Here is a 72,089-nt window from a genome sequence, read left to right on the forward strand (position 1 = left end):
ACTATGTTATCTCCCCTTTATTACTTATGGTACATGGGATGTTGTGAAGATTGCCTAACTTGCGACATATGCCTTCAATGCGATTATATCTCTAAGTCATGCCTCGACACGTGGGAGCTATAGTCACATCGAGGGTGTTACACCCGCGGTGGTCGCCGTCGACGTTTCCGATCGTTTCAGCCACTCCGACCACAGCCAGTCGACGCGCCATCGACTCACCGTTCCAACGCACCCAACCACGACCAAAACGGTGGCCTGCGCGCGGTTTCTGACCGGTGCCCGTACTCGCGCCGCCGCGAACGCGCTCGCCGGCGTGATTCCGGCGGGTCGCCGGCCCCCGCTGACCTGGACTGACTACTGGGGCCCGCCGTGCCACTGACCAGTGGGTCTAGTTGACCTGTTGACCGGGTCAACTGCTGACTGGGCTGCCCACTGAGACTAACGTTTGGGTCCCACCTCTTAATCCTCTAATTAAAACATTTTAATAATTAAAACTAATTATTTTAGTTAATTAGACACGGACAGCTGGGCCCAGTAGTTTTACTAACTAAATTTAGATTAGTTTGAACTCTGTTTAACCCACTGTCTATGACAGGTGGGTCCCCCATGTCAGTTTGACCAGTCAACCAGACTGTTGACTGCTGATGTCCAATACGTCCATTTTGCATCATGCTTTTATATCGATATTTATTGCATTATGGGCTGTTATTTCACATTATGTCACAATACTTATGGCTATTCTCTCTTATTTTACAAGGTTTACATAAGGAGGGAGAATGCCGGCAGCTGGAATTGTGGGCTGGAAAAGGAGCAAATATTATAGACCTATTCTGCACAACTCCAAAAGTCCTGAAACTCCACGGAACACCTTATAATAAATAATGAAAAATCCTCGCCAAATATGAAGACCAGGGGGCCCACACCCTTCTCACGAGGGTGGGGGCGCCCCCCCCCTAGGGCGTGCCCCCTACCTCATTGGCCCCTGGTGGCTCCCCGATGACCATCTTCTCCTATATGAAGTCTTTCGTCGAGAAAAAAAATAAGAAGCAACCTTTCGGGACGAAACTCCGCCGCCACGAGGCGGAACCTTGGCGGATCCAATCTAGAGCTCTGGCATAGCTGTTCTGCCAGGGAAACTTCCCTCCCGGAGGGGGAAATCATCGCCATCGTCATCACCAACGCTCCTCTCATCGGGAGAGGGCAATCTCCATGAACATCTTCATCAGCACCATCTCATCTCAAAACCCTAGTTCATCTCTTGTATCCAATTCTTGTCTCCAAGCCCGGGATTGGTACTAGTAGGTTGCTAGTAGTGTTAATTACTCCTTGTAGTTGATGCTAGTTGGTTTAATTGGTGGAAGATCATATGTTTAGATCCTATATGCATATTAATACCCCTATGATTATGAACATGTTTATGCTTTGTGAGTACTTACGTTTGTTCCTGAGGACAAGGGAGAAGTCTTGCTATTAGTAGTCATGTGAATTTGGTATTCGTTCGATATTTTGATAAGATGTATGTTGTCTAGCCTCTAGTGGTGTTATGTGAACGTCGACTACATAACACTTCACCATTATTTAGGCCTAGAGGAAGGCATTGGGAAGTAATAAGTAGATGATGGGTTGCTAGAGTGACAGAAGCTTAAACCCTAGTTTATGCGTTGCTTCGCAAGGGGCTGATTTGGATTCATATGTTTCACTATGGTTAGGTTTACCTTAATACTTTTGTTGTAGTTGTGCATGCTTGCAATAGAGGTTAATCATAAGTGGGATGCTTGTTCAAGTAATAACACCACCCAAGCACCAGTCCACCCACATATCAAATTATCAAAGTACCGTACGCGAATCATATGAGCGTGATGAAAACCAGCTTGACGATATTCCCATGTGTCCTCGGGAGCGCTTTTCCTTATATAAGAGTTTGTCCAGGCTTGTCCTTTGCTACAAAAAGGATTGGGCCACATTGCTGCACTTTATTTACTTTTGTTACTTGTTTCTCGTTACAAATTATCTTATCACAAAACTATCTATTACCACTTATTTCAGTACTTGCAGAGAGTACCTTGCTGAAAACCGTTTATCATTTCCTTCTGCTCCTCGTTGGGTTCGACACTCTTACTTATCGAAAGGACTACGATAGATCCCCTATACTTGTGGGTCATCAAGATTCTTTTTTGGCGCCATTGCCGGGGAGTGAAGCGCCTTTGGTAGGTGGAATTTGGTAAGGAAAAATTTATATAGTGTGCTGAAATTTACTGTCACTTGTTACTATAGAAAGTAATCCTCTGAGGGGCTTGTTCGGGGTATCTTCACCCTGACCAGTAGAGCAAAGAGTTGCTCCTCAACCTACTGAACCTATTGAAAATGAAATTCCTTATGAGTATCCTTCGAGTATAATAGAAAAACTGCTAGCTAATCCTTTTACAGGAGATGGAACAAAGCATCCTGATGAACACCTAATATATGTGGATGAAGTTTGTGGATTATTTAAGCTTGCAGGTATTCCCGATGATGTTGCTAAGAAGAAGGTCTTCCCTTTATCTTTGAAGGGAGACACATTGACATGGTATAGGCTATGTGATGATATGGGATCATGGAACTATAGAAGATTGAAATTGGAATTTCATCAAAATTATTACCCTATGCATCTTGGTCATCGTGATCGCAATTATATATATAATTTTTGGCCTCGTGAAGGAGAAAGCATCGCTCAAGCTTGGGGGAGGCTTAAATCAATGTTATATTCATGCCCCAATCATGAGCTTCCAAGAGAAACAATTCTTCAAAAAAATTATGCTCAGCTTTCTAATAACAATCGCACCATCCTTGATACTTCTTGTGCTGGATCTTTTATGATGAAGACTATTGGATTTAGATGGAATTTATTGGATAGAATTAAACGCAACTCTGAAGATTGGGACCTCGACAATGGTAAGGAGTCAGGTATGACACCTAAGTTTGATTGTGTTAAATCTTTTATGGATACCGATATTTTCCGTAAGTTTAGCACTAAATATGGACTTGATTCTGAGATAGTAGCTTCTTTTTGTGAATCTTTTGCTACTTATGTTGATCTCCCTAAGGAGAAGTGGTTTAAATATCATCCTCCCATAGAAGTAAAAGTAGATGCACCTATTAAAGTTGAAGAAAAGACTGTCACTTATAATGATCCTATTGTTCCTACTTCTTATGTTGAGAAACCACCTTTCCCTATTAGGATAAAGGATCATGCTAAAGCTTCAACTGTGGTTCGTAAAAGCAATATTAAAACATATACACCTCCTGAGCAAGTTAAAGTTGAACCTAATATTGCTATTGTTAAAGAGCTCTTGTCTGATAATATTGATGGGCATGTTATTCAGTTTTGCGATGAAACTGCTAGAATTGCTAAACCTTGTGCTAAAGATAAACATAGACCTGTGGTAGGCGTGCCTGTTATTTCTGTTAAAATAGGAGATCACTGTTATCATGGCTTATGTGATATGGGTGCTAGTGCTAGTGTTATACCTTATGACTTGTATAAAGAAATCAAGCATGAAATTGCACCTGCTGAGTTAGAAGATATTGATGTCATAATTAAACTTGCCAATAGAGATACTATTTCAGCAATGGGAATTGTTAGAGATGTTGAAGTCTTGTGCGGGAAAACTAAATATCCTGCTGATTTTCTTGTTCTTAGTTCTCCACAAGATAGCTTTTGTCCCATTATATTTGGTAGACCCTTCTTGAATACAGTTAATGCTAGGATAGACTGCGAAAAGAATGTTGTTACTATTGGCTTGGATGATATGACTCATGAGTTTAATTTCTCTAAATTTAGTAAACAACACCGTGAAGAAGAATTTCCTAGTAAGGATGAAATTATTGGTCTTGCTTCTATTGTTGTGCCTCCTAATGATCCTTTAGAACAATATTTGCTAGACCATGAGAATGATATGTTTATGAATGAAAGAAGGGAAATAGATGAAGTATTCTTTAAACAAGAACCTATGCTAAAACACAATTTGCCTGTTTAAATCCTAGGGGATCCTCCTCCACCTAAGGGTGATCCCATGTTTGAGCTTAAACCATTGCATGATAATCTTAAATATGCTTATCTTGATGAAAAGAAGATATATCCTGTTATTATTAGTGCTAACCTTTCAGAGCATGAAGAAGAAAGATTATTGAAAACTCTGAAGAAGCACCGTGCTGCTATTGGATATACTCTTGATGATCTTAAGGGCATTAGTCCCACTCTATGTCAACATAAAATAAATTTGGAAGCAGATGCCAAACCAGTTCATGATCCTCAACGACGTCTGAATCCTAAAATGAAAGAAGTGGTAAGAAAAGAAATACTGAAGCTTCTAGAAGCAGGTATAATTTATCCCGTTGCTGATAGTCAGTGGGTAAGTCCTGTTCATTGTGTCCCTAAGAACGGAGGTATTACTGTTGTTCCTAATGATAAAGATGAATTGATTCCACAAAGAATTATTACCAGTTATAGGATGGTAATTGATTTCCGCAAATTAAATAAGGCTACTAAAAAAGATCATTACCCCTTACCTTTTATCGATAAAATGCTAGAAAGATTATGCAGACATACACATTATTGCTTTCTAGATGGTTCTTCTGGTTTCTCTCAAATACTTGTGTCGGCTAAAGATCAATCAAAGACTACTTTTACATGCCCTTTTGGTACTTTTGCTTATAGACGTATGCCTTTTGGTTTTTGTAATGCACCTGCTACCTTTCAAAGATGCATGATGGCTATATTCTCTGACTTTTGTGAAAATATTTGTGAGGTTTTCATGGACGGCTTTTCCGTCTATGGATCTTCTTTTGAAGATTGCTTGAGCAATCTTGATCGAGTTTTGCGGAGATGTGAAGAAACTAATCTTGTCTTGATTGGGAAAAGTGCCACTTTATGGTTAATGAAATTATTGTCTTGGGGCATAAAGTTTCTGGAAGAGGTATTGAAGTTGATAAAGCCAAGGTTGATGCTATTGAAAAGATGTCATGTCCCAAGGACATCAAAGGTATAAGAAGTTTCCTTGGTCACGCCGGATTTTATAGGAGGTGCATTAAGGACTTCTCAAAAATTTATCGGCCTCTGACTAATTTATTACAAAAAGATATACCATTTGTCTTTGATGATGATTGTGTAGAAGCATTTGAAATACTTAAGAAAGCATTAGTCTCTGCACCTATTGTTCAGCCACCTGATTGGAATTTACCCATTGAAATTATGTGTGATGCTAGTGATTATGCTGTAGGTGCTATTCTAGGGCAAAGACTTGATAAGAAATTAAATGTTATCCATTATGCTAGTAAGACTCTAGACAATGCTCAAAGAAATTATGCTACTACTGAAAAAGAACTTTTAGCAGTTGTATTTGCTTGTGATAAGTTCAGACCTTATATTGTTGATTCTAAAGTAACTATCCACACTGATCATGCTGCTATTAAATATCTTATGGAGAAGAAAGATGCTAAACCTAGACTTATTAGATGGGTTCTCTTGCTACAAGAATTTTATTTGCATATTGTTGATAGAAAAGGAGCTGAGAACCCCGTTGCAGACAACTTATCTAGGTTAGAGAATGTTCTTGATGACCCACTACCTATTGATGATAGTTTTCCTGATGAACAATTAAATGTCATAAGTACTTCTCGTAGTACCCCTTGGTATGCTGATTATGCTAATTACATAGTTGCTAAATTTATACCACCTAGCTTCACATACCAACAAAAGAAAAAGTTCTTCCATGATTTGAGACATTACTTTCGGGATGACCCACATATTTATAAAGAAGGAGTAGATGGTGTTATTAGACGTTGTGTACCTGAGCATGAACAGGAACAGATCCTACGCAAGTGCCACTCCGAAACTTATGGAGGACACCACGCGGGAGATAGAACTGCACATAAGGTATTGCAATCTGGTTTTTATTGGCCTACTCTCTTCAAGGATGCCCGTAAGTTTGTCCTATCTTGTGATGAATGTCAAAGAATTGGTAATATTAGTAGACGTCAAGAAATGCCTATGAATTATTCACTTGTTATCGAACCGTTTGATGTTTGGGGCTTTGATTATATGGGACCTTTTCCTGCCTCTAATGGATATACACATATTTTAGTTGTTGTTGATTATGTTACTAAGTGGGTAGAAGCTATTCCAACTAGTAGTGATGATCATAACACTTCTATTAAAATGATTAAAGAAGTTATTTTTCCGAGGTTTGGAGTCCCTAGATATTTAATGACTGATGGTGGTTCACATTTTATCCATGGTGATTTCCGTAAAATGCTTGCTAAATATGACGTCAATCATATAATTGCATCTCCGTATCACCCACAATCTAGTGGTCAAGTAGAATTGAGTAATAGAGAACTCAAATTAATTTTGCAAAAGACCGTCAATAGGTCTAGAAAGAATTGGTCAAAGAAACTTGATGATGCATTATGGGCCTATAGAACTGCATATAAAAATCCTATGGGTATGTCTCCGTATAAAATGGTATATGGAAAAGCATGCCACTTACCTCTCGAACTAGAACATAAGGCATATTGGGCTATTAAAGAGCTCAACTATGATTTCAAACTTGCCGGTGAAAAGAGGTTATTTGATATTAGCTCACTTGATGAATGGAGAACCCAAGCTTATGAAAATGCCAAGTTGTTTAAAGAAAAGGTTAAAAGATGGCATGACAAAAGGATACAAAAGCGTGAGTTTAATGTAGGTGATTATGTATTGCTATACAACTCTCGTTTAAGATTTTTTGCAGGGAAACTTCTCTCTAAATGGGAAGGCCCTTATGTTATCGAGGAGGTCTATCGTTCCGGTGCCATAAAAATCAACAACTTCGAAGGCACAAATCCGAAGGAGGTAAATGGTCAAAGAATCAAACACTATATCTCAGGTAATCCCATAAATGTTGAAACCAATATCATCGAAACCGTAACCCCGGAGGAATACATAAGGGACACTTTCTAGAATGTTTCAGACTCCAAAAAGGAATAGGTATGTGGTACGGTAAGTAAACCGACTCCAAAAAAAATTTTAAGGCAATATTTCTCCGTTTTGGAATATTTAGAAAAACAGATAATTAAGTAGCAGTCCGGGAAGGACGCGAGGGCCTCACGAGGGTGGAGGGTGCGCCCTACCCCCCTGGGCGCGCCCCCTACCTCGTGAGCTCCACGTGTGCCTTCCGGACTCCGTTTTCTTGCACGATACGTATTTTGGTCGGTAAAAATTCACTATATATTCTCCCGAAGGTTTTGACTCCTGTATCACGCAAAAATCTCTTGTCTTTGTTTTGAGCTGTTTTCTGTCAGGGTTGTCAAGGCCAGGCACTATGTCGTCTCCCTCCTCCTCCAACCATGAGGGCAACGATGCTTGGCTAATGAAGATAGAGCTGAAGAGAGAAGAACCTATGGAGATCAACAAGGATGAAGGGATCAAGAAGGCCGTGGAGGACCAAGTTCCAGCAATAGAAGACACCCTTCAACTGGATCATAATCTCCTTACCCCTATAGAAATCGAAGCTTTCAATATGATTGAGTTGGCTCGTATACAAAATAAGTATCTCACACATGAAAATATTTTGTTGAAGGAGCATATCATCGCACTCAAGGGCATTATCCGCAAGTTAGAAGACCTTCTACGCTCGATGTGCGACTATCCATCATCAACAACACCTCCACCTTCTTCACCAACCAAGGAGATATAATAACATGGGTATGGGAACTCCACTTGGCAACTGCCAAGCTTGGGGGAGTGCCTCGGTATCGTATCACCATCACTTTTACCTTTACTGTTTATCTTAGTTCGATCTTATTAGTAGTATTTTGATCTAGTAGAATAAAGTTTGTGGCATGATCTAGTTGTGAGTTTTGCTTTATTATCCTTCTATGGAATCGAGTCCGTGAGCTATATAATAAAGATTAGTGTTGAGTCAAGAGCTTGATTATTTTTCCATGATCCTAAGTGAATAAAAGAAAGGAGAAAAAAATAAAAAGAAACAAAGAGATCATATGGATCTCATGGAGAGTAATGAGCTCACATAGAAAAAGTATGATGAATAAAAGTTGTTGAGAGTTGACAAGCATAGTTTTGGTCATCGTTGCAATTAATAGGAAGTAATAAATAAAGTGAGGTCTTCACATATAGATATACTATCTTGGACATCTTTTATGATTGTGAGCACTCATTAAAATATGACATGCTAAAGAGTTGACATTGGACAAGGAAGACAACGTAATGGGTTATGTTTTCTTACATCTGAGATAAATTATATTGTCTTGGATCCTCCAACATGTTGAGCTTGCCTTTCCCCCTCATGCTAGCCAAATTCATTGCACCAAGTAGAGATACTACTTGTGCTTCCAAATACCCTTAAACCAGTTTTGCCATGAGAGTCCACCATATCTACCTATGGATTGAATAAGATCCTTCAAGTAAGTTCTCATCGGTGCAAAGCAATAAAAATTGCTCTCTAAATATGTATGATTGATTGGTGTGGGAGAAATAAGCTTTATACGATCTTGTGATGTGGAAGTAAAAAAAGCGACGGACTGCATAATAAAGGTTCATATCACAAGGGGCAATATAAAGTGACGTTCTTTCACATTAAGATTTTGTGCATCCAACCATAAAAAGCGCATGGCAACCTCTGCTTCCCTCTGCGAAGGGCCTATCTTTTATCATTATCTTCTACCTTATGCAAGAGTCATGGTGATTTTCACCCTTCCTTTTTACACTTTATCCTTTGGCAAGCACAGTATGTTGGAAAGATCCTGGTATATATGGCTAATTGGATGTGAGTTTTCATGAACTATTACTGTTGACATTACCCTTGAGGTAAAACGTTGGGAGGCAAGACTATAAGCCCCTATCTTTCTCTGTGTCCGATTAAAACTCCACACCCATAAGTATTGCGTGAGTGTCAGCAATTGTGAAAGATTATATGATAGTTGAGTATGTGGACTTGCTGAAAAGCTCTTATACATTCACTCTTTCCTATGTTATGATAAATTGCAATTGCTTCAATGACCGAGATTGTAGTTTGTTAGTTTTCAATGAAGTTTATGATTCATACCTGATATTCTGATTGAATTATTACTCTAGCATTAGAGATCATATGACAAGAATTATATAAGTTGTTGTTCTAAGAATGATCATGATGCCCTCATGTCCGTATTTTATTTTTATCGACACCTTCATCTCTAAACATGTGGACATATTTTTCGATTTCGGCTTTTCGCTTGAGGACAAGCGAGGTCTAAGCTTGGGGGAGTTGATACGTCCATTTTTCATCATGCTTTTATATCGATATTTATTGCATTATGGGATGTTATTTCACATTATGTCACAATACTTATGGCTATTCTCTCTTATTTTACAAGGTTTACATAAGGAGGGAGAATGCCGGCAGCTGGAATTCTGGGCTGGAAAAGGAGCAAATATTAGAGACCTATTCTGCACAACTCCAAAAGTCCTGAAACTCCACGGAACACCTTATAATAAATAATGAAAAATCCTCGCCAAAGATGAAGACCAGGGGGCCCACACCCTTCTCACGAGGGTGGGGGCGCCCCCCCCCCCTAGGGCGTGCCCCCTACCTCATTGGCCCCTGGTGGCTCCCCGATGACCATCTTCTCCTATATGAAGTCTTTCGTCGAGAAAAAAAATAAGAAGCAACCTTTCGGGACGAAACTCCGCCGCCACGAGGCGGAACCTTGGCGGATCCAATCTAGAGCTCTGGCATAGCTGTTCTGCCAGGGAAACTTCCCTCCCGGAGGGGGAAATCATCGCCATCGTCATCACCAACGCTCCTCTCATCGGGAGAGGGCAATCTCCATGAACATCTTCATCAGCACCATCTCATCTCAAAGCCCTAGTTCATCTCTTGTATCCAATTCTTGTCTCCAAGCCCGGGATTGGTACTAGTAGGTTGCTAGTAGTGTTAATTACTCCTTGTAGTTGATGCTAGTTGGTTTAATTGGTGGAAGATCATATGTTTAGATCCTATATGCATATTAATACCCCTCTGATTATGAACATGTTTATGCTTTGTGAGTAGTTACGTTTGTTCCTGAGGACAAGGGAGAAGTTTTGCTATTAGTAGTCATGTGAATTTGGTATTCGTTTGATATTTTGATAAGATGTATGTTGTCTAGCCTCTAGTGGTGTTATGTGAACGTCGACTACATAACACTTCACCATTATTTGGGCCTAGAGGAAGGCATTGGGAAGTAATAAGTAGATGATGGGTTGCTAGAGTGACAGAAGCTTAAACTCTAGTTTATGTGTTGCTTCGTAAGGGGCTGATTTGGATCCATATGTTTCACTATGGTTAGGTTTACCTTAATACTTTTGTTGTAGTTGCGGATGCTTGCAATAGAGGTTAATCATAAGTGGGATGCTTGTTCAAGTAAGAACAGCACCCAAGCACCGGTCCACCCAAATATCAAATTATCAAAGTACCGAACGCGAATCATATGAGAGTGATGAAAACTAGCTTGACGATATTCCCATGTGTCCTCGGGAGCGCTTTTCCTTATATAAGAGTTTGTCCAGGCTTGTCCTTTGCTACAAAAAGGATTGGGCCACCTTGCTGCACTTTATTTACTTTTGTTACTTGTTGCTCATTACAAATTATCTTATCACTTATTTCAGTACTTGCAGAGAGTACCTTGCTGAAAACCGTTTATCATTTCCTTCTGCTCCTCGTTGGGTTCGACACTCTTACTTATCGAAAGGACTACGATAGATCCCCTATACTTGTGGGTCATCAACTTCACTCATACGTCATGCTGACGTCATATTACTTTTCTATTAAATTAAGTAATTCCAAAAAATTGTTTAATCTTTGAAAATTCATAGAAAATTAACCGTAGCTCGGATCGAAAAACTTTATATATGAAAGTCGCTCAGAACGATGAGACTAACCCGAATACACTACCCACATACCTGTTAGATGCCTCTAACTATCTGAACATGGAACTTTCCCCCTCCGGTCATCTATCTGACACAGGTCTGGAACCGGGAAAACATTCCCGACTGTTTTCCCCCTCCACCTTTTTCGTGTAGCCATACGTTAGGTCACACCCATCACATCTTATTGGCTTGTTATGCTTGTGGTGCTATGTTGCTTTATATTTACTATTTCTTCCCCCTCTTCTCTCCGGTAGACCCCGAGACTGATGTTGCCCCTGTGATCGACTACGTCGACGACAACACTTCTTCCTTTTCAACAGAGCTTCCAGGCAAGCAAACCCTCCTTGAGCATTCTGATATCACCCATTTATTTCCCTCACATGCTTGCATTAGAACTGCTACTGCTTCCTGTATGATCCTACTCTGATGCATAGCCTGTTGTTGTTACCTACTTTCATACCTTACCTGCTTATCCTAAACTGCTTAGTATAGGTTGGTTAGTGATCCATCAGTGACCCCACCTTGTCCCAGTTGCCCCTACTTTATGTTCGATGACTCGATCAACGTGATCGACGTCCAGGCCCCGGCACCGCACATCACTTTGCCCCCTTTTGTTGCTCGACTCTGCAGAGTTACCATCGAGTGCCGAGGGTGGAACCTCTTACATCACTCCTGATGAGATCTCCATAGTGTAGCTATACTGTCGAGGTCATCGAGGGTGATTTCCTCCTTAACCACTTCCGTTACGGCTCTGTCGTGCAACCCATCAAACGTGAACCTCGAGGGTGGATCCTCTTACGTTCACCTTGATGACAACATCGAGTGGAATTCACCGGGGGTGATTCCTCGGGTTTTCCCTTTGGTGTTAGACACACAGTTACTATGGTTACTGTGACTTTACACTGAGCCATGTTACTACAGACGGGTCGGCCCTGAGGGGTACCCGCGTGAGCTTAATAGCGAGTGATGTGGAGTCGGGTTGACCTGGAAGGTGCCCGCGAGATACTTACAAGGCGTGGACGGGCATTCTTAGCCCTTGCCGCAAGTACTCGAGACGGGGCGACGGGGTCACATCGATCGTGAGTCTCTGCTCGTTACCGCGTGCTCCTAATCCACTACGATTTGGATATTTGATCTGAGGGGCCTCTGGCCTGATAGCACTAACCATCACGTGGGCATAGTATGGGCGTTCTGCGTCGTATACATCAGCTGAAGCTTAATAGACGTCAGCGACTGAGCGGCGCGCGCCGGGTTGGACTGGTAAGCACCTACCTTTTTGAAGGAGGTAGCTAAGTCTGCTCACCGGCCGCGTACGCAACGTGCAGGAGTTCTCGGGGAGATGGCCCATGACCCCTGGGGGCATAGGTTTTAGTCTGGCGTGCTGGCCTCTCTATTAAGCCTAGGTCGGGTTGCGGCGTATTGTTTGGCCGAGGTCGAGCATGACCCAGGAAAGTGTGTCCGGCCGGAGTTAATCGAGCGTGGTGGGTAAGTTGGTGCACCCCTGCAGGGAAGAAAACATCTATCGATAGCTTGTCCTACGGTAACGGACACTTGGAGTTGTATCCCGATCGATACAACTAGAACTGGATACTTGAGATGAGACTTGGATATGAGATGATAACTGGATAGTATGGCTCTGGGATTGCTTTCTCACAGGGAGTCGAGAAAGGATCTCTGGCCGAGGTTGATAACATTACTGCTACTTTACTTTATGCTACTCTACTCGCTCATGTTGCTGCAAGATGGTGGTTTCCAGAAGATGCTAGTCTTCGATAGGCTAGGCTTTCCCCTTCCCTCCTGGCATTCTACAGTTTAGTCCACAGATACAGCCCATTTTCTTTGATACAGATGCAAACTTAGTTTAGATCTAATGTAAGTATTGCGAGTACTTTGGATGAGTACTCACGGTTGCTTTGCTACTTCTTTTTCCCCCATACGCGATTGTTGCGACCAGATGACGGATCCCAGGAGCCACGACGCCATTGATGACTACTACTACCCGGAGGATGCCTACTACTACATGAAGACCGCAGACGACTAAGAGTAGTTAGAAGGCTCCCAGGCAGGAGGCCTTGCCTTTTCGATCGTTGTTGTTTTTGTGCTAGCCTTCTTAAGGCAAACTTGTCTAACTCATGTCTATACTCAGATATTGTTCCTTCCGCTGACTCTTGTGTTTTCGAGCTTATGTATTCGAGCCCTCGAGGCCCCTGACTTGTAATATAAAGTTTGTATTATTTTCATTTGTGTCTAGAGTTGTGTTGTGATATCTTCCTGTGAGTCCTTGATCTTGATCGTACACATTTGCGTGTATGATTAGTGTACGATTGAATCGAGGGCGTCACACAAACGCTACCCCGGCGACGCCGCGGCGGCCAATGGCTTCGGTCGCCGATCGCTTCAGGAGTGGGAGGCGTGGCTGCTGTTCGAGGCCAACATCCCGGCACCGCTGGACATGCGCGCCGGGCCGGCGGGTGGAGACTCAGCAACGGCGGCGTCCCCATCCCCTCGGTGCCCGAAATCGACGCGCGCCCCGGCGTCTTCGCCGCCGAGGTCGATCGCGTGCAGGCATCCCTCACGGAGGAGCAGCGCTCCCTCCCCCAGCACGCCGCCGACAACCACGGGGCGTGGGCAGACTACTTCCAGCGGCGGCAGGCGGCGCGGCTGGCGTCCACGAACGGGGCGCCGGTGGTGGGCGACGTCAAGAACAGCGACGGCCACTGCGTTTGGTGGGGCGTTCCGGGCCGCACGCTCCACGAGGTGCTGGAGTACATCGAGGGCGGCAATAACCCGCCGATGGCATACCCTGCCACGGCGCCCCCCCCTCCCCGCCGGAGCGCCGGGTCGTGGGCACCCAGGAGGTTCGGCTCCTCCTCTTCTTCCGCCGCGCTCAGCAACTTCTTCGCCTAGTAGAGATCTTTTTTTTAAATAATTTATGTAACGCTGAACATGTTCAATATTAATGTCGGGTTTGCCAAATTTAGCGAAACTTTCCTGAATTCAGATTTTTTAAAATAAAAAAAACCACGTCTTGGGCAACCCTGGAGCGAGTGGCTGGAAACCCGCTCACCCCCGCGTCGATTTTAGCGGCGGCTCGCCCCCAGGGGCGCGTAAAATCGCCGCCTGGGGGCCAACGGCTGGAGATGCTCTTACCTCTTCTGTCTAACTGGGCCTTGTTGGTATATGTATTTTTTTTGTGGAATTGTTTGTGAGCTTATTGTACAAACGTACTGACATTTTTGCCTTTTCAAGTATTGCCGCTTGGCCTTCTCAATCGCTACGCTCTCTTCTCACCTTTTTTATGTTTCAGTTTTTTTAATTCATGATTTACCTGTGTCTCCATGTCGAGACCTCCTAGTTGGCGCCTTAAGCGCCGGCTAGGAGAACTGCTGCCCACGCGCATGTGTTCTGGGCTGGCCCAGTATCTTGACGTCTTTAAAAAATACTAGTAAACATGCCTGTACGTTGCAACGGAAGAAAACAGCCCTTACACGTCATTATTCAGTAAGCATAACTAAAGACCTCACCCTCATGCCCATAACATAATAAGCATGTCTAATACCTCATGCTCAGGTCCACATTCTCCATTTTAATATAACACCAGACACATGTTTCTGCTTGCCGTCTTTGTCGTTCTCGTCGCCGGTGGTTGTAGTATTAGTTGTCGTCTTTATCATCCTCGGCGCTGGTGGTCATAATACCAGTTGTCACTAATCAAGGTTGGCCAAGTCCAATAGCTGGATTGTTGAGCCGCCTTTATGTGCAGCGAAGATCAAGAGCGTTGAAAAAATAAAAAGAGAAATATTGTTCTTTTTTAAAAAAATGTTTGACTTTAAATTTTTTATTTTATTAACAACTTTACAAAAAATTTGTGTTCTAAAATATATTCATTTTTTCAAAAACAATCTTTTCCACTCAGTATTTGCCGTGATTGTGAGCTTATTTTAAAATTTTGCGCTGCTAATTTAACAACAATTCTTGTCTAGTCTAGTGGCTAGCAATTTGACCGCTTCAGTGTTAGTGGCTGAGTTCGATTCCTTGCGCTGCACAATTCTTTCTTGGAATATTTTTACTGCCGGGCTGTTGGTACGCTAATGGGCCAGCCCATTGCGTCGTGTGCTTTGTTTTTGACAGAAACAGTATCAGGAGAACGAGAAAAGTCCCGCACGAGGAAAAGACATACGACGTACGGAATTTATCTGGGTCCCACCGTAACAAAAAAGCTAAAGAAATAATCCTCCATTTAATATTAGGTAAAGAAAAGTGAGGGTCGCTCGTCCGGTCAAGAAAGCTGAAGACCGCTGATTTCGTTCGACCATATACGATTGACCGGTTGACTAGTCAACTATTGACTTCTGAAAATTATGAATTTAAAAAATCACAATAAATGAAAATAATCATTAATTCAAAAATGCTCAAATATTAGAAAAAATCACAAATGTGTGAAAGTTTAATCAATTTTGAAAAAAGTTCACAAATTTGAATAAAATTCATCTATATTGAAAAACAATGCACGGAAAAGTTCATCGATTTTGATGAAAAAGTTAGTGAGTTTTAAAAAAGTTCATCGATTTTGAAGGAAAAGATCATGAGTTTGAAAAAAGTTCATTGATTTTTAGAAAAGGTGCATGGATTTGAAAAAAGTTCATCGATTTTAAAAAAAAATCATAAATTTGCAAAAAGTTCATTGATTTTGAAAAAAAGTTCAAGAATCTGGAAAAAGAAGTTCATTGATTTTGAAGATTCTTTTTTAAAAATATCATCAATTTTGAAGAAAAGTTTAAGATTTTAAGAAAAAATAAAGGAAAAGGGAACAGCGAGTTGAAGAAACAATAGAATTTGAAAAAAAAATTAGTAATAAGCACAAATGTGGAGGACAGCGTAGTGCTTGTTGTGGTTCTCGATCTCAAGTTCGACCCCTTCGCATCGAAATCACTAATTAACTAGATGATACCCGCGCGTTGCTGCGGGAACTTGTGCTGCTATAAGGAGGGGTTTTATCGAGTAAAAAGTAGTGAGACCATTAAAGGGGTGTATAAATAAATAAATGTTTGTTTGAACCTTTGATAGAATTATATGAGGAGTCAGAAAAATTACTAAATATAAGTCGTTTTAGAGATTCCACTACAAACTACATACGGTATATAGACATATTTTAGAGTCTAGATTCACTCATTTTGCTTCGTATGTAGTCCATAGTGTAATCTCTAGAAAGACTTATATTTAGGAACGGAAGGAGTATAAGGTTTTAGGGCATTGGTTCATCGTATTAAAATTAATTAACAACTAATATCATTCTGGCCTTTATGGTCATTCCTTGTGTAAGATCCAAATAGAGTGTTTAAAAAGAAGATAAAAAAGAGTTGGGCGCCACTTTAATGGACTCTTATGATTACAAAATGGCAACCAATGGACTCTCTTTATCTGATAATGTTCATGGTCGAAGAAACGGGCAAAATAAACCAAGTCATGAACGGCTTATTGATTTGAGACGACCAATCCATATATTCCCGAAACCAATGACAGAGCTTTTGGGAGGCCGATGGGAGAGGCGACTCAGGGGGCAACGGCGGGGGCCTCCGCCGCTCGTGCTTGATCTCCTGACCTCGGCTTGCGGCGGCGAGTCGGGGGCCACTTCTGGGCGTTAGCGGACGAAGACACGGACGATTCAAATGGGCAGAAGGACGCGGATTCGCCAGAGTCTCTTCCATCGCTGACGCCTTCTGATCTTATTTGTGAGTTTTTCCATTCAGGCTACGATGAGGATGAGGTGGCATCGACTATAGACAAGGTGCTACCCCTAGATGATCTGGCAAGGATCGATTTACATGTGGGGGAGAAGAACGAGATGGTCCAGCGAGTCGTTCACCGGAGGATGGCGGCGACGGCGATCAGGCCATGGAAGGGACTGTTACCTAAGGTGCGCCTTCCTTCTCTTACTCTTGGTGACTTTGTGGGATCTTGGTGAAGGAAATGTGCCCTAGAGGCAATAATAAAGTTGTTATTTATATTTCCTTATATCATGATAAATGTTTATTATTCATTCTAGAATTGTATTATAAAGGTGCTCTACAAGTGTCTCCAAAGGTACTTGTTGGGTTGGCATATTTCGAGATTAGGATTTGTCACTCCGATTGTCGGAGAGGTATCTCTGGGCCCACTCGGTAATGCACATCACATAAGCCTTACAAGCATTGCAACTAATGAGTTAGTTGCGGAATGATGTATTATGGAACGAGTAAAGAGACTTGCCGGTAACGAGATTGAACTAGGTATTGAGATACCGATGATCGAATCTCGGGCAAGTAACATACCAATGACAAAGGGAACAACGTATGTTGTTATGCGGTCTGACCGATAAAGATCTTCGTAGAATATGTAGGAGCCAATATGAGCATCCAGGTTCCGCTATTGGTTATTGACCAGAGACGTGTCTCGTTCATGTCTACATAGTTCTCGAACCCGTAGGGTCCGCACGCTTAAAGTTTCGATGACGGTTATATTATGAGTGTATGAGTTTTGATGTACCGAAGGTTGTTTGGAGTCCCGGGTGTGATCACGGACATGACGAGGAGTCTCGAAATTTTCGAGACATGAAGATTGATATATTGGAAGCCTATATTTGGATATCGGAAGTGTTCCGGGTGAAATCGGTATTTTACCGGAGTACCGAGGGGTTACCGGAACCCCCCGGGGGCTTAATGGGCCATAGTGGGCCTTTGTGGAGAAGAGGAGAGGCGGCCAGGGCAGGGTCGCACGCCCCTTCCCCCTAGTCCGAATAGGACAAGGAGAGGGGGGCACCCCCCTTTCCTTCCTCTCTCCCTCCTCTTTCCCCCTCCACTCCTAATCCAACAAGGAAAAGGGAGGGAGTCCTACTCCCGGTGGGAGTAGGACTCCTCCTAGCGCGCCTCCTCCTGGCCGGCCGCACCTCCTCCCTTGCTCCTTTATATACGGGGGAGGGGGCACCCTAGAGACAACAATTGATCGTTTGATCTTTTAGCCGTGTGCGGTGCCCCCTCCACCATAGTCCACGTCGATAATACTATAGCGGTGCTTAGGCGAAGCCCTGCATTGGTAGAACATCATCATCGTCACCATGCCGTCGTTCTGACAAAACTCTCCCTCAACACTCACCTGGATCGGAGTTCGAGGGACGTCATCGTGCTGAACGTGTGCTGAACTTGGAGGTGTCGTGCGTTCGGTACTTGATCGGTCGGATCGTGAAGACGTACGACTACATCAACCGCGTTGTGCTAACGCTTCCGCTTTCGGTCTACGAGGGTACGTGGACAACACTCTCCCCTCTCGTTGCTATGCATCACCATGATCTTGCGTGTGCGTAGGAATTTTTTTGAAATTACTACGTTCCCCAACAGTGGCATCCGAGCCTGGTTTTATGTGTAGATGTCATATGCACGAGTAGAAGACAAGTGAGTTGTGGGCGATATAAGTCATACTGCTTACCAGCATGTCATACTTTGGTTCGGCGGTATTGTTGGATGAAGCGGCCTGGACCAACATTACGCGTACGCTTACGCAAGACTGGTTCTACCGACGTGCTTTGCACACAGGTGGCTGGCGGGTGTCAGTTTCTCCAACTTTAGTTGAACCGAGTGTGGCTACGCCCGATCCTTGCGAAGGTTAAAACAGCACCAACTTGACAAACTATCGTTGTGGTTTTGATGCGTAGGTAAGAACGGTTCTTGCTCAGCCCGTAGCAGCCACGTAAAACTTGCAACAACAAAGTAGAGGACGTCTAACTTGTTTTTGCAGGGCATGTTGTGATGTGATATGGTCAAAGCATGATGCTAAATTTTATTGTATGAGATGATCATGTTTTGTAACCGAGTTATCGGCAACTGGCAAGAGCCATATGGTTGTCGCTTTATTGTATGCAATGCAATAGCCCTGTAATGCTTTACTTTATCACTAAGCGGTAGCGATAGTCATAGAATCATAAGATTGTCGAGATGACAACGATGCTACGATGGAGATCAAGGTGTCGCGCAGGTGATGATGGTGATCATGACGGTGCTTCGGAGATGGAGAACACAAGCACAAGATGATGATGGCCATATCATATCACTTATATTGATTGCATGTGATGTTTATATTTTACACATCTTATCTTTCTTTGATTGATGGTAGCATTATAAGATGATCTCTCACTAAATTTCAAGATAAAAGTGTTCTCCCTGAGTATGCACTGTTGCCAAAGTTCGTCGTGCACAGACACCATGTGATGATCGGGTGTGATAAGCTCTACGTCCATCTACAACGGGTGCAAGCCAGTTTTGCACACGCAGAGTACTCAGGTTAAACTTGACGAGCCTAGCATATGCAGATATGGCCTCGGAACACTGAGACCGAAAGGTCGAGCGTGAATCATATAGTTGATATGATCAACATAGTGATGTTCACCATTGAAAGCTACTCCATTTCACGTGATGATCGGTTATGGTTTAGTTGATTTGGATCACGTGATCACTTAGAGGATTAGAGGGATGTCTATCTAAGTGGGAGTTCTTAAGTAATATGATTAATTGAACTTTAATTTATCATGAACTTAGTCATGATAGTATTAGCATATCTATGTTGTAGATCAATAAGCTCACGTTTAGCTCCCCTGTTTTATTTTTGATATGTTCCTAGAGAAAACTAAGTTGAAAGATGTTAGTAGCAATGATGCGGATTGGATCCATGATCTAAGGACTATCCTCATTGCTGCACTGAAGAATTATGTCCTTGAAGCACCGCTTGGTGACAGATTGCTTACAGGAGCAAATGCAGACGTTATGAACGTTTGGCAAGCTCAATATGATAACTACTTGATAGTTTAGTGCACCATGCTTAACAGCTTAGAATCACGACTTCAAAGACGTTTTGAACATCATGGATCATATGAGATATTCCAGGAGTTGAAGTTAATATTTCAAGAAAATACCCGAGTTGAGAGATATGAAGTCTCCAACAAGTTATATAGCTAAAAGATGGAGGAGAATAGCTCAAGCAGTGAGTATGTGCTCAGATTGTCTGGGTACTACAATCACTTGAATCAAGTGGGAGTTAATCTTCCAGATAAAATAGTGATTGATAGAATTTTCTAGTCACCATCACCAAGTTAGTAGAACTTCGTGATGAACTATAGTATGCAAGGGATGACTAAAACGATTCCCGGGCTTTTCATGATGATGAAATCGATGAAGGTAGAAATCAAGAAAGAGCATCAAGTGTTGATGATTAACAAAACCACTAGTTTCAAGAAAAGGGCAAAGGGAAAGAAAGGGAACTTCAATGAGAACGGCAAGCAAGTTGCTACTCAAGTGAAGAAGCCCAAAGTCTGGACCTAAGCCTGAGACTAAGTGCTTCTACTGCAAAGGGACTGGTCACTGGAAGCGGAAGTGCCCCAAGTATTTGGCGGATAAGAAGGATGGCAAAGTGAACAATGCTATATTTGATATACATGTTATTGATGTGTACTTTACTAGTGTTTATAGCAACCCCTCTGTATTTGATGCTGGTTTAGTTGCTAAGAGTAGTAACTCGAAATGGGAGTTGCGGAATGAACAGAGATTAGTTAAGGGTGAAGTGACAATGTGTGTTGGAAGTGGTTCCAAGATTGATATGATCATCATCGCACACTCCCTATACTTTCGGGATTAGTATTAAACCTAAATAAATGTTATTTGGTGTTTGCGTTGAGCATGAATATGATTTGATCATGTTTATTGCAATACGGTTATTCATTTAAATTAGAGAATAATTGTTGTTCTATTTACATGAATAAAACCTTCTATGGTCATACACCCAATGAAAATGGTTCGTTGGATCTCGATCGTAGTGATACACATATTCATAATATTGAAGCCAAAAGATGCAAAGTTAATACTGATAGTGCAACTTATTTGTGGCACTACCGTTTGGGTCATATTGGTGTAAAGCGCATGAAGAAACTCCATGCTGATGGGATTTTGGAATCACTTGATTATGAATCAGATGATGATTGCGAACCATGCCTCATGGGCAAGATGACTAAGACTCCGTTCTCCGAAACAATGGAGCGAGCAACAAACTTGTTGGAAATAATACATACTGATGTATGCTGTCCAATGAGTATTGAGAATCACGGCAGGTATCATTATTTTCTGACCTTCACAGATGATTTGAGTAGATATGTGTATATCTACTTGATGAAACATAAGTCTGAAACATTTGAAAAGTTCAAAGAATTTGAGAGTGAAGTGGAAAATCATCGTAACAAGAAAATAAAAGTTTCTACGATCTGATCGCAGAGGCGAATATTTGAGTTACGAGTTAGGTCTTCAATTAAAACAATGTGGAATAAGTTTCACAAACTCATGCCACCTGGAACACCACAACGTAATGGTGTGTCCGAACGTCATAACCGTACTTTATTTGATATAGTGCAATCTATGATGTCTCTTACTGATTTACCACTATCGTTTTGGGGTTATGCATTAGAGATAGCTGCATTCACATTAAAAAGGGCACCATCTAAATCCGTTGAGACGACACCGTATGAACTGTGGTTAAGCAAGAAACCTAAGCTGTCGTTTCTTAAAGTTTGAGGTTGCAATGCTTATGTGAAAAAGTTTCAACCTGATAAGCTCAAACCCAAATCGGAGAAGTGTGTCTTCATAGGATACCCAAAAGAAAATGTTGGGTACACCTTCTATCACAGATCCGAAGGCAAGTTATTCATTGCTGAGAATGGATCCTTTCTAGAGAAGGAGTTTCTCTCGAAAGAAGTGAGTGGGAGGAAAGTAGAACTTGATGAGGTAACTGTACCTGCTCCCTTATTGGAAAGTAGTTCATCGCAGAAATCTGTTCCTATGACTACTACACCAATTAGTGAGGAAGCTAATGATGATGATGATCATGTAACTTTAGATCAAGTTACTACCGAACCTCGTAGGTAAACCAGAGTGAGATCCGCACCAGAGTGGTACAGTAATCCTGTTCTGGAGGTCATGTTACTTGACCATGACAAACCTACGAACTAAGAGGAAGCGATGATGAGCCCAGATTCCGCGAAATTGCTTGAGGCCATGAAATCTGAGATGAGATCCATGTATGAGAACAAAGTATGGACTTTGCTTGACTTGCCCAATGATCGGCGAGCCATTGAGATTAAATGGATCTTCAAGAGAAAGACGGACGCTGATAGTAGTGTTACTATCTACAAAGCTAGAATTGTCGCAAAAGGTTTTCGACAAGTTCAAGGTATTGACTACGATGAGAGTTTCTCACTCGTATCTATGCTTAAGGCCGTCCGAATCATGTTAGCAACTGCCGTATTTATGAAATCTGGCAAATGGATAAACAAAATGCATTCCTTAATGAATTTATTAAAGAAGAGTTGTATATGATGCAACCAGAAGGTTTTGTCAATCCTAAAGGTGCTAAAAAAATATGCAAGCTCCAGCGATCCATCTATGGACTGGTGCAAGCATCTCGGAGTTGGAATATACGCTTTGATAAGTTGATCAAAGCATATAGTTTTATACAAACTTGCGGTGAAGCCTGTATTTACAAGAAAGTGAATGGGAGCACTACAACATTTCTGGTAAGTATATGTGAATGACATATTATTGATTGGAGATAATGTAGAATTATTCTGCAAAGCATAAAGGAGTGTTTGAAAGGAGTTTTTCAAAGAAAGACCTCGATGAAGCTGCTTACATATTGAGCATCAAGATCTATAGAGATAGATCAAGACGTTTGATAAGTTTTTTAATGAGTACATACCTTGACAAGATTTTGAAGTAGTTCAAAATGGAACAGTCAAAGAAAGAGTTCTTGCCTGTGTAACAAGGTGTGAAACTGAGTAAGACTCAAAGCCCGACCATGGCAGAAGATAGAAAGAGAATGAAAGTAATTCCCTATGCCTTGGCCATAGGTTCTATAAAATATGCCATGCTGTGTACCAGATCTATTGGATACCCTACACTGTTTTTGGCAAGGGAGTACAATAGTGATCTAGGAGTAGATCACTGGACAGCGGTCAAAATTATCCTTAGTGGAATAAGGATATGTTTCTCGATTATGGAGGTGACAAAAAGGTTCGTCATAAAGGGTTACGTCGATGCAAAATTTGACACTGATCCAGATGACTCTAAATCTCAATCTGGATACATATTGAAAGTGGGAGCAATTAGCTAGAGTAGCTCCGTGCAGAGCATTGTTGACATAGAAATTTGCAAAATACTTACGGATCTGAATGTGGCAGACCCGTTGACTAAACTTCTCTCACAAGCAAAACATGATCACACCTTAGTACTCTTTGGGTATTAATCACATAGCGATGTGAACTAGATTACTAACTCTAGTAAACCCTTTGGGTGTTGGTCACATGTCGATGTGAACTACGTGTGTTAATCACATGGTGATGTGAACTATTGGTATTAAATCACATGGCAATGTGAACTAGATTATTGACTGTAGTGCAAATGGGAGACTGAAGGAAATATGCCCTAGAGGCAATAATAAAGTTATTATTTATTTCCTTATATCATGATAAATGCTTATTATTCATGCTAGAATTGTATTAACCGGAAACATAATACATGTGTGAATACATAGACAAACAGAGTGTCACTAGTATGCCTCTACTTGACTAGCTCATTGATCAAAGATGGTTATGTTTCCTAACCATAGACATGAGTTGTCATTTGATTAACGGGATCACATCATTAGGAGAATGATGTGATTGACTTGACCCATTCCATTAGCTTAGCACTTGATCGTTTAGTTTGTTGCTATTGCTTTCTTCATGACTTATACATGTTCCTATGACTATGAGATTATGCAACTCTCGTTTACCGGATAAACACTTTGTGTGCTACCAAACGTCACAACGTAACTGGGTGATTATAAAGGTGCTCTACAGGTGTCTCCGAATGTACTTGTTGGGTTGGCATATTTCGAGATTAGGATTTGTCACTCCGATTGTCGGAGAGGTGCCTCTGGGCCCACTTGATAATGCACATCACTTAATCCTTGCAAGCATTGTAACTAATGAGTTAGTTGCGGAATGATGTATTACGGAATGAGTAAAGAGACTTGCCGGTAACGAGATTGAACTAGGTATTGAGATACCGATGATCGAATCTCGGGCAAGTAACATACCGATGACAAAGGGAACAACGTATGTTGTTATGCGTTCTGACCGATAAAGGTCTTCGTAGAATATGTGGGAGCCAATATGAGCATCCAGGTTCCGCTATTGGTTATTGACCGGAGACATGTCTCGGTCATGTCTACATAGTTCTCGAACCCGTAGGGTCCGCACGCTTAAAGTTTCGATGACGGTTATATTATGAGTTTATGAGTTTTGATGTACCGAAGGTTGTTCGGAGTCCCGGATGTGATCACGGACATGAAGAGGAGTCTCGAAATGGTCGAGACATGAAGATTGATATATTGGAAGCCTATATTTGGATATCGGAAGTGTTCCGGGTGAAATCGGGATTTTACCGGAGTACCGAGGGGTTACCGGAACCCCCCGGGGGCTTAATGGGCCATAGTGGGCCTTTGTGGAGAAGAGGAGAGGCGGCTAGGGCAGGGCCGCGCGCCCCTTCCCCCTAGTCCGAATAGGATAGGGAGAGGGGGGCGGCGCCCCCCTTTCCTTCCTCTCTCCCTCCTCTTTCCCCTCCACTCCTAATCCAACAAGGAAAAGGGAGGGAGTCCTACTCCCGGTGGGAGTAGGACTCCTCCTAGCGCCTCCTCCTGGCCGGCCGCACCTCCCCCTTGCTCCTTTATATACGGGGGTAGGGGGCACCCTAGAGACAACAATTGATCGTTTGATCTTTTAGCCGTGTGCGGTGCCCCCTCCACCATAGTCCACCTCGATAATACTATAGCGGTGCTTAGGCGAATCCCTGCATCGTTAGAACATCATCATCGTCACCACGCCGTCGTGCTGACGAAACTCTCCCTCAACACTCGGCTGGATCGGAGTTCGAGGGATGTCATCATGCTGAACGTGTGCTGAACTCGGAGGTGTCGTGCGTTCGATACTTGATCGGTCGGATCATGAAGACGTACGACTACATCAACCGCGTTGTGCTAACGCTCCCACTTTCGGTCTATGAGGGTACGTGGACAACACTCTCCCCTCTCGTTGCTATGCATCACCATGATCTTGCGTGTGCGTAGGAATTTTTTTGAAATTACTATGTTCCCCAACACCCCCTCCACCATAATCCACCTCGGTCATATCGTAGCGGTGCTTAGGCGAAGCCCTGTTCCGGTAGCATCATCATCACCGTCATCATGTCATCGTGCTGATGAAGCTCTTCCTCGACACTCTACTAGATCGTGAGTTTGTGGGACGCCACCGAGCTGAACGTGTGCATATCGCGGAGGTGCCGTAACTTCGGTACTAGGATCGGTTGATCGTGAAGACGTACGACTACATCAACCGCGTTGTCATAATGCTTCCGCTTACGGTCAACGAGGGTGCGTAGACAATACTCTTCCCTCTCGTTGCTATGCATCACCACGATCTTGCGTGTGCGTAGGAATTTTTTTGAAATTACTGCGTTCCTCAACAGTGGCATCCGAGCGTGGTATATGCATAGATGTTATATGCACGAGTAGAACACGAAGGAGTTGTGGGTGTGGGTATATACATATTGCTTGCCGTCACTAGTTGATTCTTGATTCAACGATATTGTTGGATGAAGCGGCCCAGACCGACATAACGCATACGCTTACGCGATACTGGTTCTACCGACGTGCTTCGCACACAGGTGGCTAGTGGGTATCTATTTCTCCAACTTTAGTTGAATCGGATTCAATGAACAGGGTTCTTTCTGAAGATCAAAAAGCAATCACTATACCGCGTTGTGGTTTTTGATGCGTAGGTAAGAACGGTTCTTGCTCGGCCCGTAGCAGCCACGTAAAACTTACAACAACAAAGTAGAGGACGTCTAACTTGTTTTTGCAGGGCATGTTGTGATGTGATATGGTCAAGACATGATGCTAAATTTTTATTGTATGAGATGATCATGTTTTTTGTAACACAGTTATCGGCAACGCAGGAGCCATATGGTTGTCGCTTTATTGTATGAAATGCAATCGCCATGTAATTGCTTTACTTTATCACTAAGCGCTAGCAATAGTTGTAGAAGCAATAGTTGGCGAGACGACAACGATGCTTCGATGGAGATCAAGGTGTCAAGCCAGTGATGATGATGATCATGACGGTGCTTCGGAGATGGAGATCAAAGGCACAAGAAGATGATGGCCATATCATATCACTTATATTGATTGCATGTGATGTTTATCCTTTATGCATCTTATTTTGCTTAGTTCGGCGGTAGCATTATAAGATGATCTCTCACTAAATTTCAAGGTATAAGTGTTCTCCCTGAGTATGCACCGTTGCGACAGTTCGTCGTGCGGAGACACCACGTGATGATCGGGTGTGATAAGCTCTACGTTCACATACAACGGGTGCAAGCCAGTTTTGCACACACAGAATACTCGGGTTAAACTTGACGAGCCTAGCATATGCAGATATGGCCTCGGAACACTGGAGACTGAAAGGTCAAGCGTCAATCATATAGTAGATATGATCAACATAGTTATGTTCACCATTGAAAACAACTCCATCTCACGTGATGATCGGACATTGTTTAGTTGATTTGGATCACGTGATCATTTAGATGACTGGAGGGATGTCTATCTAAGTGGGATTTCATTTCTGAGGACTAGGTTCGTGATCTGAGGATTATCCTCATTGTTGCACAGAAGAATTATGTCCTTGATGCACCGCTAGGTGACAGACCTATTGCAGGAGCAGATGCAGATGTTATGAATGTTTGACAAGCTCGGTATGATGACTACTTGATAGTTTAGTGCACCTTGCTTTACGGCTTAGAACCGGGACTTCAAAAATGTTTTGAACGCCATGAAGCATATAAGATGTTCCAAGAGTTGAAATTGGTATCTCATACTCATGGCCGTGTCAAGAGGTATGAGACCTCTGACAGTACTTTGCCTACAATATGGAGGAGAATAGCTCAACGAGTGAGCATGTGCTCAAAATGTCCGAGTACTATAATCACTTGAATCAAGTGGGAGTTAATCTCCCCAATAATATACTGATTGACAGATTTCTCTAGTCACTACCACCAAGTTACTAGAACTTCGTGATGAACTGTAATATGCAAAGGATAACGGAAATGATTCTCAAAGCTCTTCGCAATGCTGAAATCGGTGAAAGTAGAAATCAAGAAAAAGCATCAAGTGTTGATGGTTGACAAGACCACTAGTTTCAAGTAAAAAGGCAAGGGAAAGAAAGGGAACTTCAAGAAGAAATGGCAAGCAAGTTGCCACTCCCATGAAGAAGCCCAAAGCTAGACCCAAGCCTGAAACTGAGTGCTTCTACTGCAAAGGAAATGGTCACTGGGAGTGGAACTGCCCTAGATACTTGGCGGATAAGAAGGATGGCAAAGTGAACAAAGGTATATTTGATATACATGTTATTGATGTGTACTTTACTAGTTTTTATAGCAACCCCCCGGTATTTGATGCTAGTTCAGTTGCTAACAGTAGTAACTCGAAACGAGAGTTGCAAAATAAACAAAGACTAGTTGAGGATGAGGTGACGATGTGTGTTGGAAATGATTCCAAGGTTGATAAAATCACCATCGCACACTCCCTTTACCTTCGGGATTAGCGTTGAACCTAAAATAAATGTTATTTGGTGTTTGCGTTGAGCATAATATGATTGGATCATGTTTATTGCAATACGATTATTCATTTAAGTCAAAGAATAATTGTTATTCTGTTTACATAAATAAAACCTTCTGTGGTCATACACCCAAGGTGAATGGTTTATTGAATCTCGATCGTAGTGATACACATATTCATAATATTAAAGCCAAAAGATGCAAAGTTAATAATGATAGTGCAACCTATTTGTGGCACTGCCATTTAGGTCATATTGGTGTAAAGCGCATGAAGAAACTCCATGCTAATGGACTTTTGGAAACACTTGATTATGAATCACTTGATGCTTGCAAACCATGCCTCATGGGCAAGATGACTAAGACTCTGTTCACCGGAACAATGGAGCTGAAAGTGCGTTATATCGACTAGAGGGGGGGTGAATAGGCGATTTTTATGAAATTCTTCACTGAGGAATTTGCCGGTGAGGAAATTCCTTAGCGAAGAACTACTAGCAGCGGAATAAGTACTCAAAAGTAAACATAACAGAATACAAGCATAGTCATCATGATGAAATGAAGACAGGCACAGAGTACAAGAAGCGTAATCACAGGATAACACAGGATGAAGACAAACAGACTGAAGAAATTAAACTGAGGAAATTGAGAAAGTCTTCAGTCAAAGTCTTCAAACACAGATATGAACAAACACACAACACAATTATGAGGAAATGAAAGAGTTGAGAAAATAGAACCAGTAAGCTTGGTGAAGACAATGATTTGGTAGACCAGTTCCAACTGTTGTCTCAGTTGTACGTCTGGTTGGAGCGGCTGAGTATTTAAACTCGAGGACACACAGTCCCGGACACCTAGTCCTGAACACGCAGCTCAGGACACCCAGTCCTCACCGTATTCTCCTTGAACTAAGGTCACACAGACCTCGTCCAATCACTCGTGGTAAGTCTTCAGGCGACTTCCAAACCTTCACAAACTTGGTCACTTGGCGATCCACAATTCCTCTTGGATGCTCTAGACCATGACGCCTAACCGTCTGGAAGAAGCACGGTCTTCAAAGGTAACAAGCGTCAGATCCACTCAGGATCAATCTCTTCAGTGATGCTCAATCACTTGGGGTTTGTAGGTGTTTGGGTTTTGGGTTTTTGGTTTTTCCTCACTTGATGATTTTCGCTCAAAGTCCTCAGAGGATGGGTTGCTCTCAAATGACAAGTGTTAGTTTCTCTCGGAGCAGCCAACCAGCTAGTGGTTGTAGGGGGCGGCTATTTATAGCCTAGGGAGCAGCCCGACATGATAAGACATAAATGCCCTTCAATGATATGACCGTTAGGTGGATAGATATTTTGGGACGGCTGGCGCATAGCACAGCAACGGTCGGAATTTTGAGTAGCAAAATCCTCAGGGCTATCATGTTCCTCACTGTGTAGGCAATCCGCACTGGTAAATTCCTAACTCCTCAGTCAGGACAAATTCCTCAGAGACCAGAAGAACTTCGTCTCTGTCACTAAAGAAATTGACTGAACTGTATGAGATTTCCAATGGCTTCACTCGAAGGGATTGGTAGGTGTAGGATTTTGAGTTGAGCATCACATGGAAATTTTTCCTTAGTATTTCCTCGACCCCCTTTAACAGTACGGTGTTTCCTATGACTCAAGAAAGAGAAAAACAAAACTATGAAAACGAAAGTCTTCAAGCTTCATATTCCTCGCATGAATATCAAGTCTTCACGGACACACCAATTTCTTCACTTTCAAAGTCTTCATGAAAGTCTTCAGAAATACCAAAATCTTCAATCGAAGATATTCATTTTTAGGGGTCGACTTTTCCTGTAAATATCAAACTCCTCATGGACTTATAGACCTGTGTACACTCACAAACGCATTAGTCCCTTAACCTATAAGTCTTCAATACACCAAAATCACTAAGGGGCACTAGATGCACTTACAATCTCCCCCTTTTTGGTGATTGATGACAATATATGTTAAGTTTTCAACGGGGATAAACATATGAAGTGTAACTACTGATATTGAGGAATTTGATTGCAAGATATAGAAGAACTCCCCCTGAAGATGTGCATAGTGAGGAATTTTCCTTTGAAGCAATGCACACTTGAAGAGTTGAATCATGGAGATCTCCCCCTATATCTTGTAATTCATACACGCATTTAACATATAATATGAAGAATTTGAAATGCATGATGAAATATGGTGCCTGATGAAATTCAGCATGCGTGCAATAATATTAACGAGGAATAAGCATGCAGAATAGTGCATCAAAAGTATCAGAGCACAGTGCATCAAAAGTATCAGAGCACCATCAGGTTTAAGATTACATAGTGCATCAAAAGTATCAGAGCACAGTGCATCAAAAGTATCAGAGCACCATCGGGTTTAAGATTACATAGTGCATCAAAAGTATCAGAGCACAGTGCATCAAAAGTATCAGAGCACCATCGAGTTTAAGATTACAACTCAATCCAATAAAGTTTCAGAAGAACGAGAGTTGTAACTTAGCAAAAAATAAATAAATAACGCCCATATAGTAGACCCGCTTGAAGACTAACTCATATTTCTCCCCCTTTGTCATCGAATGACCAAAAGGATCGAAAATGAGGACTAACGCCCCTGAAGATAATCACGTTGATGAAGGAGCGCCAGCGTTGTTGGGGTCGTTTGTTGATGTAGGGCCTGCCGCAGTGTCGTCCAAATCTTCATGTTCATCAGTGTCGCGCGATGAAGAAAATGAGCTGGCCACCAGAGAAGGAACCTGGACCTTCTTGAATTTCTTCGGTGGAGGTGCAGACCAGTCAAAATCTTCTTTGAGACCCATGTTCTTCAGATCTTCTTCACCATACAGATGTGACAGGATTGCCCAGGTGCGACCGAAGACTTGATGGAGGTAGTGGTGGTTTTTCTTCACTGCATTGTGTGTGGCAGTCATGTTGTGAAGAAGTGAACCAAACTGACGCTTAACCCATTTGTGATTTTGATCCACCTTCTGGTGAAGACTAAGCAGAAGTTCACGGTCAGTCATCACGCGCGGAGCAGTGGCTTGAGGAGTGGACTTAGGTGCATTGGCAGAGTCATGTGTGGCAGAGTCATCATTGGTGGAATAAGATGCAGCTTTGCGAAACTGACCATCCAATGGACGAATGCCTTCATCTATTACAGCTGGTGCCTTGCCCTTTCCATCAACTGAGGAATATGTCTACTTGAGGACTTCAATTGGGGGCAAGTAGCTGAGGTGATTCTGGAAATCAACTTTGTAGTTGAGTGAAGACCTTGTCCTGAGGAATCTCATAATCCAAGGTGCATAAGGCTTCAGCTCAAACGGAGACAGTGCAACATTGGCCATAGTCCTCATGAAGAAATCGTGATAATTGATAGGAATGCCATGAACGATGTTGAATACCAGATTCTTCATGATGCCAACAATTTCCTCATCGGATGAGTCGTGGCCTTTGATGGGACTGATTGTCCTTGTAAGAATACGATAGACAGTTCTGGGCACGTACAGCAATTCCTTCACGAGGAATTTGGTTCTTGGTGCTTGACCTGGCTTCAAAGGTTTCATCAGCACCTGCATGTAATGATGTGTGAGCTCAGGTTCACTGTAGATGCAGCGAGCTTCTTCAAGGGGAGGACTGAGTGGTAGAGCATGAAGCAATTCAGAGGCTGGTGCAGTGTAGTGAGTGTTTTCAGACATCCAGTCTAGCACCCATGAATTCACATCTTCAGCATCTCCGGTGATGTGCAGCGTTGCATAGAATTGAAGAATCAGTTCTTCATTCCAATCACAGATGTCAGAGCAAAAGTTGAGCAGTCCAGCGTCGTGAAGAACACTGAGGACTGGTGCGAAGCATGGCAGAGATTCCATATCCACGTGAGGAATATGCTCATGGTAGAAGATTTTCTCCTTGTTGAACAGCATTGAGGAATAGAAATTTGCTTGACTGGCAGTCCAGAAACGCCTCTTCCTAATGCGAGAAGAGTCATAAGGGTTGTAATCTTCGAAGAATGCGTGCTCGCTGAAGAAATCATCAGCCTTGAACTTTTGCTTGCGTGAGAAAGGATCCTTTGGCTTCGGCAGAGGAGTGTCAGTGAGTTGCATCACGACCTCAGGAATCTCAATCGCAGGTTCTTCAGGCTGAAGAATTTCTGGTTCCTCCTCAGTGACAGTCTACGTCGTTGGTTGTTCAGCAGCAGCAGTTTCCTTAGCGCTAGTGGCTGGAATTTCCTCATGGACAGATGCAGTGGGATGAGTTTCTTCAGAGCCCATGTGAATAGTTTGTGTGGGGGACTGAGGAATTTGCTGTAGAGGGGTGAACATTGGAGAGTTTGGATGCTGACTTTCCCAGAATTCATCACTGATTACGGGTGTGGAGCAGCCAATGTCCACATCTTCATCTTCCATTTCTTCAACGCCAGCCTCTTCAGCTGTGAACTGAGGCATAGGCGAGGAGATGATAGGTGTTGAAGGGATCGCATCCACTTCAATTTCTTCATCCAACGGTACAGACGAAGCAGCAGAAGGAGTTTCTTCATCAGATCCGCTAGGTATCACATATTCTTCATCAAAAGGAACAAGGTCCTTTGATGGCCTGGTTGAGATGGGAACAGCATCAATTGGATTTGCAAACGAACTTGTCATAGGCTTCATTTTCTTCGGAGCTGAAGAATCTGAAGCAGCTGATGCTTTCCTTTTCTTCACTGCAGCATGCTCTGCAACTTTGGTCTTCTTCACATCTGATGCAGATGGAAGGATTGGAGTTGAAGTTGGTGCAGGAGCAGCTGAGGAATCTGGTTGATTTTCTTCAAGCACAACTGATGCAGTTGCCCTGAGTTCTTCAGTTTCTTCAAGCACACCACTAGTGGGTGCCCTGGCAATTTCTTCAGTGGCTGGAATGCAGTCATCAACCTTGGAACTCACATTATCTTCAGCAGCCTGATTGTCATTAGCGATGCTGGCATTTTCTTCAGTAGGCTGAGCAGATGCTTCAGCCTGAGGAATTTCCTGTTGCATTGGGGCTGCAACATTGGAAGTGAAGTTATTCGCAAGTTTCACAAAACGAACCTTGGCTTCAAGCCAATCAGAGCGATATGCGTCAAAGTTATCACTGAGTTTCTTAATCTCAGTCTGAATAGTGACAAGTTCTGCAGTTGTCATAGAGACAACGTTTTTCTTCAGATAGCGCTCTTTCTTGTACTGCGCTTTCTTGATCTGCCTGGCCTTCTCAAATTTCCACTTTTCTTCTTGAATGAAGTGGGTCAGCATGTGACTCTGGCCAAGAGTCGGCTTGAAGTCAGGCAAGGGAGTGTTGGGGTCCTTGTGCCAATCATCAATGTAGTCAAGGATCAGCTTGGGATCCAAAAGCAGTGGCACTTCTGATCCTTTGGCTCTAGCGGCCCTGACTTGCCTGTCTCTGATGATTTCTGCAAGTTCATCATCAGCTTCGTCTTCATCAGACGGCACTTGGAAAGCGACTTGCTTCTTTTGAGGACTTGGGCGAGGACCTCGTCCAGCAGTGGCCTTTGTCTTCAGCAGTGAGGGGCCAGCTGAGGAACTTGGTGCAGCTGAGGAACTAGCTGAGACACCTGAGGCAATGGAGATGCCGGCAGTCCTTTGGCACGAGGCGAGATGCACAGGTGCTGAGGATTTGGTCGGAACAACTGAAGGCTTTGGCGGAGGAGATGAGGACTATGGAGGAACAGGAGCAGCATGAGGAATTTGCCGTGAGGGCTTTGATGATTCTGGCCGTGAGGGCATTACTGAGGAGCTTGGCCTTGAGGGCATTGTTGGTGAAGCACTTGGCTTGCGCGCAGGCTTCTTAGACATAGCCTTCTTTGGCTTGATAGCAGAGGCCTCAGCAGAGGCAACAGCAGTGGCAGAGTCTTCATTGAATTTCCTCACTACTTCTCGGGCTTGCTTAGCCAACTTGGTTTGGCGCTTGGCCCATTCATCAGGATAGTCCTCACCGCGCTTGAGGCTGGTGGGATCTGCTATTTGACCAGGTGCCAATGGAGCTCTTGGGCATGGAGGATGGAGTGCGAATTTCTTCATGTACTTAGGAGTGACTTATCTGTACTCCCTCCATTCTCTTGCACATCTCCTCTCTATCCTCTGTTTGCGCACTTTGCGCTCATTCTTGGTTTCCTCAGTAGGTGTGCAGTGCCTAGCGTATATGTCATCAGGGATTTCAAACGATGTATTTACCTCAGGCCTCTTTCCTCCCTTCTGTGGCCTTTTACCATCACCTATTTTCTTCAGTTGAGGAATTTGAACAACCGAATTCTCTGAAGAAGTATGCAACTTTTCTTCGAGGAACGCTGCAAATGAGTTAAGTTGATGAGAACCTAGTGATTCAGCAGCTGACATGTGTACCTGTGAACAGAGTATAGTTGCGAGGAATTTGGAGAGGTCATATGCGTTCTCAGAAGGTTTTTCAAAAAGAACAAGTTTGAGGAATTTGACCAGATGAGTCTTGAAGATTTTCACTAAGCGTTTTTGTCTTAGGTTCCAGAGTTGTATAGATCGAAGATCCACACAATTGAGGAATCTTGAAGAAAAATGATGCTTAGAGAAACGAATCAAGAACAGATGACTTGTGAGGTGTTCAGTGTATGAAGATATGAAGAAAAACACATTTGAAGATTTTGTAGATAATCATTCGAATCAACGAGGGAAGTAAAAGTAACTTTTAATTACCCTGGACGAAGAACACGACGAACTGGAGTGAGGAGATGTGAAGTTCGTCTGTGCAGATCTTCCACGCCCTAACTTGGCGGAGGAAGACGGCTATGGCGGCGGCGGAGTGAAGATGTCCGCGGTCGGCGCGAGTACGTCGGCGATGAGGTCGAGGCAGTGAAGCTCTTCCTCACCGGCGGTGATGAAGTAGCGGCGGTGCTAGGGTTTGAGAAGCTCGAGCTGGAGAGAGAGGTCGAGCGGAGTAAAAGAAGTGAGGAAGGGAAGGAGGGGTATTTATAGCCATGGTGAAAAACTGCTTGCCCGAAGAAATTGGACGAACGTGCCCCTGACCCTTCTCATTCGCATGACATGTGTCACCCACGTAGTGAGAGGTGGAGATCGTGTTAGATCGTGGGTGAGTGGATAAGTGTATCGTGGGATGCGGAACGGTTTGAGCGGCAAAGCCAAAAATTTAGATAAGATAGGTTTTAAAGTTCCGTTCGCAATTTCTTCAGCTGACAAGAACACAATGAAGATTTTGAACGAGTTTCAAATAGAACGCACATGAAGAATTTGTGAACAGATTGGGTTGAGTATAGCATAGAGGGGAAGGGTCCGATCACATTTGCTTGGCAGAAAACCAACTTGAAGAAATAGCAATAAGTGAATGTTGTAGAGGACATAAACTCATGTATATATATATATATGTAGCCAATGAAGAAAAACGACGGAACCAGTGAAGACTATGCAAAGTTGAAGAATATGAATAATTTGAGAAATTTCAACTTTTGGTGGTGGCGTGACCCACCGTATAAGAATGATGATTTCAGACACCACGTACAATTATCGTAGGGTTCTGAGAATCAAATTCTTCATTAATTTCTTCACACTAAGAGTGTCATTCTTCATTGATTGAAGAAACGTTTCTTTCATGTGTTGCACATCTAAGTCATCAAATTTGCATAAGTGTTAGGATGAGTGTCCTTTTCAAAGAACATTCGAAGATTCTAGGATATTTAGCTCACACCGCAACTTGCTAAATCTCTTCTCATCCAAGGGCTTTGTGAAGATATCGGCTAGCTGTTCTTCAGTCTTCACATGCTCAATAGAAATGTCGCCCTTCAACACATGATCACAAAGAAAATGATGACGAATCTGAATGTGCTTTGTCTTCGAGTGCTGAACTGGGTTGTGAGCAATCTTGATGGCACTCTCATTGTCACAGAAGAGGGGCACATTCTTCATGTTGACACCGTAGTCCTTGAGAGTTTGCTTCATCCATAGCAATTGGGCACAGCAAGAACCAGCGGCAATGTACTCACCTTCAGCAGTAGATAGTGATACGCAGTTCTGTTTCTTCGAGGACCAACAGACCAAAGATCGTCCGAGGAAATGACATGTACCAGATGTTGACTTGTGATCCACACGATCACGAGCATAGTCAGAGTCAGAATATCCAACAAGATCAAAAGCCGAGCCCTTGGGGTACCATAATCCAAGTGTTGGTGTGTGAGCTAGATATCGAAGAATATGCTTCACAGCCTTATGGTGTGATTCCTTCGGTGTAGCTTGAAATTGGGCACACATGCAAACACTAAGCATTATATCTGGCCTAGATGCACATAAGTACAATAAGGAACCTATCATGGAGCGGTATACCTTATGATCGAAGTCAATACCATTTTCATCAGTGCACAGATGGCCATTTGTGGGCATAGAAATTTTGATGCCTTTGCAATCTTGCATGCCGAATTTCCTTAGTACATCCTTGAGGTATTTCTCCTGAGATATGAATATGCCATTGTGTTGTTGACAAATTTGAAGACCTAAGAAGAATTTCAACTCTCCCATCCTAGGCATTTGATATTCTTCACTCATCATATAGGCAAATTCATCACTATAACGTTGGTCAGTACAGCCAACGATAATATCATCAACATATATTTGGCACACAAACAATTCACCATCATAAGATTTAGTGAAAAGAGTAGGGTCAAGTGAACCGGGTTTGAAGCCTTTCTTCATGAGGAGTTCCTTCAAGGTATCATACCAAGCCCGTGGGGCCTGCTTGAGGCCATAGAGGGCCTTGTTGAGTCTGAAGACTTTGTCAGGATTCTTTGGATCTTCAAAACCTGGGGGTTGAGCAACATATACTTCTTCCTCAAGCTTACCATTGAGGAATGCACTTTTCACATCCATTTGATATAAATTGATATCATGATGGTTAGCATAAGCAAGTAATATGCGAATAGCCTCAAGTCTAGCAACAGGTGCAAAAGTTTCATCAAAATCAATTCCTTCCACCTGTGTGTAGCCTTGAGCTATAAGCCATGCCTTATTCCTCACCACATGGCCATTTTCATCTTGCTTGTTGCGCTAGATCCACTTTGTGCCGATGATATTGTGCTTGCGAGGATCTAGACGTTTGACCAGTTCCCAGACATTATTGAGCTTGAACTAATGTAATTCTTCTTGCATGGCCTGAATCCACTCAGGCTCCAGAAATGCTTCATCTACCTTAGTGGGCTCTATAATAGAGACAAAAGCATACTGCCCACAAAAGTTAGACAAATGTGAAGCTTTTGAGCGTGTGAGAGGACCTGGCGCTTTGATGTCATTGATGATCTTTTCAACTTGCACTTCTTTTGCAATGCGAGGATGAGCTGGTTGTCGTTGAAGAGTTTGATCAGCGTTTTCTTCAGCACCATTTTCTTCAGCATTTTCTTCAGGTGCATTAGCTCGACGTTCTTCATGTTCTGGAATGAATTCTTCAGCAGATTCTTCAGTAGGAATGACATCCTCAGTAGCCTTGAACTTGATAGTTTCCTGAGGTGCTGGTTCATCTATCATAGTAGGTAGGTGCTCTCTTTGCGAGCCATTAGTTTCATCGAACCGCACATCTACAGTTTCAACAACTTTGTGAAGAACGTTGTTGAAGACTCTGTAGGTGTGCGAGTCCTTTCCGTAACCAAGCATAAAACCTTCATGTGCTTTCGGTGCAAATTTTGAGTTGTGATGAGGATCTCTAATCCAACATTTAGCACCGAAGACTTTGAAATAACTTACATTGGGTTTCTTATCAGTGAGGAGTTCATAGGCAGTCTTTTTGAAGAATTTGTGAAGATATACTATGTTGATGATGTGGCACGCAGTATCAATTGCCTCAGTCCAGAAACGACGAGGCGTTTTGTATTCATCAAGCATAGTGCGAGCCATCTCAGCAAGAGTACTGTTCTTGCGCACCACAACGCCATTCTACTAAGGAGTGTAGGGAGCAGATAACTCATGAGTAATACCAAGTTCATCAAGATAGTCATCGAGACCAGAATTCTTGAACTCAGTGCCATTGTCACTTCTAATGTGCTTGATCTTCACACCAAAGTTGGTTGAAGCCCTCGAGGAAAATCGTTTGAAGACTTCCTACACTTCATGTTTGTAAGTAACAAGGTGTACCCATGTATAGCGAGAATAATCATCAACAATAACAAAGCCATATTGAGATGCTTCATTTGAAATAGCAGAATAATGATTACGACCAAAGAGATCCATGTGAAGCAATTCAAACGGGCGAGTGGTGGTCATGATAGTCTTTGCTGGATGCTTGGCCTTCGTCATCTTCCCAGCTTCATAGGCTCCGCATAGGTGATCCTTGAGGAATTTGACATTCTCGATGCCAATGACATGCTTCTTCTTCGCAAGCGTGTGCAAATTCCTCATGCCTGCATGACCAAGTCGTCGATGCCAGAGCCATCCCTCTGAAGCTTTTGCAAGTAAGCACACGGCTGGTTGTGGTCCTGTAGAGAAATCAACAATATACAAGTCTCCTCTCCTAAAGCCTTCAAAGACTTTGGAATTGTCAGCTTCCATAACCACAACACAACGGTACTTGCCAAAGACAACAACCATATCAAGATCACAAAGCATTGAGACAGACATAAGGTTGTATCCTAAGGACTCAACAAGCATGACTTTGTCCATGTGTCGATCCTTTGTAATCGCAACCTTACCTAGACCCAATACCTGACTTTTGCCTTTGTCAGCAAAGATGATATGCTTCAGATGCGACGGAGATAACGGAGCATCCATCAATAGATTCTTGTCACCAGTCATGTGGTTTGTACATCCACTATCGAGGACCCACTCAGTGGCTTTAGGTTGATCATCCTATAGATGAATTAGTGCAGCTTACAAACTCATATACTTCATCAATGAAGAATATGACATCAATTCATCAGATCAATTTCATCAAGTAAAAGTATTGATAAAGCAGTATGAGGACGTGAGAAATGAAAGTTCATTTCTTCATGATTAGCCTGCGTCCTATCAGGCATGCTTAGGTCTCCAGCAAATTCTTCAGACGATTACGTGCGTCTGGAGACCTGACCATGCAGAAGAGATTAGTTCTTTTTCTTCACCACCCACATCTGAAGGGGTGGCAAAGAGTTCATCATTCTGCGAGCTCCATAGAAGGATGGCATAGAAGCCAGTCCATTTCGTTTCACATAAGAGGGGTTAGAGTAAGCATAAGAGTATGCAGAGAAAATCTTCAAGCACTTATGGACATAATGATTTGAAGAATAATGCACATATCCATAATCCTTAGATCTTCCCTGTGAAACAGACGGGTTAGCATGATGATGTTCATATGAGGACTTTGATCCATATGAGGAATTTGGTCCGTATGAGGACTTGAATCCATATGAAGAATTTGGTCCATATGAAGAATTTCATCTGGGGTTCCTATTCTTCACAGGTGGTGTCATGATGACATTCACCTGAAGATTTTCAAGGCATCTTTTGGGAACCCATATTTTCTTCATAGGGGAGCCGTTCCTACAATTAGTGCTGTTGGTGTCAAAACCGGCGGATCTCGGGTAGGGGGTCCTGAACTGTGCGTCTAGGATCGATGGTAACAGGAGGCAGGGAACACTTTGTTTTACCCAGGTTCGGGCCCTCTCGATGGAGGTAATACCCTACTCCTGCTTGATTAATATTGATGATATGGGTAGTACAAGAGTAGATCTACCACGAGATCAAGGAGGCTAAACCCTAGAAGCTAGCCTATGGTATGATTGTTGTATATATTGTCTCTCTGTCGACTAGCCTGGCCTCGGTTTATATAATGCACCGGAGGCCTAGGATAACAAGAGTCCTAGCCGAATACGCCGGTGGGGAGAAGTCCTTGTCTTGATCGCCAAGTCTTGTGGAATCTTCCTTGTATGCGGTAGCCGTCCGAACTGGCCCATGAGTATACGGCCACAGGGGTCCTCGGCCCAATCTAATAGATCAGGAGACGACGTGGTGAGTACCCCCTAGTCCAGGACATCGTCAGTAGCCCCCTGAACCGGTCTTCAAGTTGGGGACGCTCCTCGATTCTTCCGAACTGTTCTTCATCTTCGGTCGACGGTCTTGAAAACTGGTTCAACAAATCTTCTCATCTTCGATCTTGAGGATCACCGAAATGCATTCAACGAGTTTACACGTCGGGTATCCGAGGAGCCCCTATAATTTTCCGGCCTTTATCAATGCCTTATTATTTTTATGCCACACCTCGGGGTTGAAGTTGTTCCCGGGAGGCAGTGTCCTCTTGCGTCCGAGCTCTAACGCCGTACTGCATTCGAGGTATCTTTTGCGGCCGAGCACCAATGCCGGACCGCTTCCGAGCTCCAACGTCGGAATGTATCCGAGCTCCAACGCCGGACTATGTCCAAGCTTCAACGCCGGACAGTGTCCCAGCTCCAACGCCGGACTATATCCGAGGTGTCATATCACCTTGGTTCAAAAAAGATGAAGGAGTTTAGCCGAGCTTAATGCCAGAAATGCCCTCTATGGAGCCAGCCACTAGCGCCCGAGCTTTATGCCGGACTGCTTCCGAGGTGGTGCACCACCCCGAATGTGGGCCAATTTTTGTGAATATTTTTTGTTGGTGCAATTTATTCTTTGCCGAGATATATAGCCAGTAGCCCTGAAGGTGTGTATCGGTGTAAAACCCGAGATGCACATGAAGGATGACGTAAGACCGCTGATCCCAGTAGCCGCTAAGACTTAGGTTGGTTTGCAAAATCGGCCTGAGGATCAAGTCCTAGCTTGGCAGAATACTTCGGGACACTAAAAGCGGCGTGCTCAGTCCTTGAAACTCAGGTTGGGTGCGGCCGACCAACATGAGGATCAAAATCTCCTCGGAAACTATATTGCACATAAAATTCTCTGCATTGGACAAGCAATGCAGTAGCCCCCGAGACACTGGTCGGGTGGCAACACCAGATCAGGGGATCGATGTGCCCCTTTAATATTTGTAAATAATAAGCCCGAAGCCCAGTAGCCCCCGAGGCTTAATGCGGGCACGGGTGGCCGAATTAAGGATCAATATCCATAGTAAAATCACAAATTATGTGTAATGACTCTATGTATCCAAGTACTTTACGTCATTAATGCTCGGATCCGCATTGTACAAAACTTTGTTGACCGACCATCGGCTTCCACCTCCTCGGCCAGTAGCCGAGGAGTGTTTGTCCTACTTTATAAAGCCTTTATGAGGGCAAAGATTTACAACAAACAAGGCAATCTGGCCATACGGTTTTATAAACAAAGGTACGCAGAGAGATATGCTATATTACTGTTTAACAGAAGAAATGTCTTCCAAAGAAAATAGTCCCGCTATCGGTTCCTTTCTTTGGGTTGTCATGCTAAGCATGATCATTAAACCTCAGCTCTAATGTAAGAGCAAAATATCGAGGATTTAGTTTGGGAGGCCAGTTAATAGCCCCCGGTAGTGTTCGGCGACAGTCGAGGTCAAGCCGTAAACACTTCGGCCAATGTTATGAATGGCCCGTCATAGTCATCGGATCGCTGACCAGTTTACGCTTATTGTGACAGTTAGTTTTTGGCTTTCTCCACTAAGGTGCTTAACCATGTGAGCTGGAAGCACAATCGCAGTGGTTCTCCCTTTGCACGCCTAGCCGAACAAAACGAAACGTAGGAAGCAAGTGCAGGAGCCGGGCAACCCAACTATTGACCGAAGACACAATTCGAAACCGATGCATATATAGCAATATCTGAGAATGTTTTTGCCGAATCCCTAAAGGTGTCCAGCGTTGCACTGCGAGACTAATGCTGGAGAAGCACAAATAGTTTAAAAGTGCCAAACCAAGAAACGTCAGTAAAAACATGACGTCCGAACAATATCAAGTGTTCGGTGCCAATCCGAAAGTTGGTCTTAGAAAAAAGAAGTGCTTCTATCGTGCTTTAACATGATACATCCTATCTCAAGACTTCGAGCGGGTCAGCCTACGGCTTCAACCTCCTATCCCAAGGGCGGAGTCCTTCTCATCAGGCGAGTTTAGCAAACTAAACTCTAGCAGCTTTGAGAGAGAAATTAGGCTCCCCGACTAGTGACCGCACACTCGTGTCGAAAAAAGGAGTGATAAATAATAATAATAATAGAACTTTGCAACGACTGAGAAGAAGAACACTTATTATAAAACGGCTCAAATAAACTTAAGAGCCCCCAAGTGACTTGGGTAGAAGAATGATTGCATGTACCGAAGTACTTATATCATATCTATGTTCAACCGAACTTTAAACGCGTCTTAACCGACCGTCGGCTTCTCCCTCTTCGGTTAAGGACCGAAAAGTGTTATGTACTCCATCGGTCGAGAATATCAACGGTGTTTCCAATAACCAGGCAATCAGGCCATAAGGCTGTAACAGACAAAGCGCGCTCAGGGAACTTATGCTATATTACTGCGAAGAGTAAGAAGCATCTTCGAAGAAAATAGTACCCCCACCGATACCTTTCTTCGGTGCTCATTGTTATTATGAGACTTGTGCAATAGATTTTTTGTACTCATGAGTTCCGTTGTGTGCCGACCATCATTGAATAACTATAAGAGCACTAGCTTTCGGCTTCACCCAGTCTGAGGTCCGGCTCGGGTGACCCGATCGTGACAATAGCAGAGGTGCTCCCTTTACTCCCTAGCCGAACAATCGGGAACGTAGGGGTAAACACAGGAGCGAGGCAACCCAGCTTGCAAATCGCTTAAGTCAATGTGGTGCATGTTGTGGCGTAATACACGAACAAGGAACGAAGCCGTACAAGTATAATCATATGCAAAAGGAAAAGCTTCATAAAGGAAGCCCCCAAGTAAACGGGGTATTTGAATTTATGCGTCACAAACAAAGTTTGGACAAGGAAAAAATTTACAAGCAACTTTTTCCCAAAAAAGTATAATGCTTGGTCGAACCGAACACAAGTTAGAAATTAAAGCTTTGAGCATGAAAGCGACTTAGCTGGTTAATGTGTTCGGTATTGATGACGCGGTCCGAGCTTGATGCGGGGCAAGGTTCCATCCCCCAAGCCGGTCCCGAGGTGGCGGAGCGGAGAGCTCGACACGCCGAAGTGGTGACGTAGCACGGTCAATGCAGACCGGTAGAGTGATGCCGAAGTCCCCGGATCATTTTCCTGTGCACAAAAAGTAGTGCAAACCGGATATAATAGTAATAATAATAATTAAAAAATCGTTGCATAATAAATAATTTATGCAAAGTGAGTAATAAAAGAAATATGGCCTGGCGTCGAAGTCAATGTCGATGAAGGGCGTCGGCATGATGCGGTAAGGGCGTGGCAAAGCCTGAATTCACAGGTCGGTCCGAACTCCGGATGCGGCATTCGCCGGACTATGTGCAGAGACTGACCGGACCATCATGTCACCGTCGTTAATGCGGCCACCATTTGATAGACCTGTGTACATATGATGGACAAACCAGAGTAATAATTCCTTGGGAAAAATTGAACCCAAACAAGCAAAAAATACTAGGATTAATAGCACCTGGTTTATTTGTTGTAGCAATCCGAAGGAAGGTGATTCCCAAATTGGGACTCGATCCGCACACCCGTTACCGGAGTAGGTTGATGAAGAGATGATGAAGCCCCCGGTCCAGCCGAGATGTCGAAGTAGGTCGGCGTGATGGACTCCGGCTCGGAGGAGCAATAGTGCGGCCCTGCCGATGCAGGTCGTGACGTGGTCAATGCCGACTTGATGAAGTGACCGTGCGGCGATGCCGGTGTGCCCGCTCCGTGTAACCCGTGGGGCAGCGATGTTGGTGATGATTGATTCTTTGCGATGCCGAACTGTTGTTCAGCTTGCCGAGGTGATGATCCGAAGAAGTTGAGCTCGGCTCAATAAAGTGACGACGTATCTAGCGCAGGTCGGCAGCCGTGGAGCAATATTGCCGGACTGGTTTGACACCAGCATGATGTTGAAAATCATGTTCAAAAGATTTTAGTGGGATGTGTTCGGGAACAAAACACAATACCCCATACAAAACTTCCTTCAAAAAGGATGTCCGAAATCCCGTTCATAAAAAAGATGAACTCGGGTCGGATTCGTTTTCGCGCAGAAAACAGATCCGAAAAGTGATGCACTAATCGGAAGGTTCCCGGAGTTTGGACGGTCGGATCGAGACGAAATTTTGAGAGGTGGTAGATATGGGAATTCTGCAGCCGATCAACGGTTGGATCTTCCAAAGGACGTCCGAGCTAGAAGCTGGACACCACGCCCTAAACTCATCCAAATTCCCGTCCAGATTTGACAGGGCTCCGGTATATCGTGGATTGCCAGAGATTCCTCCATTGGAACTCGACGAAATTTTCCAGGGTTGTTGTAGACTCAATTCCGCACAATTCCACCAAAGAGATCGTCAAAGCGATACTCGAGGAGGTGGTGGTGGCAGATACGGGTTCGCTGTCCAGAAAAACAGCACGGTCGCTTGAGGGCAATGTTGACGTTGAGCCCCCGAGCTCCATAGATGATTCCTCTGTGATCTTGATAGAGATCGGAGTTGATGTTTGATGAAGGCCCTCGTCCGGACATGGTGATACGAACACGGGGCGCAATTCTTGATCGAACCAAGGTGACCAGTCGAGCTGGTGACGAAGATGCCGAAGTCGCAGTTGATCTGCAGGTGAGCCATCGATCCTTTTGTCGATCACACAGCGGAACTCTCAATGAAAGCACCAATGTCGGTGTCAAAACCGGTGGATCTCGGGTAGGGGGTCCCGAACTGTGCGTCTAGGATCGATGGTAACAGGAGGCAGGGAACACTTTGTTTTACCCAGGTTCGGGCCCTCTCGATGGAGGTAATACCCTACTCCTGCTTGATTAATATTGATGATATGGGTAGTACAAGAGTAGATCTACCACGAGATCAAGGAGGCTAAACCCTAGAAGCTAGCCTATGGTATGATTGTTGTATATATTGTCTCTCTGTCGACTAGCCTGGCCTCGGTTTATATAATGCACCGGAGGCCTAGGATAACAAGAGTCCTAGCCGAATACGCCGGTGGGGAGAAGTCCTTGTCTTGATCGCCAAGTCTTGTGGAATCTTCCTTGTATGCGGTAGCCGTCCGAACTGGCCCATGAGTATACGGCCACGGGGGTCCTCGGCCCAATCTAATAGACCGGGAGACGACGTGGTGAGTACCCCCTAGTCTAGGACACCGTCAAGTGCCAACATATCTAGCAAATACTTCACCATTCTGATTTTTGAATAGCTTATAGTTGGAGTCAATTGACTCATCATCAGAATGAGGAGATTCACATGAAAATCCAGATAAGTTAGATGGATCAACTGGAGGTCCCTTTGTAGCAACCCATGTAGTTTTGGGGTACTGCTCAGGCTTCCAATATGTACCATCAGCATTGAGTTTCCTCTCAAAGGCGATACCCTCTTTCCTAGGGTTCCTATTGAGGATCTGCTTTTTAAGCCCATCACAAAGAGCCTGATGCCCTTTGAGGCTTTTGTACATGTCTGTCGTGTACAATTCCTTCAGCCTTGCATCGTTAGTGATACCAGTAATGTCCTCAGATGAGGAATTAGTGACAGCAGAGGCATGTGAATAATTTGAAATATTAGCAGCATTTGAACATTCAGGTGAAGAATTAGCAGATTCACGTTCAATGCACTTCAAGCATGGAGGAACAAATTCTTCCTGAGAAGCGTTGATTTGTGGAGCAAGTAATGAATCGCGCTCCTTCTGAAGATCTTCATAACACACTCTTAGCTTTTCAAGATCTTGTTTTCTTTGAAGAAATTCATAAGAAAACTTCTCATGATCGGATAAGAGAGTGTTATGATGACTTTGAAGATTGTTAGACCTAGTCTGAAATCTCTGAAGATTTTCAGTCAGGGCTTTAGTGCGATCCATTTCTTCACCCAACATATCATCACTTTTGTCTAGCATGTTTTGAACCTTTTCTAAAGCCCTTTGTTGTTTTACAGCAATCTTAGCAAGTTTAGAATAGCTGGGCTTAAGATTTTCATCAGATTCATTTTTACTTGATTCAGATGAGGTATATTTGAGTACCTTGGCACCCTTTGCCATGAAGCAGTAGGTGGGAGCATAGTCATCATCCCCTTCATCAGCTTTGTTGGTGAGGTTATTTTCTTCAGTGTTGAAGATAGACTTGCTGACGAATGCAGTAGCGAGAGCTAGGCTCGCCACTCCAGATTCGGACTCCTTAGATGACTCCTCTTCCTCATTTTCTTCAGATTCAGCTTCAGAGTCCATTTCCTTGCCAATGAATGCCCTGGCCTTCTTGGAGCTGCTCTTCTTGTGATATGAAGGCTTTGAGGATTTTGGTGATGAGGATTTTGAGGATTTCTTCTTTTTCTTCGCATCATCAGAACTGTAATCCTTGTATTTCTTATTCTTTGATTCCTTTTCCCATTGAGCACAATCTTGAATGTAATGTCCAGGCTTCTTGCATTTGTGGCAGAGCCTCCTCTTGTAGTCACTTGATGAGGAATCATTGCTCCTTGAGGGTCTTCCAAGGCGACCACGTCTTGAGAACTTTTGGAACTTCTTCACGAGCAGAGCCAGATCATGGCTCAGTTCTTCAGGATCACCAAGGCTGCTATTAGAGTCTTCATCTTCAGACTCAGATACTACCTTGGCCTTTAGTGCACGTGATCTGCCATAGCTTGAACCATAGAGATCTCTCTTTTCAGCAAGTTGGAACTCATGAGTATTTAGCCTCTCGAGAATATCAGCGGGATCAAGTGACTTGTAATCAGCACGTTCTTGTATCATCAATGCGAGTGTCAAATGAGGAATCAAGCGATCTCAGCAATTTCTTCACCACCTCATGATCGGTGATGTCCGTGGCACCAAGTGCTTGAAGCTCATTTGAGATGTCAGTGAGGCGATCGAAGGTTTGTTGAACATTTTCATTGTCGAGTCTTTTGAAGCGGTTGAAGAGATTGCGAAGAACATCAACTCGAGAGTCACGCTGAGTTGAGACTCCTTCATCCACTTTGGACAACCTGTCCCAGATAAGCTTCGCTGTCTCCAAAGCACTCACTCTGCCATACTGTCCTTTGCTCAAATGGCCATATATGATATTCTTCGCTTGAGAGTCGAGTTGCTTGAATCTCTTCACATCAGCAGCATTCAGAGAAGGTGTGACTAAGGGAACACCATTTTCCACAACATACCAGAGATCGTTATCAATTGCTTCAAGATGCATTCGCATCTTATTCTTCCAGTAGGGGTAGTCCATCCCATCGAAGGTAGGACACCCAGCAGAGACCTTGATCATACCTGCGGTCGACATAACTAAAACTCCAGGCGGTTAAACCAAAATCACACAGAACAAGGGAGTACCTTGCTCTGATACCAATTGAAAGTGCGTTATATCGACTAGAGGGGGGTGAATAGGCGATTTTTATGAAATTCTTCACTGAGGAATTTGCCGGTGAGGAAATTCCTTAGCGAAGAACTACTAGCAGCGGAATAAGTACTCAAAAGTAAACATAACAGAATACAAGCATAGTCATCATGATGAAATGAAGACAGGCACAGAGTACAAGAAGCGTAATCACAGGATAACACAGGATGAAGACAAACAGACTGAAGAAATTAAACTGAGGAAATTGAGAAAGTCTTCAGTCAAAGTCTTCAAACACAGATATGAACAAACACACAACACAATTATGAGGAAATGAAAGAGTTGAGAAAATAGAACCAGTAAGCTTGGTGAAGACAATGATTTGGTAGACCAGTTCCAACTGTTGTCTCAGTTGTACGTCTGGTTGGAGCGGCTGAGTATTTAAACTCGAGGACACACAGTCCCGGACACCTAGTCCTGAACACGCAGCTCAGGACACCCAGTCCTCACCGTATTCTCCTTGAACTAAGGTCACACAGACCTCGTCCAATCACTCGTGGTAAGTCTTCAGGCGACTTCCAAACCTTCACAAACTTGGTCACTTGGCGATCCACAATTCCTCTTGGATGCTCTAGACCATGACGCCTAACCGTCTGGAAGAAGCACGGTCTTCAAAGGTAACAAGCGTCAGATCCACTCAGGATCAATCTCTTCAGTGATGCTCAATCACTTGGGGTTTGTAGGTGTTTGGGTTTTGGGTTTTTGGTTTTTCCTCACTTGATGATTTTCGCTCAAAGTCCTCAGAGGATGGGTTGCTCTCAAATGACAAGTGTTAGTTTCTCTCGGAGCAGCCAACCAGCTAGTGGTTGTAGGGGGCGGCTATTTATAGCCTAGGGAGCAGCCCGACATGATAAGACATAAATGCCCTTCAATGATATGACCGTTAGGTGGATAGATATTTTGGGACGGCTGGCGCATAGCACAGCAACGGTCGGAATTTTGAGTAGCAAAATCCTCAGGGCTATCATGTTCCTCACTGTGTAGGCAATCCGCACTGGTAAATTCCTAACTCCTCAGTCAGGACAAATTCCTCAGAGACCAGAAGAACTTCGTCTCTGTCACTAAAGAAATTGACTGAACTGTATGAGATTTCCAATGGCTTCACTCGAAGGGATTGGTAGGTGTAGGATTTTGAGTTGAGCATCACATGGAAATTTTTCCTTAGTATTTCCTCGACCCCCTTTAACAGTACGGTGTTTCCTATGACTCAAGAAAGAGAAAAACAAAACTATGAAAACGAAAGTCTTCAAGCTTCATATTCCTCGCATGAATATCAAGTCTTCACGGACACACCAATTTCTTCACTTTCAAAGTCTTCATGAAAGTCTTCAGAAATACCAAAATCTTCAATCGAAGATATTCATTTTTAGGGGTCGACTTTTCCTGTAAATATCAAACTCCTCATGGACTTATAGACCTGTGTACACTCACAAACGCATTAGTCCCTTAACCTATAAGTCTTCAATACACCAAAATCACTAAGGGGCACTAGATGCACTTACAATCTCCCCCTTTTTGGTGATTGATGACAATATATGTTAAGTTTTCAACGGGGATAAACATATGAAGTGTAACTACTGATATTGAGGAATTTGATTGCAAGATATAGAAGAACTCCCCCTGAAGATGTGCATAGTGAGGAATTTTCCTTTGAAGCAATGCACACTTGAAGAGTTGAATCATGGAGATCTCCCCCTATATCTTGTAATTCATACACGCATTTAACATATAATATGAAGAATTTGAAATGCATGATGAAATATGGTGCCTGATGAAATTCAGCATGCGTGCAATAATATTAACGAGGAATAAGCATGCAGAATAGTGCATCAAAAGTATCAGAGCACAGTGCATCAAAAGTATCAGAGCACCATCAGGTTTAAGATTACATAGTGCATCAAAAGTATCAGAGCACAGTGCATCAAAAGTATCAGAGCACCATCGGGTTTAAGATTACATAGTGCATCAAAAGTATCAGAGCACAGTGCATCAAAAGTATCAGAGCACCATCGAGTTTAAGATTACAACTCAATCCAATAAAGTTTCAGAAGAACGAGAGTTGTAACTTAGCAAAAAATAAATAAATAACGCCCATATAGTAGACCCGCTTGAAGACTAACTCATATTTCTCCCCCTTTGTCATCGAATGACCAAAAGGATCGAAAATGAGGACTAACGCCCCTGAAGATAATCACGTTGATGAAGGAGCGCCAGCGTTGTTGGGGTCGTTTGTTGATGTAGGGCCTGCCGCAGTGTCGTCCAAATCTTCATGTTCATCAGTGTCGCGCGATGAAGAAAATGAGCTGGCCACCAGAGAAGGAACCTGGACCTTCTTGAATTTCTTCGATGGAGGTGCAGACCAGTCAAAATCTTCTTTGAGACCCATGTTCTTCAGATCTTCTTCACCATACAGATGTGACAGGATTGCCCAGGTGCGACCGAAGACTTGATGGAGGTAGTGGTGGTTTTTCTTCACTGCATTGTGTGTGGCAGTCATGTTGTGAAGAAGTGAACCAAACTGACGCTTAACCCATTTGTGATTTTGATCCACCTTCTGGTGAAGACTAAGCAGAAGTTCACGGTCAGTCATCACGCGCGGAGCAGTGGCTTGAGGAGTGGACTTAGGTGCATTGGCAGAGTCATGTGTGGCAGAGTCATCATTGGTGGAATAAGATGCAGCTTTGCGAAACTGACCATCCAATGGACGAATGCCTTCATCTATTACAGCTGGTGCCTTGCCCTTTCCATCAACTGAGGAATATGTCTACTTGAGGACTTCAATTGGGGGCAAGTAGCTGAGGTGATTCTGGAAATCAACTTTGTAGTTGAGTGAAGACCTTGTCCTGAGGAATCTCATAATCCAAGGTGCATAAGGCTTCAGCTCAAACGGAGACAGTGCAACATTGGCCATAGTCCTCATGAAGAAATCGTGATAATTGATAGGAATGCCATGAACGATGTTGAATACCAGATTCTTCATGATGCCAACAATTTCCTCATCGGATGAGTCGTGGCCTTTGATGGGACTGATTGTCCTTGTAAGAATACGATAGACAGTTCTGGGCACGTACAGCAATTCCTTCACGAGGAATTTGGTTCTTGGTGCTTGACCTGGCTTCAAAGGTTTCATCAGCACCTGCATGTAATGATGTGTGAGCTCAGGTTCACTGTAGATGCAGCGAGCTTCTTCAAGGGGAGGACTGAGTGGTAGAGCATGAAGCAATTCAGAGGCTGGTGCAGTGTAGTGAGTGTTTTCAGACATCCAGTCTAGCACCCATGAATTCACATCTTCAGCATCTCCGGTGATGTGCAGCGTTGCATAGAATTGAAGAATCAGTTCTTCATTCCAATCACAGATGTCAGAGCAAAAGTTGAGCAGTCCAGCGTCGTGAAGAACACTGAGGACTGGTGCGAAGCATGGCAGAGATTCCATATCCACGTGAGGAATATGCTCATGGTAGAAGATTTTCTCCTTGTTGAACAGCATTGAGGAATAGAAATTTGCTTGACTGGCAGTCCAGAAACGCCTCTTCCTAATGCGAGAAGAGTCATAAGGGTTGTAATCTTCGAAGAATGCGTGCTCGCTGAAGAAATCATCAGCCTTGAACTTTTGCTTGCGTGAGAAAGGATCCTTTGGCTTCGGCAGAGGAGTGTCAGTGAGTTGCATCACGACCTCAGGAATCTCAATCGCAGGTTCTTCAGGCTGAAGAATTTCTGGTTCCTCCTCAGTGACAGTCTACGTCGTTGGTTGTTCAGCAGCAGCAGTTTCCTTAGCGCTAGTGGCTGGAATTTCCTCATGGACAGATGCAGTGGGATGAGTTTCTTCAGAGCCCATGTGAATAGTTTGTGTGGGGGACTGAGGAATTTGCTGTAGAGGGGTATGAACTATGGTTTGGCAAGAAACCAAAGTTGTCGTTTCTTAAAGTTTGAGGTTGCGATGCTTATATGAAAACGTTTCAAACTGATAAGCTCGAACCCAAATCGGAGTAGTGCGTCTTCATAGGATACCCAAAAGAAACTGTTGGGTACACCTATCATAGATCCGAAGGCAAGATATTTTGTTGCTAAGAATGGATCCTTTCTAGAGAAGGAGTTTCTCTTGAAAGAAGTGAGTGGAAGGAAAGTAGAACTTGATGAAGTAATTGTACCTTCTCCCGAATTGGAAAGTAGTTCATCACAGAAATCAGTTCCAGTGATTCCTACACCAATTAGTGAGGAAGCTAATGATGATGATCATGAAACTTCAGATCAAGTTACTACCGAACCTCGTAGGTCAACCAGAGTATGGTCCGCACGAGAGTGGTACAGTAATCCTATTTTGGAAGTCATGTTACTAGACCATGACGAACCTACGAACTATGAGAAAGCGATGATGAGCCCAGATTCCGCAAAATGGCTTGAGGCCATGAAATCTGAGATGGGGTCCATGTATGAGAACAGAGTATGGACTTTGATTCACTTGCCTGATGATCGGTGAGTCATTGAGAATAAATGGATCTTCAAGAAGAAGATGGACGCTGATAGTAGTGTTACTATCTACAAATCTCGAATTGTCGCAAAATGTTTTCGACAAGATCAAGGTGTTGACTACGATGAGATTTTCTCACTCTTATTGATACTTAAAAGTCTGTCTGAATCATGTTAGCAGTTGCTGCATTTTACGAAATCTGGCAAATGGATGTCAAAACTGCATTCCTTAATGGATTTCTTAAAGAAGAGTTATATATGATGCAACCAGAAGGTTTTGTCAATCCTAAAGGTGCTAACAAAGTGAGCAAGCTCCAGCGATCCATCTATGGACTGGTGCAAACATCTCCGAGTTGGAATATATGCTTTGATAAAGTGATCAAAGCATATGGTTTTATACAGACTTGCGGTGAAGCCTGTATTTACAAGAAAGTGAGTGGGAGCACTACAACATTTTTGATAAGTATATGTGAATGACATATTGTTGACCGGAAATAATGTAGAATTTTCTGGAAAGCATAAAGGAGTGTTTGAAAGGAGTTTTTCAAAGAAAGACCTCAGTGAAGCTACTTACATATTGAGCATCAAGATCTATAGAGATAGATCAAAACGCTTGATATATTTTCAATGAGTACATACCTTGAAAAGATTTTGAAGTAGTTCAAAATAGAACAGTCAAAGAAGGAGTTCTTGCATGTGTTGCAAGGTATGAAGTTGAGTAAAGACTCAAAACCCGACCACGGCAGAAAATAGAAAGAGAATGAAAAGTCATTCCCTATGCCTCAGTCATAGGTTCTATAAAATATGCTATGTTGTGTACCAGACCTATTGTGTACCTCACCATAAGTTTGGCAAGAGGGTACAATAGTGATCCAGGAGTGGATCACTGGACGGTGGTCAAAAATATCCTTAGTGGAATAAGGAAATGTTTCTCGGTTATAGAGGTGACAAAGAGTTCGTCGTAAAGATTTACGTCGATGCAAGCTTTGACACCGATCTGGATGACTCTAAGTCTCGATCTAGATACATATTGAAAATGGGAGCAGTTAGCTAGAGTAGCTCCGTGCAAAGCATTGTAGACATAGAAAATTTGCAAAATACATACGGCTCTGAATGTGGCAGACCCATTGACTAAATTTCTCTCACAAGAAAAACATGATCACTCTTTGGGTGTTAATCACATAGCGATGTGAACTAGATTATCAACTCTAGTAAACCCTTTGGGTGTTAGTCACATGGAGATGTGAACTAATCACATAAAGAAGTGAACTATTGGTGTTAAATCACATGACGATGTGAACTAGATTATTGCCTCTAGTGCAAGTTGAAGACTGAAGGCAATATGCCCTAGAGGCAATAATAAAGTTGTTATTTATATTTCCTTATATCATGATAAATGTTTATTATTCATGCTAGAATTGTATTAACCGGAAACTTAGTACATGTATGAATACATAGACAAATAGAGAGTCACTAGTATGCCTCTACTTGACTAGCTCGTTGAATCAATGATGGTTATGTTTCCTAACCATAGACATGAGTTGTCATTTGATTAACGGGATCACATCATTAGAGAATGATGTGATTGACTTGACCCATCCATTAGCTTAGCAGGATGATCATTTAGTTTGTTGCTATTGCTTTCTCCCTAACTTATACATGTTCCTATGACTATGAGATCATGCAACTTACGAATACCGGAGGAACACTCTGTGTGCTACCAAATGTCACAACGTAAATGGGTGATTATAAAGGTGTCTCCGATGGTGTTTGTTGAGTTGGCATAGATCGAGATTAGGATTTGTCACTCCAATTGTCGGAGAGGTATCTCTGGGCCCTCTCGATAATTCACATCAATATAAGACTTGCAAGAAATATAGCTAATGAGTTAGTTACGGGATGTAGCATTACGAAACGAGTAAAGAGACTTGCCGGTAACGAGATTGAACTAGGTATTGAGATACCGACGATCGAATCTCGGGCAAGTAACATACCGATGACAAAGGAAACAACGTATGTTGTTGTGTGGTTTGACCGATAAAGATCTTCGTAGAATATGTAGGAACCAATATGAGCATCCAGGTTCCGCTATTGGTTATTGACCAGAGGCGTGTCTCGGTCATGTCTACATAGTTCTCAAACCCGTAGGGTCCGCACGCTTAACCGTTCGATGACGATTTTATTATCAGTTTATGTGTTTTAATGTATCGAAGGTAGTTCGGAGTCCCAGATATGATCACAGACATGACGAGGATTCTCGAAATGGTCGAGACATAAAGGTCAATATATTGGACGACTATATTTGGACGTCAGAATGGTTCCGGGTGAGATCAGGCATTTACCGATGTACCTGGAGGTTACCGGAACCCCCCAGGAGGTATATGGACCTTATTGGGCCATAGTGGGAGAGAGGAGAAGGCAACAAAGGAGGGGGCACCCCCCAAGCCCAATCCGAATTGGGAGGGGGCCGTTCCTTCTTCCTTCCTCCCCTTCCTTCTCTCCTAATCCAACTAGGGAAGGGGGGATCCTACTCCCGATGGGAGTAGGACTCCCTTTGGGGCGCGCCTAGGAGGCCGGCCCCCTCCCCCTCCTCCACTCCTTTATATACGGGGGAGGGGGGAACCCCATAGACACACAAGTTGATCATTGATCTCTTAACAGTGTGCGGTGCCCCCCTCCACCATAATCCACTTCGGTCATATCGTAGCGGTGCTTAGGCAAAGCCCTGTTCCGGTAGCATCATCATCACCGTCATCACACTGTCGTGCTGACGAAGCTCTTCCCCGGCACTCTACTGGATCGTGAGTTCGTGGGACGTCACCGAGCCGAACGTGTGTAGATCGCGGAGGTGTCGTATCTTCGGTACTAGGATCGGTCGATCGTGAAGATGTACGACTACATCAACCGCGTTGTCATAACGCTTCCGCTTACGGTCTACGAAGGTACATAGACAATACTCTTCCCTCTCGTTTCTATGCATCACCATGATCTTTCATGTGCGTAGGAAAAAATTTCAAATTACTGCGTTCCCCAACACTTGGGGGTAGTTAAAGATCGCCGGAAGAAGAAACGGCAGACGGCGGCGCCGGCGCTGGATCTCGGTGAGATTCGGGCAGCCAGGGAGGCTCGTTTGAATTCTCTCCCGTGCCAAGTTGGGCCTGATTTGAGAGGTGTGGTCTTGGGCACAACAGAACCCGGGCAAGTGGCCCAGGTAGCGACCCAAGCCAATGAGCCCAGCAGATCGATGCATGCGGTACGTGGTTTTGGCTTGCGAGCGGGTTTGAGTCACGTACGGCACTGCGCTAGGGATCACGTGATCGCTAAGCCGAGTTTCCCCAAGCTGGGATCGGGATGACCGGCTCGAGTGTCTCCGCCGGTCGCGATCCCTACACCATCACTCGTGCGCGGTAGCCATGGCAGGCCGGGGGGCGGGCCGCCGCGTACGTAGAGGACGGATCCGCCGCCGTCGCAAGGAGTGCAGCCGACCAGGCCACCTGCTCATGCAGCGGGGAACCCTAATGGTTTCGGCCGAGGGTGCTTCGCGGGCATGGGGCATGAGGATCATGCCCGATGGTAGTGGGGGGACGACGGCTATGATGCCTATGGGTAAGGCCAGCACCGCGATTCTTCATCGACGAGAGGAGGTCGTGGTTTTGCATGGCAAAACAACGATGGTGGCGGTCATGACTTCTATGGACCTCCAGGAGGTTTTATGGAGGGGCCAGCATGCCCCAACTACCGGCCTCGCAGCAACTACCGGTATAACCGGGGAGGGAGGGGAGGTGGCAGACGACCGCCCCCGCCTAGACCTCCGCCGCCACCGGCTCACACGACAGTGGTGCAGAAGACGCCGACGATGGTTCATGTGGAGCCGGTTGCTGCGCTGATGCTACCGGCGGCTGCCATGGAGGCGGTCATGGTGCTGGCAACTGTGCAGGTTCCTGCGGCTAAACGGGCGGCGTTTAAGCCGCGGGACTCCGCCTCTGATAAGAGTTCTGAAAAAGCCGAAGGCGAACGCAAGGGTGTAGACAAACGCGACGGGAAAAGCTATCCAAGTGGGAACTTAAGAAGAAAAAGTTACCGTGTTACAGATGCGGTGAGCCAAGACATTTTGTGGCAGAGTGCACGACTAAGCTTTGTGACTATTGTAGTAGATCAAAGCATGTGTCTGCGGACTGCCCACTTCTTTCAGGCCCCAAACCGGTGGTTAACATTTATGGGGTGTGTGAAGGAAAATATGCCCTAGAGGCAATAATAAAGTTGTTATTTATATTTCCTTATATCATGATAAATGTTTATTATTCATGCTAGAATTGTATTAATTGGAAACTTAGTACATGTGTGAATACATAGACAAACAGAGTGTCGCTAGTATGCCTCTACTTGACTAGCTCGTTAATAAAAGATGGTTAAGTTTCCTAGCCATGGACAAAGAGTTGTCATTTGATAAGCGAGATCACATCATTAGAGAATGATGTGATTGACTTGACCCATCCGTTAGCTTAGCACGATGATCGTTACAGTTTCATTGCTACTGCTTTCTTCATGACTTATACATGTTCCTTGGATTATGAGATTATGCAACTCCCGAATACCTGAGGAACACCTTGTGTGCTATCAAACGTCACAACGTAACTGTGTGATTATAAAGATGCTCTACAGGTGTCTCTGATGGTGTTTGTTGACTTGGCATAGATCAAGATTAGGATTTGTCACTCTGTGTATCGGAGAGGTATCTATGGGCCCTCTCGGTAATGCACATCACTATAAGCCTTGCAAGCATTGTGACTAATGAGTTAGTTGTGGGATGATGCATTACGGAACGAGTAAAGAGACTTGCCGGTAACGATATTGAACTAGGTATGAGGATACCGACGATCGAATCTCAGGCAAGTAACATACCGATGACAAAGGGAACAACGTATGTTGTTATGCGGTTTGACCAAAAAAGATCTTTGTAGAATATGTAGGAGGCAATATGAGCATCCAGGTTCCGCTATTGGTTATTGACCGGAGATGAGTCTCGGTCATGTCTACATAATTCTCGAACCCGTAGGGTCCGCACACTTAACGTTCTATGATGATTTGTATTATGAGTTATGTGATTTGATGACCGAAGTTTATTCGGAGTCCCGGATGAGATAGGGGACATGATGATGAGTCTTGAAATGGTCGAGACATAAAGATCGATATATTGGAAGGCTATATTCAGACATCCGAAAGGTTCCGAGTGATTCGGGTATTTTTCGGAGTACCTGAGAGTTATGAGAATTCGTATTGGGCCTTAATGGGCCATACGAGAAAGGAGAGAAAGGCCTCAAGTGTGGCCGCGCCCCTTCCCCATGGACTGGTCCGAATTGCACTAGGGAAAGGGGGCGCCCCCTTCCTTCCTTCTCCTTCCCCCTTCCCTTTTTCCTATTCCATGTAGGAGGTGGAATCCTACTAGGAGTAGGGAGTCCTAGTAGGACTCCACACTTTGAGCGTGCCCTATGAGGGCCGACCTCCTCGTCCCTCCATCCTTCATATACGTGGCCAGGGGCACCCCATAGACACACAAGTTGATCATTGATCTTTTAGCCGTGTGCGGTGCCCCCTCCACCATAATCCACCTCGGTCATATCATCATAGTGCTTAGGCGAAGCCCTGCGACGGTAGCATCATCATCACCGTCATCACGCCGTCGTGCTGACGAAGCTCTCCCTTGGCACTCAGCTGGATCGAGAGATCGTGGGACGTCACCGGGCCGAACGTGTCCAGATCGTGGAGGTGCCATACTTTCGGTACTAGGATCAGTCGATCGTGAAGACGTACGACTACATCAACCGCGTTATCATAACGCTTCCGCTTACGGTCTATGAGGGTACGTATACAACACTCTTCCCCTGCCGTTGCTATGTATCATCATGATCTTGCGTGTGCATAGGAATTTTTTTTGAAATTACTACATTCCCCAACAGTCTGTTGTCAAGAGCTAATGTTTTTTGAGTCACCGGAAGTGGCACCTGTGGGGCATGTGATGGAGAGTAACTTCCCTGCAGTTGTCAAGGTTACTAATGGGGTTTTGACAGAGGCCCAGATTGTGCGGCAGTTGAGGGATCTAGTACCAGGCAATTATCAGTGGGACCTTGTCAAGTTGGAGAACCAAACTTACAAGGTGGACTTTCCCACTAAGGAGGACCAGCTGCATGTTCTCAAGTATGGCTTGTGCAGAGTTCAGAGCTTGAATATTGCCATTGGGTTTGATGAGTGGATAGAGAAGGATCCCGAGGGTACACCGTTAGAGAAGGTGTGGGTTTGATTCTTGGGGGCACCGCGCAAATATATTAATCATTTCCTGGTTTCTTGGAGCTTGGGCTCACTCATTGGTAAGACGGAGCAGGTTGACATGCCGTTTACTCGGGCTCACGGAGCTGCGAGGCAACTTGTGAGCATGCTCAGTTTGCAGCACGTGCCAGATGTGGTCAAGTGGACACATGCCGGGGTTACATATGTGCTCAATATTGAGATCGAGGATACGCCGGTACCACATGAGGGAGATGATCTTCAGGACATGGATACGACTGAGGGAGATGGAGCCCCCGGGAATTAGGAAAAGGGGCCTGAGAGTAATCCACAGTATTTGGCCAAGGGGCCGGAGTCGCAGACAGATAAGGCGGCAACGGCCAAGGGAGCGTCATCTTCCACGACACCGATTAACACGCTTAGGTTTGGTTCTTTTGGAGCTCGGTCTGCACCTAGTCGGTTATGGAGTAACCTAGTTGAGGCGGATGACCCTGAGGAGCTCGAGTTACCACCGGTGTTGCTCCCTACTATTGGTTTGCCTAATGTGCTTTTCTCCCAGAGGGTTGATTCCGATTTCCGAGGTTTAGGACCTGCAGGGCACCAGTATACCGATGGCGGTTGGGGGTGGTGGGCAGGAGGCTCGCATCCCCAGCCCAATTTCGACTATACCAGGCCAGTTGGGGGAGGGGCGCGGGCAGGAGGCCCGCCCTGCTCTCTCACCGCGGGGCAGCCCTGGACAGCTTGGAGCGGAGTGCGGGCAGGAGGCCCGGAAAGTCCTCTTGCTGACATCGTCTCCGCGCCATGATGCCGGTTTGGGGGAGCGGGACTGTGGAGCAGGTGGCTCCACGGTCGTCATCTCCCGCCATTGCGGCTGGGGTTGCTAGCTCGGTCGCGCCTATCCCTTCTTCACCGGCAATTAGGGATGGGTGTATGAGGGGAGAGTACTCACCTCTGGAGAGGACTATGCAGGAGCTCATCACCTTTCGGTGGGATCCCAGATCCGGTTACGTCTGGCAGGCGTGTCAGCAACCGGATCCAGGAACGGCCTGATGCTGATGACCTGCAGTTAGCGCGCGCCAAGAGGGGGGCATGCATCGAGATGTCGAGGCAAGTACAGGTATGTCTTTTGATAGAAGTTGTTCAATTATGCAGTTTTCCGAGCATGAAATTATTGATAAGGCAAACAACTTAGGAATTACTTTGGGTTCAAATGAAAAAGAGGTAGCGAAATATGTTAATGATCTTTTGGATTTAGAAGCAGAACGGCCCTCTGAAATAATCAGGAACCTTGCATCAGTTAAACCCATGAATGAGGGTGACATGAACAATTTAGGAATTGTAGCCCTAGAAAACATTTGCAATAATCTATTACCTAGTGATGACGCCGAGGATGAGAGGGGTCGGAGAGTATGGACACGATAGAGCCTCTAGTGACGGAGGGCACTGTTTCGTGTTATGTTCAACATACGTGTTCGGTGGGTGCTGGGGAGAAGCCTAAGCGGCCCGGGAAACGAAAGATTTATCCTACCTCCGCGGTACGTAGAAGCGCTAGAGTTAAGCTTAAGAAAAATTTCCATGATGACCTATGAAAGGAATCTTTTGGAATAGCAGAGGTCTAGCTGACTTGGCTAAACGAAGATTCTTGGCAGAAACAACAGTGGAGCAACATTTAGATTTTATTGCACTTTTATAAACACGACGAGATAATTTTACCTCACATTTATTGGAACTCTTGCCGAAGGAATTGATTTTGACTGTCACATCTTAACTCCTAGAGGAAGATCTGGGGGGATCTTACTAGGAGTTCGATGTGAAACACTTGAGGTCCTTAACGTGGTTCGGGGTGATTTTGCGGTTAAGTTTCGGGTGAGATCAAAATTGGATGGGTTCCGATGGTCTCTTGTGGTTGTGTATGGAGCAGCACAACCTGAACTTAAACCAGATTTCTTAGCCTACTTGGTGCGGATTTGTGGAGATGAGACTTTATCAATCCTTGTCAGTGGTGACTTCAATATAATTCGGAGCAGAGATGAAAAGAACAATGACAATTTTGATGTTCGATGGACAATTTTGATGGTCGGCGGATCTCAGGTAGGGGGTCCCGAACTGTGCATCTAGGCGGATGGTAACAGGAGGCAGGGGACACGATGTTTTACCCAGGTTCGGGCCCTCTTGATGGAGGTAAAACCCTACGTCCAGCTTGATTTATTCTTGATGATATGGGTATTACAAGAGTTGATCTACCACGAGATCGGAGAGGCTAAACCCTAGAAGCTAGCCTATGGTATGATTGTTGTTATTGTCCTACGGACTAAAACCCTCCGGTTTATATAGACACCGGAGAGGGTTAGGGTTACACAAGGTCGGTTACAAAGGAGGAGATATCCATATCCGTACTACCTAGCTTGCCTTCCACGCCAAGTAGAGTCCTATCCGGACACGGGACGAAGTCTTCAATCTTGTATCTTCATAGTCCAACAGTCCGGCCAAAGGACATAGTCCAGCTATCCGGAGACCCCCTAATCCAGGACTCCCTCAGTAGCCCCTGAACCAGGCTTCAATGACGATGAGTACGGCGCGCAGTATTGTCTTCGGCATTGCAAGGCGGGTTCCTCCTCCGAATACACCTCTAAAGAATTTGACTACAAGGATAGTATCCGACCCTGCAAAATAAGTTCCACATACCACCGTAGAGAGAATAATATTTCCACAAATCTAATCTGCTGACACGTTTCGGCAACATGACATCAGGCCATGGCTCGGTGATTTATTCGAACCGTTTTTCTTCAACCAGCTCCACACATAACGGGAGGCGGTTTCTTGACATGTCTTGTCAAAGCAGAGATCGTGTTCCCCTAATTACGGGATTCTCATCAATACGGCCGTGGGTAACCCAATCGTGCCTAGGACTCCTAGATTTTAGGCAAGTCCCAAACGGCCACTAGGAAGACGCTTGATATTCACCCTCTTTATAAAGGGACAAGGCTTTTACTTTTTTTCCTCTCGTGCTCAATCGAATTCTTCCCCTGCATCGAGTTCTAACACCCAAAGCCCAGGTCAGGTGCATCGGACCTTCAATCATGTCTGGATCTAGCCTTCAAGGCCGGTGGATACCCTCCTCCGTTACAGAAGAGGATATCAAGAAGTTGAGGGAGGCCAGATACCTGACCGCCGAGGTTTTGCATCGGCTACCTGCCCGAGGGCAGGTCGTCCCTACTCCCGAACCCAATGAGAATGTTGTGTTCATCTCCCACTTCCTCCGAGGTTTAGGCCTCACTCTGGATCCCTTCGTTAGGGGTTTGATGTTCTATTACGGGCTATATTTCCATGATCTAGCCCCGGACTCCTTTCTCCACATCTTGGCATTTATTGTCGTATGTGAGGCCTTCCTCCGCATTACCCCTCACTTCGGCCTGTGGCTCAAGACCTTTGACGTGAAGCCGAATATGGTCGAGGGGCAGCATGTAGCGTGCGGAGGCGCATTAATAAGCAAGATCACTGGAGCTCCATGGCCAAAGGGTTCCTTTCCAGAGGTGTCCGGATTATGGCAACGGGAGTGGTTTTACATCACAGCTCCCAGAAGTGCCAAATGGGTGGCTGCCCCTGCTTTCCGCTCGGGCCCTCCACCACAACTGATGTCATGGATTAGCAGAGGGCTGAGCTCGGGTCCAGCCAAGGACGTGCCTATATTGCAGAGCCGCATTCAAGATCTCTTTGAAGGAGATTTCAGTCTGGTTACGGTGGTGCAAGTCATGCTGGTTCGTCGAGTCCAGCCTTGCAAACGCCGGCCCCTCCGCATGTGGGAGTTCAACCCAGAAGGACCACGCACTATTCAAAATTTCCTTGGCCTGACGCACGAGGAGATGTATAAATCAATCTTTGGACCCCAAATAGAGTGTCCGGATACTACCGAGGACGTGGGCCTGAGCAGCAACCGCACCGCCGACCAAGTAAGTAATCCTCTAGCCGAACACACCGTTTTTCATTTATCATGACGTCATTCTAAGAAATCGCTCTTTGACCAGGACTGGTTAACAAAGGCGAAGATGATTCGGTGTCCGTCCCCCCTTCCTGAGGGTTTGGACAATCCATTACTGGAAAAGATGCTCGAGCTAGCACCTTGCCCGGAGCCCTCAAAGGAAGATAGAGGGGGAATAATGAGGGCGAAAGCGGGCCCCCATCGCTACCAATTCCAACTGAGGGAATAAGCGCCTCCATGAAGGAGGATAACCAGGGGGAAGAATCTGACCTTCTCTCGCTCCGGGGAAGGAAGAGGACTGCCTCTGAAGATCTGGAAACCAAGGATTCCAAACGGGAGAAGAAGTCTCCGCCAGAGGGTCCTGCCTCAGAGGGCGCCTTTGCCGAACAAAGTCCGCGCGGGGATCAGCCCTCTAACGAGCCGTAAGTGATCAAAAAATACTTAATAGTAAAGATATTACTTCCGAGGAAAATGACCGAAGCGTTTGTCTCGCAGTTCGGATCTTAGCCCTTCTCAACAGAGCTCGTCTTCAGGGGGTCTTCTTCCGAAGATGATGGAGAGCGAAACGCCTCCCCCGGACTCCCCCGCTCAAGAGGCGGGCAACCTTGAAGTGTCGTCAAGGAGGGCCTCCCTAGGTCCGGTGAGGCCAGAAGATAATCCTATTGTCACCCGAAGTCCCCAGTATCCGGCTCTTGAAGAGGGTGAACAAAAGAGTCCAGCGCCGTCTGGTATGCGGTGGGACGCACTGAGGGATCTGCTAAAGCGAGCGACCATCTCGGAAGAACACCGTACGTTGATGGGTACGGTGATAGAAAGGATTTCGTCCGCCGAAAGCGGGTTGCATGACGCCTTTATGAGTCTACTGATGGGCTTTGAGGTACGTAAAATGATGTACATTTGTGATAGTACCGCACATTTTTAGGTGTGCCATGTGTAGATAGTAGCCCCTGAGACTCTGGTTGTTGCCGAGGACGGCGGCAAATAGAGGATCGTAGTCCCAGGTAATAACCATACCGCTTTATGTGCAGGTGGTGGAAGCTCCGGTGGCTAGCCGAACTAATGAGTTTGCCGAACTAAAGCGGCAACTGGATGCGGCAGATACCGACATCGAGCTTGTTAACAAGCGGCTTGACGAGGCACAGGGTAAGTAATGTTTTCTGGTGAATGTCACATAGTAAGGGCAGCGTGATGCTAGTATCTTTAATATGTTGTGACTGCAGACGGAGCTGCCACCATGGAGACCCTTCGGGCGGAGCTTGCCCAAGCCAAAGAACAAACAAGGATTAGTAATGCAGCCTCTTTAAAGGCGGCCGAAGAGTTAAGAGCTGAAAAGGCTGCACATTGCCAGAGCAAAGATAAAATGGCCAAGATGGCTGTAAAGTTAAAAGACACTGCCGACCGTTGCCAGTTCCTCGAAGAAGAAAACCGGGCGAGGGCGACGGACCTTGAGAAGGCCACAATGGCGACTAAGGATGGCAATTTTATCCACGGACATGGATACCCGCGGATATCCGACCCGAATGGATAGGGTTTGGGTACATTTTTACGCCCATGGGTAGTGCCCGAACCCGAGCCGATTACTTATGGATAGGGCATGGATATAATTATGTATCCGTGGATATACCCGAACCCGACCCGATAGTTTTATATGTATGGCAAAATTGGGTGATCCCCACTATCCCATCTTCTAATATATTTTTCTTTATAAAAAGTGAAAAAGAAATTGTGCAATCCCTCCCCAATCCCCGCCGTAACTTACTCCTTCTCATTCTTTTATCTCCTCGGTAAATGACTCACAATTAAGCATCATATCTACTTACTCCTCTAGTAGCCCTAGATGCAGCCGCCGGCACCTCCAGCCTTACCTCTCCCATGTTATTTTGTGAGAATCAAAGAGCTTATTTTGACATTGTGCACTTGTGCTATGTCATTTTGCGAGAATTTGAGAGCTTATGTGAATGTTGTGCTACGTCTTATGTATACGTGTTGAGAGAACCCAACGGATATCCATATCCAATGGATATAAATCGGGTTTGGACATGGACATCATTTTCCGCCCATGAATTTTTTCGTGGGTGGGCACATAATGTCTTTATGGATTTGGATATGGATTTGATATCATTCAACCTGAACCAAACCCGATCCATTGCCATCCTTAATGGCGACCAAGGACACCCGCTCTGCCATGAGAGTGAAGAAGGAGGAGCTGTGTGAAGCCGGGGATATTGTGGCTGGGAAGCCCTTTATGCCGTGGAGGAAGTTCAGAGATCCGCGGTATGCCCCTCTAGATCGGCTGTGGAGTTTGGCAGACGCATATCTGGACTTGGCGGCGAGCGCGGTCGATGCGGCCGAATACTTCCGAGATCAAACAGATCGTGAAGTGGACAAGCTGTTCTGGTCACAGTTTAACGTTCCAGAGCGCCCGCTTCCATTGACTGATCAGCTAGCCCAATGGGCCGAACTCAATAGGTTGTCCGGACTCGCCATGAAGTCTGTCGTGGATCAGCTGTGGCCGGAAAGGCCAAAGCCGAACAGCTATTTTAGCCTGGTGTAGCAGTTCCTTGGTGCAGTGCCGCGCATCAATGCCCGTGTCAAAGCATACTGGGCGGAGATGGATGCTACGACTGTTGCGGCGCAGGGTTCGGCCATAGGCCGAGTGGCTGCCGAGCACTATTTTGAAGAAGTTCTTAAGGGTGCTCGTTTGATAGAGGCCCAGTGCTCGAAGAATATTATGTTTGAGTGACATGTATTCCCATTGTAAAAACAATGTTTTAGTAAATTTATCAAGGCTGTATTTATACTTTTGCCTGAAAGTAATATGATGCCTCCTGTGCGGCCGTTTACGTATGTATATCCTGAAAGATTGCAGTCGTCGGCTTCAGCCCCCATGCATATAATGCGGGGGTGTTCGCAGAAGACGCATGTTCACACTTAATCCAACGTCTTGGTCCTATTAAGGAGGTGATAGCGCAGCGAACTAGGCAACCGTACTATAATGCTTTAACACTTTCACTTAGCTAGAGGAGTTTGACAGTGGGGCTACTATATAGCCCCTGGTGGCTCCGCACTCACTCGAACTCGGGGTGCGTACATGCCTGGCCGAGAAATGGCCCTTCGTTAAGGCGGAGGAATTCTAAGATTCTGATAGGTCATCGAGTGGTTGACCAGTATCACGCTATATCATGACAGTCAGTTTTCGGCTTTCTCTACTGAGGTGCTCGTCTGGATGAACCAGGGCACAATCGCAGTAGTTCTCCTGGTGCCGCCTTAGCCTATAGAGCGGAACGTAAGGCAGCAAAACACAGGTGCCGGGCAAAACCAACATTTTACCAAAGACATGATTCGGAGCTGATGCATATAAGGCCAAACTCGCGACGCCGAACACTCCCTAAGGTGTTCGGTCTTTATTGTGGGCCTAAATAGTGCCCTTTGTAAGAAGCCCCTGGTGTCTAGGTACGTGCATTATTCTGACATGGCCACATGCCAAGACGTCAGCATCCTTCTCTATTGTACTGAGAATCCGAGGGATGTGTATCAACAAGAGACAGTAAAAAAGGTTGACGCAGGGTCTTAATCTAAAAAGAATCCTTGGAACGGGTCCCTGCTGCACGTCTGCGCATGTGTCTCCGTTGTGCCGTATCCTGGACGGGTGTAGCATGATGGTCATCTATAAAAGAGAGGAACTTAGGTGAAAAGTTGTCATGCAAAAAGGTAGGTTTAAAGAAACCATGTTCAATTCAAGATGAGTAAAAATTGCCACTTGTCTGCGCGCGTTGAGCCCCTTGTATTTGTAATAGGGGTGTGGCCATCAAACCTGTATGAATTACATATAGCTGCGTCGGACTCGTCTAACCGTGTCCGTGGTCTTGACGACCTATCAAATGCTTTACTTGGTGAGGCCGTTTTAGTGTGCGACTGCCAAGGCCGTCGCACTCTCTTTGGCGCGCAGGGATCGCTCAATATTTCCATTTACTGTAATGATGCCACATGGACCGGGCATCTTAAGAGTGAGGGAAGCGTAATGCGGTATTGCATTAAAGCAAGCGAAAGCTTCGCGTCCAAGTATTGCTTGATAGCCACTTTGGAATGGCGCAATGTGGAAGGTTAAATTTTCGCTACGGAGGTTATCGGGGAAGCTGAATATAACCTCTAGTAGCAGGGAGCCCGTGTAATGAGCCCCTGGGCCTGGCGTTACTCCTTTAAAGGTAGTATTGCTGTGGCAAATTTTCGTTGGGTCTATCCCCATTTTGCGGACTGTGTCCTGATATATCAGGTTTAGACTGCTGCCACCGTCCATTAGGACTCGTGTGAAGTGGTATCCGTCAATTATTGGATCTAATACCAAGGCAGCCCATCCTGCGCGCCGGATACTTGCCGAGTAATCCTGATGGTCGAAGGTGATCGGTTGAGATGGTCAGTGGCAGAACTCTACGGTGATAGGCCCTTGGGCATATTTATCTGGGAGTGTCGCTTTATTTCTCCCCTTTATCACGTGTAACACGTTTACTGTTTTGACTTCTGGTGGAAATTTCTTCTGTTCCCCAGTGCTTTGCTTGCGAGGCTCACCCTCGTCTTCGCTTGGTGTATCCTACCCCTTATGTTCGGCGTTGAGCTTGCCAGACTGCTTGAAGACCCAACATTCTCTGTGGGTATGATTTGCAGGTTTATCGGGGGTGCTATAGATCTGACATATTTGGTCCAGAATTTTGTTTAGGCTGGACAGTTCATCTCTGGCGCCTTTAGAGGACGGCTTTTGCTGACCTGGCCGAGAGCTTCTGAATCCGGCGTTTACCGCCGTGCTCTTCGGGATGTCTTCTTTATTCCGGCGCTTATTATTTTTGCTGCGTCATGATTTCCCATTTCCATCTCTAACTTCGGATGTACTTGGGTCGCTGGTGCTGCATCGGGCTAGCCAGCTGTCCTCGCCCGCGCAAAAGCGGGTCATGAGGCTTGTTAATGCTGCCATTGTTCTCGGCTTTTCTTGGCCGAGGTGTCTGGCAAGCCATTCGTCTCGGACACTGTGCTTAAAAGCTGCCAAGGCTTCGGCGTCCGGACAGTCGACTATTTGGTTCTTTTTAGTAAGAAACATGTTCCAAAGCTTTCGGGTTGACTCTCCGGGCTGTTGAGTTATATGACTCAAATCGTCCGCATCCGGAGGTCGGACATAAGTCCCTTGAAAATTTGCCCGAAAAGCGTCTTCGAGCTCTTCCCAGCTTCCAATGGAGCTTTCGGGGAGGCTTTAAAGCCAGTGCCGAGCTGGCCCTTTGAGCTTGAGGGGTAAGTACTTGATGGCATGGAGATCATCTCCTCGAGCCATATGGATATGGAGGATATAGTCCTCAATCCAGACCCCAGGGTCTGTTGTTCCGTCTTATGCCTCTATGTTTACGGGTTTGAATCCCTCTGGAAATTCGTGGCCCAGCACTTCGTCGGTGAAACATAGGGGGTGTGCGGCACCCCTGTATTTGGGTGTACCGTTGTGTTCGGATATTTGTTGTGTTGCATTGCTTGCAAGAGCGTGCTTTCTTGGCCCGTAGATAGATCTGGTTGGGCCATCTCTTTGATGCGAGCCCTCGCGTGGATCGCATATTGGCTTATGTGCGGCGTTGTTTGCCGCTCTATGTTGGCCGTGAGGTCGTCCATCCGGCCAGATGGCCGTTTTAATTTTTGGTTGCGGGGGATCTAAGGCCTCCTCATCGAATTCAGGTAGCAACTTCCGCTTCGGGTAGCTCTTGGTGGGGCGATTACCGCCATACTTCGCTGCTGTGTTGAGTACTTTACTCCATCTGATTCTGAGTGTGTCTTGCGCAGCCTTGAGCCTTTGCTTCTGCTTTTTTAGACTCCTCGCGGTGGCAACAAGCCTTTGACGGGCAATCTGTTGCTCCGGGTGTCTGTCCAGTGTGATGTCGTCCGGACTATTATCTTTGACAGAGTCGGGTTGTTCGGTTTGATTCTCTGTGTTGCCGTGGTTCGGCGATGGTTCACCCTGCTCTAACGCTGGGTCTATATGATCGTTGTTTCTGCCGAGGCGGGATTTGGAGCGGCGCTTACGCCGCCGCTTTGACTGCTTCTCGAGGGGACAACCCTTCGTTGCGTCCTCCCGTTCCTCGTCATCATTTTCTTTTGGTGTGTCCACCATGTATACGTCATGTGATGAAGTGGGCGTCCAGTGCCCTGTGGGCAGTGGTTCCTGTTTGTCTCCTACATCGTCGTCCATACCGTCAATGTCTTCGGAGTCGAAGTCGAGCATGTCGGTTAAGTCATCGACAGTGGCTACTAAGTGGGTGGTGGATGGGCGGCGAATTTCTTCGTCATCCGCATCCCAATCCTGCCGGACATAGTTCGGCCAGGACTCTCTTGATAAGGAGAGAGACCTTAGTGAGTTCAGTATGTCGCCGAAGGGCGAGTGCTAAAAGATATCCGCGATGGTGAACTCCATGATCGGCGCCCAATCGGATTCGATTGGCAGGGGCGCGGATGGTTCAGAGTCCGGAGGAGAGTCCGGCGATGGGGAGTCACGGGCCTCGCGAAGGATAAGGTTGGTGTTCGGCTCGATCGCCGTCGAGGCTGCGGCCTTCATAGCGGGGTTCAACCACCCGTCCCTAGATGGCGCAGTTGGCTCCGAATTGAAGGTCGGAGCGATTGCAGGTGCGATCTCCTGAACATTGTCAGGCGGTAGAGCTAAATCATGCCCATTGTGACAGTGCGGCGCACTTGGCAAGGGCTCAAATCCGTCGAAGATTAAGTCTCCGCGGATGTCGGCCGTGTAGTTTAAACTTCCAAACCTGACCTAATGGCCAGGGGCTTAGCTTTCAATCTGCTCCAGATGGCCAAGCGAATTGGCCTACAGTGCAAAGCCGCCGAATACGAAGATCTGTCCGGGTGAGAATGGACCGCATCGCTAACGATGATCGAAGGAGCCATCAAGCCTGATGATGATGACACAGAGGAACTCTCAATGAAAGCACCAATGTCGGTGTCAAAACCGGCGGATCTCAGGTAGGGGGTCCCGAACTGTGCATCTAGGCGGATGGTAACATGAGGCAGGGGACACGATGTTTTACCCAGGTTCGGGCCCTCTTGATGGAGGTAAAATCCTATGTCCTGCTTGATTTATTCTTGATGATATGGGTATTACAAGAGTTGATCTACCACGAGATCGGAGAGGCTAAACCCTAGAAGCTAGCCTATGGTATGATTGTTGTTATTGTCCTACGGACTAAAACCCTCCAGTTTATATAGACACCGGAGAGGGTTAGGGTTACACAAGGTCGGTTACAAAGGAGTAGATATCCATATCCGTACTACCTAGCTTGCCTTCCACGCCAAGTAGAGTCCTATCCGGACACGGGACGAAGTCTTCAATCTTGTATCTTCATAGTCCAACAGTCCGGCTGTCCGAAGACCCCCTAATTCAGGACTCCCTCAAATAGATTGACACAAATCGCGCATTCAGTGGTACAACCGAGCCAAACAGTGTTCATGCCAGGACGACATATACTTGAAGGGGTGGTCGTTTTGCATGAAACGCTACATGAAATTCATTCGAAGAAGCTAGATGGGGTTATCTTCAAAGTGGACTTTGAGAAGGCATATGATAAAGTTAAGTGGCCCTTCCTACAACAGGCAATGCGCATGAAAGGATTTAGCGAGGTCTGGCGGAACCAAGTGGGTTCTCAAGTCCAGAAGGGTAGTGTCAGAATCAAGGTTAATGATGATATCAGACATTATTTTTAGACACACAAGGGTTTGAGACAAGGAAATTCCATGTCTCCTCTCCTGTTTAATATAGTGGCCGATATGTTAGCCATTCTTATTGCAGGGCCAAGCAGTATGGGCAAGTGGAGGGGTTAGTTCCTCATCTGGTTGATGGAGGAGTATCCATCTTACAGTATGCTGACGACACCACTCTATTCATGGAACATGACATTGCTAAGGCGCGTAATATGAAACTTATATTATGTCTATTCGAACAATTGTCTAGTTTAAAGATAAACTTTCACAAAAGTGAGTTGTTCTGCTTTGGGAAGGCCAAAGACGAACAAGACACATATAGACAATTTTTTGGATGTGAATTGGGTTCTTTACCTTTTAGTTATTTGGACATACCGATTCATCACCGTAAGTTATGCAATAAAGAATGGAATTGTATCGAAGATCGAATAGAAAAAAAGCTTAGCTGCTGGAAGGGTAAGCTAATGTCTTATGGAGGTCGGTTAGTGTTGATTAACTCAGTACTGACTAGTATGCCGATGTTCCTACTATCGTTCTTCGAAATTCCGAAAGGGGTACGAAAATGACTTGATTTTTTCAGATCTCGGTTCTTTTGGCAGTCAGATGAGTCCAAGAGGAAATACCGTCTCGCGCGATGGGACATTCTTTATCGACCAAAAGACCAGGGCGGTCTCGGTATCGAGAACTTACAAATCAAGAACAAGTGTCTTATGAGCAAATGGCTCTACAGGTTAGAGATAGAGTTGGAGGGCATGTTGGCACAGATTTTGCGTAATAAGTATCTCCAGTCCAAAACACTCGCTCAGGTTACAATGAGACCAACGGACTCGCCATTCTGGAAAGGGCTTATGCGAGTGGAGGACCCATTCTTTCAGAGGGTCAAATTCCTGGTTGGCAATGGGATGTCAACAAGGTTTTGGGAGGATACATGGTTAGGAGAGACGCCCCTGGCCGTACAATATCCCACCCTGTATAACATTGCGCAACGTAAGGAGGATTATGTAGGCACTGTTTTACATGCGATCCCCTTAAATATTCAATTCAGACGAGCACTAGTTGGTGAGCGATTGAATGCATGGATGCACCTGGTTCGGAGATTGATAGATGTTCAACTCTCCGACCAATCGGACTCCACGCAATGGAAACTAGCTAAGAATGGGATTTTTACGGTAAAATCTTTCTATCTGGATTTGATTAATTCTGGCCCAGTCTCGAGATCGTTGCATATTTGGAAGATTAAGGTTCCTTTGCGCATTAAAATCTTTATGTGGTTTGTCCACAAACAAGTAATTCTTACAAAGGACAACTTAATCAAGAGGTGATGGATAGGTAGTCCACGATGTTGCTTTTGTGATCATGATGAAACAATACAACAATTATTTCATGAATGCCCATTAGCCAAATTGCTTTGAAGAACGATTCATATAGCCTTCAACATTACTTCTCCAGTTGACATTGCATATTTGTTTGGAATGTGGTTAACTGGGGTCGAACATACTATGGCGGCTCGTATTCGGATTGGAATATGTGCGCTCTTGTGGGCTATATGGAACTACAGGAATGATTTGATATTTAACAGACAACACAATTTAAGTTTCTTGCAGGTCATCTTCAGAGTTACCGCTTGGATCCGTACGTGGTCCTTACTCACTCCTATGGAATCCAGGGAGGCTTTGGTTACTGGGTGGAACTAGTGGGAGATGGTCGCACGGGCTATATTCAACCGGTTCGGATGGCGGTCGCATAACAGGATAGGAGTCTAGGGAGCTTATCCTTTTTATTGCCATTCCGGTTGTGATTGTTAGCATGAACATTGCTTTATTTTTATTTTTCGCTCCACTTGCGAGCTATAATACTTTGACGACTTTGTGACACTTTGCAAATTTTAATAATATGGTTGCATGCATCATTATGATACAGAGGCCGGGGTACGCCTCCATTTCCAAAAAAATCCCGAAACCAATCAATAGTAACTTGCTCGCAGGAAACAATCCATAGATCTATTGTCTTCAGTAAACAACCTGACATGATAATCGATTCAGAAAAAAGTGACGGGCCTTTTTTCACCTAGGAAGTATTCTAGCATGGTACATGATACTTACCAAATTAACTTGTTCGCAACTGATTTTGATGCAAATATAAGAGAACAATGGCATATTTCAACACAATAATTAGTACAAAAAGCTGCAAAGCAAATGTTTCTATGACATGCCATATATGAACTCAATATGACATCCTAGTAATGTTTTTGCAAAAGAAAGAGAACATCATGTCCCTGAATATGCAGATACAAATAGTAACCTGGTACGTAAACATATATAAATTAGTAGCTTAAAACCAGATCGATGATAATTAATAACTGAAATCGGTTATATATATTCACGTGCACTGTAGTTCATTTAAGGGAATCCTATAGAATAGGTGAGCAAAGACATACCAAGATTCAGGTTGGACATGATGGATGATAGGATGATTTTCCTTTGCAAGCACTCATGTACAGTTCCACAGGATAATCTCATATATGTTCCACCTGAAGATAGTGAAGAGACAATCATGCTTACTAATAAAAACAATACTATTAA

General features: G+C 44.6%; 1 protein-coding gene across 1 annotated transcript; it reads right to left on the reverse strand.

Annotated features, from left to right (window-relative positions):
• Positions 1 to 15,258: 15,258 nt before the first annotated feature.
• On the reverse strand, positions 15,259 to 46,408 carry LOC147964065 (uncharacterized). The gene is made up of 2 exons (XM_087529813.1): positions 45,596 to 46,408; positions 15,259 to 15,276 (listed from the first exon to the last, which is right to left on the reverse strand). The coding sequence occupies exons 1-2, from the start codon at positions 46,406 to 46,408 to the stop codon at positions 15,259 to 15,261; spliced, it is 831 nt and encodes a 276-aa protein (XP_087385939.1).
• Positions 46,409 to 72,089: the final 25,681 nt, after the last annotated feature.

This window comes from Triticum urartu, chromosome 6A (genome assembly GCF_056163025.1).
Source record: "Triticum urartu cultivar PI428250 chromosome 6A, HENAU_Tu73, whole genome shotgun sequence".
NCBI lineage: Eukaryota > Viridiplantae > Streptophyta > Magnoliopsida > Poales > Poaceae > Triticum > Triticum urartu.

Excerpts from the sequence above, each read along its gene's own strand:
- LOC147964065 (XM_087529813.1), bottom strand. The coding sequence starts at position 46,408 with ATGATACAAGAACGTGCTGATTACAAGTCACTTGATCCCGCTGATATT.